At 30.5% G+C, this 72,089-nt stretch overlaps 4 protein-coding genes across 4 annotated transcripts; 3 read left to right on the top strand and 1 right to left on the bottom strand.

The window, feature by feature from the left end:
- The first annotated feature begins 6,413 nt into the window (after window positions 1-6,413).
- Window positions 6,414-15,475, top strand: LOC113514424 (uncharacterized). The gene is made up of 3 exons (XM_026898513.3): window positions 6,414-6,566; window positions 7,707-7,959; window positions 14,379-15,475. The coding sequence occupies exons 1-3, from the start codon at window positions 6,432-6,434 to the stop codon at window positions 14,690-14,692; spliced, it is 702 nt and encodes a 233-aa protein (XP_026754314.1). The 5' UTR covers window positions 6,414-6,431; the 3' UTR covers window positions 14,693-15,475.
- Window positions 15,476-29,727: 14,252 nt separating this feature from the next.
- Window positions 29,728-32,174, top strand: LOC113514376 (uncharacterized). The gene is made up of 3 exons (XM_026898454.3): window positions 29,728-29,929; window positions 30,214-30,466; window positions 31,718-32,174. The coding sequence occupies exons 1-3, from the start codon at window positions 29,795-29,797 to the stop codon at window positions 32,041-32,043; spliced, it is 714 nt and encodes a 237-aa protein (XP_026754255.1). The 5' UTR covers window positions 29,728-29,794; the 3' UTR covers window positions 32,044-32,174.
- A 1,622-nt stretch (window positions 32,175-33,796) lies between these two features.
- Window positions 33,797-37,628, top strand: LOC113514375 (uncharacterized). The gene is made up of 3 exons (XM_026898452.3): window positions 33,797-33,990; window positions 34,918-35,173; window positions 36,530-37,628. The coding sequence occupies exons 1-3, from the start codon at window positions 33,853-33,855 to the stop codon at window positions 36,865-36,867; spliced, it is 732 nt and encodes a 243-aa protein (XP_026754253.2). The 5' UTR covers window positions 33,797-33,852; the 3' UTR covers window positions 36,868-37,628.
- Window positions 37,629-50,381: 12,753 nt separating this feature from the next.
- LOC113514373 (uncharacterized) lies at window positions 50,382-52,032 on the bottom strand. Its single transcript, XM_026898450.3, has 3 exons — window positions 51,810-52,032; window positions 51,346-51,601; window positions 50,382-50,886 (listed from the first exon to the last, which is right to left on the bottom strand). Exons 1-3 carry the CDS (start codon window positions 51,936-51,938, stop codon window positions 50,513-50,515), a joined length of 759 nt encoding a protein of 252 aa, XP_026754251.1. The 5' UTR covers window positions 51,939-52,032; the 3' UTR covers window positions 50,382-50,512.
- Between the last annotated feature and the right edge of the window lie 20,057 nt (window positions 52,033-72,089).

The raw sequence follows: 72,089 nt of genomic DNA on the forward strand, positions 1-72,089 counted from the left end.
TAAATTATTTATAAATTTAATACAATAAATTAATAATTATATATATATATATATATATATATATATATATATATATATATATATATATATATATATATATATATATATAGTTTTTAAAATGTAATCGTTCTCCTTATGGCTGCAACTATTTTAGAATATTGTAATTTATTTTATTGTGGCTTACTTTTCCAATTTTTCAAATTTCCTAGTTGATAGAATATACACCATCCGACATAAATAATACAAAAAAATATTATGTCATCTTATAATTTAGTAAATATAAATTTAAAAAAATGCCTTAATATGCTCAAAGCTGTAATCTCTAATAGTGTAGTTAGAGATATTTTGTGCTTTATTACCTTTGTAAAGCACGTGCGTTGAGTAATGTTACTAAATAATCGGTTATCAACTAATCGATTGTACACATCTAAAGTAATCAACAATATCGATACAATTATTTAAATAGACATGAGTTATATTTTGCTATATAAATTTGTTCTATTTAATCGATCATAATCTAATTGTTTATTGTATTGATAGCAGATTTTAAACATTTCTATCTAGATTATACATAAGTTATACATAATTTACACTTTTTAATCAATTATATTCGATTTTATCATACTGTTGATTACACAATCTACAAATTATTTGTGACATCAATTGGTATATCGATTAATATGCAACGATTGTTGAAGTTAGTATTCAATATACGAAATCTATTAAAGGATCTTGTAATTTGAGCTTTACATTCTTGAGACCTTAAAAGGGAAGCAGACTGCCCATTGAATCTCATACATTGTTAATATTGTAGAAATTTACCTTCGCACTTACACATTCAGATGGTGCCCTGAAGCAAATGATTCGTCCTCGGAGCCAACTAATATTAATGTACAATTTAAAACCCAACTACTTTATTCATAAGGGTTGTTTTCCAATGGAAATGTTAAAACTCTTAAAAGATCTGCTTGAATATCGACAATGAACTCTCTCCGATTTGAATAGTATTGTTTGAAATCTCTGTCAATAGGGCCTTTAACAGAGCACTGTAGTTGGACAATTATTCAACATTAAAGACTATTAGAACATTAGTGGGCAGGATCTTTGTGTCTTAGTTTGAAACAAAGTGATGCAGTTCCGACGACTGATGGTGATTAATTATTTTTATTTGCTTTCAGTGAGTGTGTATTATAATAATGATTGAAATTGACCTGATTATCGATAATAAAACCCTTGTAGAATATTGTTATTGTTAGTTCATCATCATCATCGTCATTTTTTTTATACAACTTAGAATGGCAAACAAGCTGACGGCCCACCTGATGGAATAATAATACGTATTTATTCGTTTATATATGTATTTATATTAATAATTACTAGTACCGCATTCGAGTATTCTGATACTTCCCTATGGTTGACTGGGAGAGAATGCTTTTAGCATTAAGTCCGCCATGTACACATATTTGTACTAATGTATATATAATATAAATAGATAAATATATATGTAATTTATCCAAATTAGTTATTTTAATTAGTAGTATACTTCCCTATGGTTAACTGGGAGAGAATGCTTTTAACTAGGCTATCGCAAATAAATGGAATAGTCTTAACCCGTCCACGTATATTGATATTCGACTTCTTGCTATAAGCTTTTGAGGTAATCATTATTTCTAGTTTACAAACATTGCAATAATAATATGCCAAAAATTTAATGTGTATTACATTAAAGGAAGAAAATAAATATATAAATTAAATTTTTCGATAAGCTCCACTTATTTTTTATTCATAATTGCAATTTGAAATATTATTTAAATAATGTCATAAATTATTCAAGTTTTTTTTGATGTTTAAAAAATATCGAAGAATCAATATCTTTTAATTATTTAGTTAGATTTTTCTATTAATTACTATGTTTACTACACTAAAAATAAACATTTTGAAAAAAAAATCGGATTAAAATTTATAAACGGCTACGGTATTATTACATGGTTAGTTTTTATTATGCTGTTACATATATTGCCTTTATGCCTGAATATTTTTTTTTTCATTTCTAATGCGAACATTACAGTTGCAGTGCATATAAATGTTTCTAACAATGCGGTAATATCTTTTCACTTTTGCCATTCCTTTTGATGATTCAACAAGCTGATGATAGAGAATTGTGTGACATAAACCGGAACTATACGTAATGCGTACGAAGTTGTCCTCGTAAGCTAGTAATCTTAATAATTAAGTGTCATGAATTTTATTGCCTAAATTGTTTATAATAAATATTAATGCTTGATAATTTTTACTTTTATAAATATTAATGTATTAATATTATTAACTGTTAGTAGTATTAATTATTAATATTTAATTTTATTAATTAATTGATCGAAGCGAAGAAGATAGCATGATGAGATATATTTTTAATTTTTGTAAACCATATTGACAAGTAACAAACAATCGTATGAATGAATGAATTAATTAATGAATGGTTTATTTTCTCTTCACAAAAGGTAGTTATAAAGTGACAACTTGAGGTACAATTTAATATGAAGACCAATTTTGTGAGAGACTGGTGCTTGCGGTAGCTTTTGAAGAAACTATGTTACAAGTCACTACGCGCATGTAACAACTCTGTTATAAAAGATATCATTATAATGAAATCCTGAAGAAATACTTATTTTAAAACACCATTCTAACATTCATTATTAATAATTTCTAGGAAGAACCTCTTTTTTTAATTTTCAATTAATAAAACAAAAAAGACCGTATCGTGCAGGCATTATTGGGTTCCGAATCCATATTTTAAGTTTACATAGCAATGAAGTTGGCATTGACGATTAAACTTAAACTATCAAAATTATGATGCTGATGTGACATATATGCCAAACAGGCAGACATATGTAACGAGATTTTTTTATTTTTTATTTTATTATTATTTTAAATATTATGTGTTATGTCTTATGTTGTGTGTATGTATTTTATTATGGTCAATAAAATTATTTAAATAACATAAATATATATAAATAAATATGTGACATGTAATTTGGTAATTTTATTTCTGCCATAATGCTCTGTTTTTATTTTTTGTGATTAATTTGTGATTATATGATATAAGTAATTTAGATTCTATTTCTGGAAGAGCTATTACAGAACTAGTGTGTCTTGGTTCAGTTGTAGTATTATATATTAATATAAATATAACAATTTAATTTTTCATGAACAATAAAGTATAAATAAATAAATAAACATAATATCTTTAATAATATAAATGTCACAGTATCTTCAATAATATTTATAGCGCTGTACACAGTTACTACGAGAACTTTATATAGTGTATAACGATAGTATTTGCCACTCCATTCTAAGTCTTATAAAAATAGATAATAAATGTTTAATAAATAAATCACAGTCTATGATTTTTTTTTAATTTTAATATATATCAGCCGTTAACTGTCCACTGCTGAATAGAGGTATATAATTTTAATAAAAAAAAATTAAATGTTTATAGCATTTTAAAACAGAACCCTAAAACCGAGTACTGCAATTAAAATAAAGGGATGTAAATCGGCAGACTCACGATTACATAGTTCACGTAATAAATTATTCATTGAATTTAAAGAAAGTGCCAATTATATAATTTCCAGTAACAGGCTCAATACGTCACAGAAACAGAAGAACGGACAGGAACTTCGAGCGACATAATATTGTCATTTATATTCAATAACCGGGTTTTGTATCACCACCCGGGTGGTGCTTTCGCTTGTTGTACGCAATGCGTTCAAATGGTCAAATAACCATATTATCTAGAATACAAATGAATGTGAATTAATCGGAAATCACTGATATATAAATTAACATCTTTAGAAAGTGATTTTGCGAAATTCCCAGTCCATTTAGTGTTTTTTCTTTCCTTTTTATTATGTTTAATATAAAAAAAAAATCTTAATATATAGCATGAAATTGAAATAATTATGATCATTTTAATGAAGTATTCTACTAGTGGAAAAAAATAAAGTCGAACATAGAACCTTCCCCTTTTTTGACGTCAGTTAATTAAATACTCAATTTAAGAAAAAGAATATGATTCGATAAAAGAAAAAAAAATTGCCTGCTTAACCAAAATTTGTTTCACGAGTAGAATAGAAAAAGATTCCTAATATTTATTTCTTAAAACGACTAGGTAAAGGACGAAAGTTTGTATGAAAATTATCGAAGAAAAAGCTTATTGAGCTTATCTTCTTATCGTTATCCCAATTATATAAATTTTTGGGTCGATGTTATATATTTTAGTTATATTACTCAAGGTTTTGACTTTTACCACCGTCTTCGTGACTGATGTCGATAAAAAAAACAAAAAAAGTTATGAATATTAGACAAATAATATTTGCAATTTTTTTTTTATCGAAGAAAAAGCTGACGAGCCACCTGATCTTATCGTTACCGTCGCCTATTATATAAATTTTGGGGTCGATGTAATATATTTTCGCCCATGATACCCTCCATATATTACTCAAGTGTTATTCCTCTGTACCCAATAAATTCACGCTGATATCCCATCCTTCAAACTAAAAACAGCCATGCAAACACAACTGCTTATCGAATATTTGAAACAAATAATATTATACAAGCAATTATCTTTGTTCTATGTAACGCATTATCAATGACTTATTGTAAAAGAATGATTAATAATAAATTTTATAACAAATTTAGAGCATCTTAGTTCAGTGCGGAAAAAAGTTTTTCTGTATTAGATATTTACAGGCAGTGAATTTGAACCTGCATAAAAAAAATTAAATAGGTATTAAGTAAAAGAAAAAAAAATTCATCGAAGTTTAATAATATATGTACTTATATAGAAAGTAATGTAAACTAAAATCCATTGCAGTAATTTGCCATGTCACCAATTTACGGATTGAGGTTGCCTTAAGAGAGAAATAAAGAAAGAGATCTGATTTTGTTTAAGAGGCATTCTTGGGCGGGGGGGGGAAGGGATTGTTAGTAATGGAGACTAAAAATCCCATTGCTAGCAATATACCCATCCAGGTCGACCTCCTCGTGGTTCCCCCTGGAAACTATCATGGTTAATTCCTGATAAATTCATCATGATGGGCTAACTGGCCTGTTTTCATTCTCATCTATCACCCTTCACTGGTGCTCCGCCAGCGTATCCCGTTAGCGCAGGCGGGGTTACCATTCCATTTTCACCCATCAAAAAAGAAAAATAGGCACTCTTTGCTTAGTCAGTATTACATTTTTACACAAATTAAACTGTTAAAATGTTTTGCAATAATCTTTTTCTTGTAAGCCAGTTCGTTCATTGGTCTCATTCAAGACCTTTACTGTGCAACCATTAATAAATAAAAATAGACTTTATCAGATCCTTATATTTATTGAAACTTCTTTGTGGCCCTAATGTAAATATAAGTCTTGCCACATATATATGTTGATATTATTTTTCTACACGGTTTTTGTTTCTATTCAAATGGTTGTCTTGTCTTGTATCTACACGTATTATATATATTGTTGTTCTAAAGAATATTATTTTTCACTGTGACCCTCTACAATATTTATATTATGTGGTATGCTTCATATATATATATATATATATATATATATATATATGAGCAATATATTGGTGTGATTGTGTGGCACTTATTTATATTTATAGTTTAAAATAATAGTAATGTTTATTTTAAACTATTTACATTATCCATTTAGTTACGTTAATCGCAACAATATTTAATTTCGCTCTTGACTATTTGCTACAGTCTATTTTCATAATTCAAGCTATCTCCCATATTTTGAGCTGACCAATCATCTGGGCCATATCCAATAGTGAGGACAGATCGCGCTGATATTGATGTGAGCCAGAAAGATAAAAAAAAAACATTTTAAATTGGAAACTTATAATTTTACAGGTAAATTGTACTCGTACCTACATATCAGATTTTTATTTCCAACGTTTTAAGACCCAATTGTGAATTTAAAATATATGTAAATAACTTGACTTAACTTTATAACATAAGTATTTATTAACAATACATTTTCATAATATTCCCACGGAAACCGGAGGTAACAGGTTTCATGTGAATAAAGTCACATTAAATAGTTAGTATACGATAAATAAATATAATCACTATTGGACGAATAGGTCTGTGTGCATTTTTCACCAGACTCAAAACTTATTTGTCGATTAGGACGTGATTTTTAAACATTACCCATCAACAAATAATGCCTATTGTCCATTACCCCCAATAAATCATAACACACTTTTGCACCATTAAAAAGCTTTTCAAATACGTGTTAATACATTTTACGGCGGCGAGCCTGCTGTTTGTATTTCGTCATAGCAGGCGTGACATATGAAAACTCAGAGAGGGGGCGACAAAATAAAACTGCTTGGTGTACAGGCATCTCCAACAATTGTCAGTCAGCGGGGAGATATGAAGGCGTTCGTTATATTGTGTGTTGCGGTTGTCACCGGGGCTATGCCCATGGTTAAAGAGGAAGGAGTCACGGACAAGCTCATATCGACGCTAAGGGAATGCGTGGATGCGGACACCATGCTGTGCCTGAAGGTGTGTTCAGTGAAGTGAAGTGTTGTGCCAGTGCCTGTGATACGAAAATGGATTTTATGTGTCCACGATAAAGTGCACAATCCCGCATTTGGATATTAATATCGTTTTTATACGATTTATTTCTAAAAAAATTAACTTAAAAAAAGAATGAGGGTCAGCGGGAGAGTAAACTCGTTCGTTTAAAAATAATTTATCTTAAACACAAAAATAGACCGTAATTAGGATTCTTCCTTTTTTGAAGTCAGTTAAAAATGGGAACCTTCCCATTTTACAAAATCATGACTTTTTCAAATTGCAAAACAATTAAGCAATTATTCAATTGCTTAATTGTTAAATATTCATTTAACCTAACTTTAGATTAAATTCCAATTATTTGGAATGATTTTCTAGGACGTCCGTCCTTTGAGTTCGAATGCTTTAAAATGGGGGGTTGAAGTAAAAATAACGAATGATACAATTACTCGTTACCAATATGTTATTAACAAATATTTTGTTCAATGATCTTGAATGTAATTATTGATATTAATCGATAATTAGGATAGTTAAAACAGTTTTAGTAAATTGTTTTCTTATCAGCCACGGCTTGAGGTATGCAGTTAAGTTAGGTTGAAATATAATAAAGTTCAGTTATTTGAACTAATGAATAATGTGTAGTTAAAAAAATACTTGTATAATTATATTTTAAAATAAAAGAGGCAGATTTTTTAAAGTCCTATAGTTGGACAAGGGTGTTTTAAACAAAAATCTGTTTTGAAATAACAGATCTTATTATGCAATCTAGATCTTCGACTTAAATAATTAAATAAATACCAATATTTGAAGTTAACTAAGTTTCGATTATTAAAATTAAATTAATAATAAAAATAATAATAAATATTATATTACGTAAATTTTTAACTTTAAGTTAAAATTTTTAATACCTATTAGAAAATTAACTAAATAATAAATATATCCTTTACATATTTATAATTTCTCTCTATCTTAAAATCACCATTTTTAGAATAATATATAAAGATGATTTTAGTTTCATCATCATCATCACCACCATATGAACCTACTAGATATAATCTGAAAACAATTTATTTTATAATCTACCAAATATTACCAATACTTTACTAAAACAATCTCCATTAATTACAGGAGAAGGCAATGAAGTATACGGAAAATCTAGCGCTGTCCAAGGAGCTGACTCTCGTCGATGGAGTTTCATTTTCAAGAACTGGTAGTCCCAGATCAGCTCGGAGCTATGAACCTCTCTCTGAGGACCCCAAGGCGAGAGAACAGCAAGTGGAAGAAAGGATTCTGGATAACATCGTAGATTTCTTAGACAACCACGCACTGCAGTTAAGAATGCCGAAGTCTTTCGAAGAGGATAATTCACTTGACGAGGAAGGTACGTAATATTACAATAATTAAATTATTTATTTGAAAGTGAAGTCGATTTTTAAGCATAAATAAATAATTTATATTTCGAAAACTAAATTTTTCGTTCGCTATTATTTTATTTTATTAATTATAGGAATTGTATTAAAAAAATAATAATATCCCGTCATAAATTTAGTTGAAACTAATCTCCGAAAGCGTTTCATTGTTTTTTTGTTTTATTATTTAGTTACTCTAACTTTAGTAATAGGATAATTTTTATCTCTACAAGAAAAAAGAAACAAAACAATGTTTCCTCCTAACAGTTAAATTTGAGAAGTATTTATGTACACTTTATTGCACCATTTATAGAATAGTGGCCTACTTTGACTCAAAAATATTAAACTGGTCGTGTGTTCGAATCTTTTTAATTTAAATTTTTGCAGCACCACTCCAGCATTACTAAATTTATATACTAACTAGCTTTTCGGCCGCTACTTTGTACGCGTTAATTTCAGAAGCAGAAAAACTAATAAAATAGGCACTTTTAAAAAAACTGCATCTAATTTGATCCAGTATTTTTTGCATGATGTCGGAATAAACATACAGACAGGCTGACAGATAAACAAACAGATTGAAAAAATATAGAAAAAAAATGTTTTTGCATATATTAGTCTTATTAAGACCCCTTATATAATTTTCCTATATTTATAGATATATAGATATTTCTCTTATATACAAATATCATCTATTTATAATTTTATTATATTAGTAAGATAATTTTTATTTCCAACAGTATTTTTAAATTGAATTATATTACCAACTGTACCATGAGTTTACACTAGTACCATTCTGTGACAGTGGATGAGAACGAAGTCAGGTCAATTAGCTAAGATATGACGAACTTGATAGTTTCTAAGGAGAACCGTGTAGAGATCGATATCATATGTTATATTGCTAGCAATGGAGTTGTTAGTTCCTGTTACTAAAAAATCTTTTCTCCCTCCAACTATAATCAGATTTGATAGGATATCAACCGTAACCGCTCATCAGCATTTCAATCGTCACTCAATATAGACCTAGACAGCCAAAGGACTGAGAGCATTCCTTATGGCAGTTTACCATTGGAGGCATTTTGCCAGTAATTTTGCCAACCGCAGTTTCAATTTTGGTGATGTTTCAAAAGAGACGCTATTGACTCGATTATTAAGTTCACTTAGTCGCCTCTTACGAAATTCCTGGGAAAGCAAGGGCTATCCGCTTAGTTCTTTAAGACAGGAAACACATGCTAGTCGGATAAAAAATACTGAATAAGCGGAGAATGAATGAATTAAATTAAGTTAATGATAAAAAAATGTATGAAAAATATCACTACTAATATTAACAATGTGAAAGTGAGTTTGTATGTTTGTTGCCTCTTGGCGCTGTAACGGCTTAACCGATTGCCATGAAATTTGTCATACACATACTATTTAACATTGAGATGGACCTAATTTTTATCTCGTTCACTCGGAAGAAGTCTAAGATAAATACTATAGTTAGTGTAAATTGAAACAGCTGTGATTATCTAAAGCTCATTTAAATATTGAACTATAACTCTTCTTTTTATTACTGTAATTTATTACCTTATGCAATGTTATTAATATGCTAAAATCTGCATATAAAAGGAAATACCGCTTGACGTGTGCTAATAAAATGTATAAAATTTGAATACATCATCACGTAATGATATATCTTTGAACGTGAATAACAAGAATAGTATATTGTTATAATTATTTTGTTATTTTTGTTATATAATACCTATGACACTTGACATATAATTATATTGTTATTTTATTTTTAAACAGTTTATTATAGGAAAAAAATAAATTTGATTCACGCGAAATTTTTTTTTAAAATGAACTTAAATCGGGTATTTTTAGAGACATTATTTGTACGTATGTTTGTTGTGTTCAAGAAAATGTTATATTAATATAAATAATATAAAAAAATCAACATCACATCATCATATCATCATCATATTAGCCATTACCTGTCTACTGCTGAACATAAGCCTCCCCGTATTAGGGGTTTTGCCTATAGTTGCCACGCTTAGCAGGTTAGCAATCGTAGTTAGACATTGGTGATATTTAAAGTGGAACGTTGCTACCCAGTCCTCGATTAAAATCCCTTAATCGTCTCTTACAACAGCCACGGTAAAGGATTTAGTGACTCATTATATGCCGGAATTACACGACGTAAATAATATGGGAAGATTTTATTTTTTGATTAATTTACAATACATTGTAACGTTACTATTTATTGTATCGTAAATTATTTTACAATTCAATTTAATGCAGAAAAAAAAATTAACGCATTTGCAATTCGCGATGTTATAATTAATGTGCCGATAAAAACAGGGCTAAGTGTTTTTTAAGCAATTTATTAAACAAAATCATTAAACAACTGCATGAAACTTGTATGTATGTGTTAACAATTGAACCATTAAAGCCATTTTAATGATAACTTAAAAGATTTACAATCTTAACGGGACGGTCTTCTTCACACGATTTTGTCTCAATGTCTGGCAAAAAAAAGTCAATCGCTATTAGAAATCACAAAGTAGATAATCTATTGAAGAGACTAAGCTTTCATAATATTGTATAAATTATTTATACTCGTAGTATATTTATATTTCATTTCATTCAATAATCGATTTCAATATTTTTAATAAATCAAATACATTTTGTCTCGTAAATACAGCGATTACAATAAAAAGCAAATACGTAGATAGAAGATAAGATAGTTTATAGAAATATTATAATGAAAATATTTGAATTTAGAATACGGAATTTTACTTTTACAAAACTGCTTAGTAGCAAGCAGTTTTTATCTAAGTATTTATTTATGAAAGAATGAAAGAAATACAGAAATAAAGAAATATTTTTATTCAAGTAAACTTAGATTGAAGCATTAATAGTCATTTTTTTATTATCTTTATATATTACTTAACTCTTTATTACACCTAATATATTATGCTATACAATGCCAATTAAAAAAAATAATTAAAATACAGCAGGATTAAATATAGATTAAAGTAGAGACATAAAAGCACAAAAGGCGGTCTTATTGCTAGGACAGTCTTTTACAAACAACCTTTAATTAATAGAAAATACATAGAGGATGCGTAATATTTTTTTAATTATTGGCATTTAAAAAATAATAAATCCAATGAAAAAGTCTACAAATAGTTTTTTGCGCATAAATTTCAACGATATATAATACAAAGTTTTGATATAAAAAGCAATAAGCTAATATGCTATTATTAAAACTTTATTTTTATGTTATACGCATTTAAAATAAAATGGAACACCGTAAACAATTTTTTTTTATTCTTATTACAAATTATAGTCATTTTATAAACTTGCCACTTTTATAGAATAAAAAAAAATATATATATTTAAAAAAATATATATATTAAAAAATATGAAATAACTACTCAAATTAACAAACTGCTTGTTCTATGTTTGTTGAGAACGTACTTAGATGTTATGCCCACTAGGTGTATCTTAGATTTACTTATCATGAAAGTTAATTAAATAAATTGTCACGACGCATCTCACTTTTCTATATCCGTAACATACGATTATCTAGCATCTATTGACTATAAACAGGTTTCAAGTGCAGGCTTTTATGCTAAGAATATATGTTGTTTGTTCGTACAAAGTCGAATGTGGGAGATAGCTTGGCTGTTATTGTTTCCTACACCTACATGCGAAGTATGCTTACTTGCACTCGTATTGTGTTGACTCAGAAAAAAAAAAACAAATAATACGGAATTTTTACCTTGTTTATTTTCTAAATTTTTAACTTACCTGCTGAGTAATTGAGTAAGTTTCCATGTTTTAATTTATTAATTATTTTCATTCCACAATATTGTCATTTAGGATAGAACAATTAATATCTGACCACATTTCAAATATGTAAATATTATAGGAGTACTTGAAAACTTAATTGTGAATCTCCCTCGTGTTTCCATCGGTTAAAAACTTTCATAAAAGATATCAGAATTTAAGATTTCGTTCCAAAAAGTAAAACTGGTTCCAATCTAGAACTTTTTGGTATGGGGCCAATAATTGCAGACTTAACCTCTCTCGCCTGCATAAAGAATCATTAAAATTGATACAGAAATGGTAAATATGTTGTATAATAATAATAACAATAACAATAAAAATTGTTATTTATTTATCTCACAACTTTTTGAGTAAAATGAGACTCTTAAAATAATACCGTGCAAAGTTGTAGAGAACAGTGCCTGAACTGGGTATCCAAAGAACCCATATCACAAGTAACTAGATCTCTTCACGAATAACATAAGATTTTTTTTCCACATTTTTTTATACGTCAGCCATGAAGTCAGCAGGAACTTTTAGAATTTAATTTATGCAATGACTGACTGAATTACGATAACTTGGAATATAATTCACTCTTTGAACAAGAAAATTATGGTCATAGACTATATTTTTTTTATTTTTTTCAAGACTTTCATAACCTTTAAGTGATTTACATGTGCCTTGTGTCTCCTTACTTTCTCGGGTTTCTCTCAAAATGGTCGCGTAAAGTTCATTTCACTTTCTTTATGAATAGTCCTCTTCTATTCACAATACTGTATTGTGCCTGGTCAATTTGTATGAATAGGTTTTGACACAATATCCAAGGTCTATTAAAATAATATTAATGATTTCTTCATAGAACATATCTGCTGGTTTACTATTTATCAAAGTGGTTAAAAACACTACAAGAATTATATTGACTAGCCAATTAGATATGTAAAACTATGAAACAGGATATAATAATTTAAATCTATTTCTAAATTCAAATACTAAAATTAGATACAATATTAAAAAAAATACAGTCAATATTATATTTAAGATTCTTACAATTTAAAAAAAAACCTAGAATCAGACAAGTATTATCAAAAATTAGACCACTGAAATAACGAAGATGCAGACAAATCATATATTGAGAAGGTAACTAACGTATGTAATATATATTTTGCTGTTATAATGTTGTAATTATTTTTAATGAATAAATAAATAAAATAAATAAATAAATATGAACTGAATCACAAGCTAAGCCACGAATTGTAAAATGGGATTCACTTTTTATATTTTATAATTTTTATATATTATAAGTGCCTACTTTAAGAAGTATATAAAATTTAAGAACTTATATGAGAAAGACTTACAGTTGCAACCTTCCTATAGATATTAGATATGAAAAAAAATATATTTTAATCATTAATGATAATTGAATATATATAATTATAAGCTTTGTGTGTATAGTCTATTACTAGAACTTCATAAAAAGACAACTAAGTTTTAGTGAAATTACTATAGAATCACTTTAATAACAATTCCAAACATTTAACACATTAATGGACTACTGATTTGCATTATATCTATTATTAGACATAAGATTTTTTTGTACCACAAAAGTGACAAACAAGCATACAGCTCGTCTGATGGTAAACTGTCATTAAATTAAACAAAGAAAAAAAGAAAATGAAAGGTATTTTAGTGGAGTAAATTACTAATTACCATTTTTAAATAGACCTTTTAAATAATTAAACAAACTAGAGTATTGAACATCGCACTCAATTTGTCAACACTTCACTAAGCATATTCGAATCCAATAAGGCAGGGGCAGCCTACAATCGTCTCTAGGACAAAGTAGGTTTGTTGACGGAACACCGTCGTTAAACTTGGTTAAACACACAATAAATGGAGAGTTGGATAGGAATTTCAATTGATAAACAAAGTTTTTTTGTGTCAATAGATTCGATTTCATGAATAGGTTAGGTTCTGACACTCTTTAAAGTATGGTCGTGAGTGGCAACTAAGGGAATTTAATAGTGGAGGGATGGACAGTAGCGACCCTCTTAGAACATCAACAAAATCTAACTACGGTTGCTAATTCGTCTGCTAAGCATGGCAACTATTGGCAAAGCTATCCAAAGAGAAGGCTTTTGTTATGATATGATGATTACTCTTTGATAATGTAATATTTATTATTAAAATCATAATTATGAAGATAAAAGTGAATTTACTTGGCGCCTGTTACTCAATGTTATCCCAAATACTATATGTAATATATAGGACACAGAGAAAATCGTAAAGTACTATTTATTCTGTTCAATCCATATAACCTGCTCACATGAACAAATCTGTGAGTAAAAATCAGTATTATATATTGACTATTTGAAGTTCTATATGACAGTTAATTTTTCAAAAACTCCACTTTTTCTTTATTCAAAAATTTATGAATTATAAATTCATTTCATAAATGTGTGTATAATCTAAAGTTTTTTTTAGTCTCACTCTGAGAGAATACATGTTCAACAGATTATCACAGTTTTGTCTGACATCTACATTTTCAATCATTTTAATAACGTGTTATTCCTCTTCACAGGCCGTGGCAAGAAAAAGAAGAAGCTCAAGAAGCTGCTCCCAATCTTGGCTCTGCTTAAATTGAAATTGGCTGCATTAGTTCCACTATTCCTCGGTATCATTGCCTTCGCAGTCTTCAAGGCTTACCTCCTTGGAAAGATAGCGTTCATCGCTGCTGCTTTTGGAGCGATAAAGAAGCTTCTAGATTCAAAGAAGAGCAGCGGCTGGTCTGAACCGGCTCATGAAGAACACCACGGTTGGGAGAACAACGGTGGTTGGGGAAGGTCACAGGATGCTCAGAAACTAGCATACGGAGCGCATATTAAGCAGGCGTAGAATTAATAATTGAAATTATTTATTGTCGTTATAAGATTTCCGAGGCTCAGTTCGAAAGAGTTTGGACTAAGCCTAACAAACCGTTCTTCTCTGTTCCCATTTAGTCTTCTATCATGACCACCGTTTCTATTAGGTGAAATGCTTGAGTGGTATTTAAAGTGTGTACGTGAATGTTAGTGTGTAATGAGTCAGTATAGTATTTTAGTTTTTTTTTTTGTTTTTAAGCATTGCGACTGATTTTTGTTTTTATTTTAATTATTTATATATTTTAATATATTATTATTATGTACATGTTATATTCGTATGGTATGACTAAATATGTAGTCTATTTATATTTCAACAATACTTCTTTTTATAATTATGTTTTTTTTTTAATAATGTTATATTATTCATAAAACTTTATATATTTTTTAATATGTTAATAGTATTACTAAATGTTTTTCTGTTAGACAAAGATACATATTTAATATAATATTACTCATTTATTGTATTAATATTGTAAATCAATAATATTTATGTAATTTAATTTCACTTTAATATTTACCAAATATTTTAAAAGTTTTTGTTCCAAAGATATTTTTTTTTATTTTAATATTTTACCATTTATTATGTTATATTTTATTTTTACTTTGATTTTTGTGTGATTGGGTATTGCGACAAGTATTTATTACCGAACGAATTTATTTATTGAACGATTTATTGTAAAATGACATTAATTTAGTTCATACTAAGTTATTTTAATTTACGATGGATCCAAGTAATGAGGAAATAAATGAATATACTCAAATACTTAATTGTTAATTATTTATCCTTTTTTTATTTCACTAAAAACAAATATAAGATTAATTTTAAAACAATCTTTAGTAAGTATACATAAAAATTAAAATGCAAAAATATGAGGAAAAAAAATTTAATCAAGTATGAGGTTTACTCGTATTAAAGTTCTTTGACAGTATATTTCAAAGAGTAAGCGTCACCTATGTATAAACATGTAAAGCAAAAAAGTAAGTTTACCAAAAAATCCTCTAAGGATTAAGGTATTTTTTCAATGTGTGAAAACGGAATGATAACCCTACCTACGCTATCAGTACACGCTGGTAGGGCACCAATGAGAGATGATAAGAGCGAAAGGAATTGTTAGTTCTAATAGCTCCATTGCTAGCAATATACCCTATTGTCTTCCACGCAGTTCCTTCTAGAAACCATCATAGTTCATTCTTGTTGAATTCTTCACCATACGCTGCCTCATTCTTATCTATAGATGAGAATAAGGCTGTATATAAATAATAAATAATAATCACTGTTATCTTGGTGGTGGTAGCCCCATTGCTAGCAATACACCTTGTTTTGCTGACCAACTGACCTGTCTTCATTCTCACCTATCATCCTTCACTGGTATCCCTCCAGTGTGTTTCAATAGCTTAGGCGTGGTTACCATTTCATTTTCACGCATTAAAAAAACTACTGACAAACTATCTCATGTAGCGTCAAAAGTAATATATATAATTCCTAATCACCTAATTTTACTCTTACATAAAAAGGAAAGATAAAGCAAATGTCGTGAGAAAACATTATACCTACTGGCGTTGTCACATTGCCTGTGGTTTGAAAATTAAATTGAATGCTTTCGATAAGCGGAGTGATCGATAAGCTTCGGAAATAATTCTAATAGTTTGGTTAAATGATATTAGATGGCGCTAACTAATAAAAATAAAGTCTATAGAAAATTGTCCCGTAGTTTTTATCGTGTGACAGTGGCGCCCTCTAATGTCAAAGTCTAGTTAATCCTCATTAAACTAGATCAAAGACGCCACGCCGACATATACAGACCACCCGTGTATGTCGGCTTAAAAGCTAGTGTCCCGAAGGTTGTTGCTTCCAGAGTAGAAGCCGGAGCAAAGGGGTACGCCCCGAGGCTCCTACCTCGCCCGCCCGTACCATCTGGCGAGCAAAGAGAAGACCTGGATTGATTGACTAGAACATATTAGTCTGGCTGATGCTATTGCAGGCCTTTATAATATCTTCTAATGTCATATGGAATAGAGACATTATTATTACATACTCGTATTTGTCCCATTCGTGTTTCAACCGTGAAGCAGTTGTGTTTGCATGGCTGTGTTTCGGTTTGAATGGTGGGATATGGCGTGAATTTACAGGGTACAGAGGAATAACACCTGAGTCCTCAGGAATGGCAACGCATAGGGGTATCATGGGCGAAACAGTATACTCTGTTATGTCCATGGTACTGTTCATGTCTATAGGCGACGGTTACCACTTTCCATCAGGTGGGCCGTCAGCTTGTTTGCCATTCTAAGTTGGATAAAAAAAAGACAATGATTTTAAAGAGATTCAAACATAAACTCGGTCTTTTCAAAGTTTGTGGGTGAGATTCATGGATGATAAGCTTGTCATACTATTTTGTATTTCTATCTCCTGAAGCATTCAAAGATTAATGTTATCTCTTTTGAACTTAGACCTCCCTAACGTACAAAGATTGAGGCTGGGATTCTGTTTTATACTTGGATCTCCTGAAACATAAAAAAATGGAGTTTTCTTTAAATGGATGATAATGAAATGGTAATCCCGCCTGCGTTAACGGTATACGCTGGCAGAGCACCAGTGAGAGATGATAGATAAGGATGAAAGTAGGTCAGTTAGCCCGTCGTGAAGAATTCCACGAGAAGCAACCAGGATGGTTTCCAGGGGAACCACGTGGAGGTCGACCTGATTAGTAACATTGCTAGCAATAGGGATGTTAGAACCTATCGCTAACAATCCCTTTCCCCCAAAAAATTGGAATTCTATTTTGGACTTAAATCTTTTAAAATTTTCAATTGTAACAGCTGGAATTCTCTTTTGTGCTCTCGACTCCTAGAACAGTTAAAGGTTGAGGCTGGGATTCCATTTTGTACTTGGATCTTGTAAAACATTGCAGCTGGATTTATACATTGATTTTTTTCTTCTTATTATTTTTAAAGTAGGTATACAAAACATATATGGGCTAATGTCGTATATTAATAGAATACAATAATCAAATATTTTACATGCGTATAATATACATCCGTAAGCTACATACATATTGAAGTGCCCATTAGCATCACTAAGCAGCATTGGTACAGTTCACATGAAAAAAATTGCTCACATCTATTAAAATTTCAAATAAATTATACATTTAGATAACACGCATATTAAAAAATAAGTAAATAAAAAGTTTCGTATTTATAATTTCATTTTTAATTTCATTTTATTCTACTTAGTTTTTATATTTAGGATTTGGAAAAATATTTAATTAATAATAAAGAAATATTAACATTACGACTAATATAATAATAAACATAATTTATTTCTTTTATCAATATAATATTTTACAGCTATTTTTTATCGCTACAGCACATTTTTAATATATAAATATAAATATATATATATATATAATATATATATAATATATATATATATATATATATATATATATATATATATATATATAACACATTATTAGATATTAATTCTTATTAAATAAAGGTAATATACAAGAGAGAAGCATTGTGGTTGCATGTATATGCATGCAACAACTAGCTTTTCTATAGAAACTTGCAATATAGATAACCACAACATTAAAGATACCATATAGAGTTGATTTAAATTGCTGTATATTTAAATATATAAACGGGAGAAATTTGGTAGCTAGCTTTAAATTATTAGAAAGTATATTATTTTTCTTTTTTATTTTAGGTAAATAAATTTAAATGCATAAATTTAAAAGTGCATAATATCAATGTGTCAGTCAAAAAATCATAATCGCATTAATATAAAATTACATGATTATAAAAATACAATAATAAATAACTTTTTAATATAATAATAGTAAAAAAGACATTAACTATTTTAAAGTAGTTATATAAATAAAAAATAACACTATTTTTAAAAGCAAATAATAAACAAATAAAATATATTTTAACTTTTACGTACTTGACTGTACCAAATAAACCGGATGTCGTTGCCAAGTGCTAAATTTATTTACGATCTTCTTCTCAAATGTCCGTATTCTGGATTATAGTAACTGTATATCGTTATAATGTCATAGCGAGATCGTTTTTCTTCTTAAATCATTATTTTACTTAAACCGTGTTAGATCCAATATATGGAGTTGGAGTTTTTTTATACCATAAAGGTGACAATCAAATATACAGCCCATTTAATGATATACGATCATATACGTTTTTGGACGCCCGTAACACTAAGGATAATACGTGCACATTACTGACCCTGAAGGAATCTTAATACTTCCTTTTTGAAGAATCCCATACTGCAGTCTCTAGGGAAAACCTCAGTAGGAAACTCATTCTACTCTACAGTCTGAGCTTTTGCATTTAGGTTTTAGCATATGAGGATGAATTCCCTGTCGATGGCAAACAGAGCGATGATAAAAGGTGATTGTAGGCATCATTTCAAATAATTCCTTAGAATACGATCCGTTATACAAATGGTAGAACACTAAAATGGAGGTAAAATCTCACCAAAGACAAGGGCTTGTTAACGCCCATGAGCTTGAGTTCATCGAAAATTCTCATAACCTGTCTTTAAACCTAGTCAAGATGCCCAATCTGGCATCCAGATGCCCTGGCCCAAAGATGAGAGCAATATTTAATGAGAGACTGGACTTGCAACTTATATAACAGTAATCTTTATCTCGAGGTGAAGTACCGTTTCTCTCTATTGAGTACCCCAAACTTTTTTTTGACAAACCAAACAAACAGATTACGCCCTATCTTTTAGATAGGGTGGGATATGGCGTGAATTTACTGGGTACGGAGAAATAACACCTGAGTCCTCAGGAATGGCAACGCATGGGGGTATCATGGGTGAAACAGTATACTCTATTATGTCCATGGTACTGCTTGTGTATAAGCGACTTTTGTATAAGACACTTTCCATCAGGTGGGCCGGCAGCTTGTTTGCCATTCTAAGTTGTATAAAAAAAATATCTCCAGAACTCGACAGCGCTAATCGATGCCGAGGTTCCCAATACTTCTGAAGATTATAACAGACGTATTCTAGAACTATGGAGCTACATTTCAGCGGTAAACGTGCAAGCTAATGTCTTAGATGAGTTAAATTGGACTAAGTTTAGTCGTTCGCAACCAAAGACTCTAACAGGAATACACTTAATTTCAGCAACCACGTACTTTTTTAGCACATAGAATAGTTTCTGCAATAATTTTTAATCGTTATTAGATAGACGAATACTTGAGCGTGTACGCACGCGATCAGTCTCACAGAATAAGCCTCTATTTAGTTTACACTGTAGTGAGGAAAGCTATGTAAATGTGACCAATAGTAGAAATCCTCCTTAGCTTTTCACGTAGTTCCACAAATAGGTCATACAATTGACTCCACTTTATCAATGGCTAGTTTGATGGCCCAATAAATTTTACCTACTAATAAATAATTTGTTTTTATTTGACTTCTAAAAGTACTCTGTATATACAAACATATAAACAATGCAAGATATAGATCTTCGCGAATTTTAGACCGATTTTGATATTTTTTGTGTACTAAGGAATTGTTTGGACATCGTAACCTTTAACGTGTTTTTTAAAAGGCTGGCAGCATACCTGCATTTCCTCTGGTGTTGCGGGTGTTCATGGGCGGCGATAATCACCATTAGGTGAGCCGTATGCTCGTTTACCCTCTGTATTATATTAAAAAAATCTATTTTTGTCGAATTATTCCCCTTTTTGATTTCACAATATTTCTGGTATATTTAAGGCAGTTATTTTTTACTTTTAGATTTGCCACACAATTTCTAGTTGTAAATTGAAATATTTAAAATTTAATGTTTATTCTTTATGTTACGCCGTATGGTTTAGACATAGAATAGGCCACCCCTTCCTTTCCCGTGGGTGAAGTAATAGAGGACAAAGGTAACTTAACTTTTCCACGTTTTTACGTCGTTATTTTCTTAATGAATCAATATTAGTGTGTATTATCAAAGGATCTGTTATCTAGAATTCTTATCTGTAAGGGCACTTTTGTGATGTTAAAAAGATAGTTTATAGACAATTTATTGTGGTAAACTGAGGGCCTACCATGAAATGTTTTTTGAAATTTCGGAGCTAAACGAAACAGAAATTTGATGTTAAAATTACATAATACATGCCGTTTGGAAATATTAAAAATGTTAAAATATTGTTTCTTTGGATTTTTATGATAGGATGTATGACGAACGAAATGTTAAACTCCATTTATTGGTCCGATTTTGGTATAAACAAAAACACGAAATTGAGTCCGAAATTTCGGAATTTCATTTCATGGTAGATCCTCTGTACTAGAATAGGCCACCAAGTCTAAGTGGTGTACTCGTACTTCAGTTAAGGTGAAATATTATTGATTATGATTATGTAAACAACATTATTATATCGGCTGTTAACTGTCCACTGATGAACATAGGCCTTCCCTATAAAGGGAATTTGCCAGTAGTTGTCACGCTTGGCAGGCAAGTTGGCAACCGCGGTTAGGCTTTTAGTGATGTTTTAAGGACACTGCTGTCTATCCTTCGATCATTAAGTTCCCTTAGTTACTTTTTAAGACACCCACGAGAAAGATGGTGGCCTATTCTATGCCGAGATCACATGGCAATGTAATAAACAACATGAGTAGTACATATTAGCATGCACCTTGTGCAAGTCGTATAATATCCGCTACTATAATGTACATATTCGACATAATGTACGGTTTAGGCGCGCCGCGAAAGTTCCTGCCGCGCCCAATACGAAATGGTACACACTAGGTGATTATTTTTTTCGGCAGTCTATTATTAATTTTTTAAATTTTGACGAAACTAATATTTGATTATGTTGTTAAAATAAAAAAAAAAAATCAAATCATTCTCTATTTCGATTTACAAGAAATTTATCTTCACATACACATTCTTCACATGCACAGTTCTTATACTGAAATAAGTATTCTATGTCAATTATCTAGGCAAAGTATAAATTGTCTATATTTAATGCTGAATTTTATTTCTATCTAAATTAACACGATAAAGAGAAAGGATTTTATTTTTTGTTTATATTGGATAAAAAAATATATAAACAATTAAAAAATGTATACTTATAGAAACTTACGATGTCAGCATGTAATATAAGCAATATTTTATTAAAAAAAAATAGTATAATAAAAAAATCTACCTTTCTACAATACCGGGAAAGATTGCAAGATTTCAAAATAAAACAAATAAATATGCGTCTCGTCTATAATTACTAATAAGGTACGTATTTCTGTTGTAATAAATTTTAAATACATATTTGCTGGGTTTATTGTCAATAATGAATAAATGTATTTTTATAAAATTTTATACATGAATAGAAATTCGGGATGGATTGTTAATTAAAATTTAACATATTTTAAATAATACTTTTTATACTTACATTCTCGTGAGTTGCTATTAAAATCTATCCAGATGGATTATTATAATGTCATATATAGTAAATTTAATTCTACCACGTGATTAAATATACAAAAATTATATTAATTCTATTAATAACAAATTCATATATTTTACCTTTTAAAATGTCAATGCTATGGTTTGAGACACATTAATTTTTTTATTAAAGTAATACATTCCCCTGAAATTATTTATAATAAATCTAATCTAATTATTGAAAAAAGTTTTTAGGTATTTATAAATACAAATTATGCCATATTAACAGACTAATTAGCTTATTTTCAAGGTAGAATATATAATATTAGGGGAAACTAGCTAACAGACGCAGTCCAAAACAGACTCAAGCCATTTTAGATACCTTAGTTTCTTAGAATCGAAACTGATATATTATTTACGAATCATAATATACCTACCACAATACCAATACAGCTAAAGTGCATTAATAACTTTTTTCATATCGACACATAAAAAGAAATATAGATTTATTAAAAATACTAATAATAATAATCACCTAGTGTGTATACACAGGCACCATAGTCCCGTTGCTCAAGGTCACCGTTTACCTGACTCATCAAAGTCCACTTTCTTCTCGCTGGAATGTCACGTACTCCAGCTACCTTGTTACGTACGTAACACATAATATGCTAAAATAAAAGGGTTATAGGCTAAGTATGAATTTTGATGGAATCAGAAAACAAAAATCTTTTTCTTTTAAAGGTTGTAGTAGACTGATCAACATTGATCATCATAATAGGAATTAATAATTATGTTTATTTAACAAAAATCTTGTTAATGTAAAAATTTGTAAGTTTATTATATCTTTTTAGAAAAGCGATATAAAGTTTTTTATTCAAATTTCAAAATTAATTTCATTACTCGACTGTCGAAAAAGGTATGTATCCAATGATTCTCGAGTATATAATTTTATAAGTTTTTCGAGTTTATAGTAGTACTTATGTGTATATACTTATTGTGTATTTAATGTATCGTTATATACGATTTTGTATATTTATTCTACTGTGTAATCCTGAAAGTTCACGAAAGACTTCACGAATTTATATCAAAGGTTGTCGTTACATTTGTTTTATTATGGCTAAATGTTCAATATAACTACAGTCTAAAAAAATTAATATTTCCTAATTTTCGCGGTCTTAATTAGCATAAATTATTTATTTATTTAATTTTATAGTATTTTCAAATAGATGTGATACTAACCTGATGTGATAAGCGTATATTCCTTCTTAAAAGGCTGACAATACACTTGCTATTTCACTGATGTTGCAAGTGCCTATGGACGACGATAATAACTCACCATCAGATGAGTCGGATGCTTGCTTGTCTCCAACGTTATAAAAAAAAATTTAAACCTTATAGACCAATAGAATATGGTTAAAGAATAATGTAGTGTGATATGTACTTATAGATAGAGGTTTTTTAATGGATGACAATGGAATGATATCCCAGCCTGCGTTATCGATATACGCTGGTGTAGCACCACTGAGGGTGAGGATAAACGCAGGTCAGTTATCCCATCGTGATGAATACATCAAGAATAAATCACGATGGTCTCCAGGTGGATCCTTAAGGAGGTCGACCTGATAAGGTATATTACTAGCAACGGGGTTGCTAATGCCCATATCTAATAATTCCTTTTTAGATAAAGATTTATACTGCGTATATATCAACTAAAGCTGTTTATATTAGTCGGAACACTAAGTAACCGATTGCGTATGATTTTAACGTTTTAGTGAAAAGTTCATTCAAATAGAAAGCTCTTAAACATAAAGGTAGGGCCTAAAAGAAAGGCTAATGACCCCGTTTCCTAATGTGACATTCCCTCAATATCCAGTTATGAGTTACTAAATGAGAGATTCTAAAATATGGATTCAGTTTTATGTTTACTAATGGAAATTACTAATTAAGTGGGTCAAATGTTAATATTTTTATGAATAATTTGACGTAGCCTATAATTTAGAATATTTAATTTATAATTATATAAATAATAAATAACATTAATTTATTTGATAAAACTCTAATACTGACAGATTGACGCAGAAAATAAAAATGATGGATTTTAAAGAACAATGAAATTTTACAAGTTCTTTTTTTTATTTAACACAAAAATCCACAGCTCTCCTACAAAATAACTTACATGCCAAGTCTCTTATAAATACAGCCAATAATTTTATAAACTAAAACTATAAGTCTAAAACAAGTAAATTGGGTGTGTGTGAAAGAAACAATAACAATGAGTATTTACGAAGATGGTTGATTAATAAAGTAAAAAAAAGTAAAATAAAAAAATGATAATGTACTTAAGCGAGCACTTAGAAACAAATCCACAGGAACGAGAGATATTCTTTGTAGTTATGTTCTTTATAGCCACTCTACTGCGAATGCTGTTAGATAGTGGTGTCGATTTTTAGGCGCCATTTCTTTAAATCTTAACCTTTTTACCTATATTTAGGTTTTAACCTATTAGGTTAAGACTTAATATTTTAATCTGATAATTGTGCGAAATAAATAAATATATATATATATATAATGTTTTAAGAATCATCATGAATTAAAATTATTATAACTTTGATATACTCGTATATCCATTAGAAAATGAGTTCGTATTGCTCTTTACAATAAATATTCCAAAGTCAAAGGCCAAAGTTTGACCCAGTCAATAGGTACACCTCTTGCAGAACTATTTCACTTTCACTAAGAGCTAGAAAAATGACATAAAAATTAACGCAGATGACTGAAGCGTTTTGACGTTATTTCATTATTGGCTAATAATATTTTTGCATGTAATGTTCTGCTTTCAATGCCTGGTTGTTTTCATAAAAACTAAAATTGTGATAAAGTGAATAGATACCTATACAATGAATATCATGTTAGCTGTTAACAGTCTACAGCGGAACATAAGTCTTTTTTTTATGCAACTTAGAATGGCAAACAGACTGCCGGCCCACCTGATGGAAAGTGGTAACCGTTGCCTATAGAAGTAGAGAACGTTACCATGGACATAAAAACATACTGTTTCACCCATGATACAAGAGACTCTCTCTTTACTTCAAAAAAAAGTAATGAGCAAAAACCTAGTGAAAAATACAATTAATTTGTGGTCTTCCTTTTTAATAGTTAGTTAAATATTTAGTTAATAAAATTAGTATTGAAGCAACGGAAGATTGTTTGCAAATAGTACCTTAAGACGGTGTTTTACAAATAAACCCGACTTAAAAATGATTTAAAAACCAAATTTCTGAACCGATTTTGGTAAAATTTTATTTATTTATTCATTAGTACAAATATGTGTACATGGCGGATTTAATGCTAACAGCATTCTCTCCCAGTCAACCATAGAGAAGTGTCAGAATACTCGAATGCGGTACTAGCAATTATCGATATACATATGATATACAGTGATATAAAATTACATATATAAACGAACAAATAAATAACAAATATACTTACACATATATGAATATATATATTATATGAAATTAATAATATAAAGCACTTACTCATTTGGATAAAGTAAAAAAAGTGAGCATGAACGTTTTTTTGAAAGACGGTTTAGTCGGTAGTCTCTTAATGGCATCAGGAAGCGCGTTCCAGAGTCGTGAAGAATGTAAAAGAAAAGAATTTGAAGCGAAACCAGTACGTTGAGAGGGGATAAAATTTCTATGGAACTAATATGTAAATATATCATTTCGAATGAAAAAAGTATTTGCTAAATCGGTTTATATCTGACGGAGTTACGACGGAGATGTGACGAACATAAAAAAAAAAATAACTACCGAGTTGAGAACCTTTTTCTTTTTGAAGTCGTTTGAAAACTACCATGATTGACAACGCATATGGGGTGCTATGGGCATAACATTCACTTCTTGCTTACAAGTGACAGTTACCAGTCAATCAGGTGAGCCGTCAGCTTGTTTGTCATTTCGAGCGCCATTAAAACGAATTTTAGGACGTGGCTTTTTCTCTCTAGGGCAAGGGTCACAGACGGTAGGAAATATAAATTAAGAATTTCGTTTAAATTAGCATAACTCCTATGTTAAGTTCATTGCCTCAAACTAAGAGGTATATGCTAATAAGTTCGAAACCAAACAAAACTGGTTCTTCAACGAAATATTACCAAAAAAATTTTTGCATATTAAATTTTTTTAATGCGAAGGTGAAATTTCGGTTCAGATACGATAGAAAGGGAAAACATACTTTATAAAGTGTCACGATTACCTAATTTAGAAAAAGAAAGTTATAGATCTTTGCAATATTGGTGTCCTGAGGTTTGAACCCATCTCGTCTTCAATTTTACGCCTGTAACATATTAAAATATAACTTGCGATCCCGGTATAGATTGGGCCGCCCTTTCTTTTCCGTGGGTATCTAAGAGGCGATTAAGGGAACTTGATGGTCGAGAGATGGGCAGCAGCTTCATCCTTCCGTCTTGAAATGCTACCAAATCTTTACGACATGTCTTTATATATTTACATTATAGATAACGCAGAATACACTATGATCAAATGTTACATCTTGCTTTGTCATTTTTGAGAACATGTTATGCCTTTGTACCTAGTAACTTCGTTGTCAAACATTTGCTAGGTCAGCTAGTCCTTGCTAATATTATAAATGTGAAAGTGAGTTTGTTTGTTACTTTTTGGCACCTAAATGGCTTAACCAATTTATATAATATTTGGTATATAGGTATATAAGACGGAGAAGGATATAGGTTACTTTTTGTCTTGGTCAGTAAACATAACCCGGTCTTAGAAGCGATTGTACTGTAAGAGTAATTTTTGCAGTTCTTTCTTAAATTTATTTGTTATATAAAATGTATTTATTAATTCATATTCTATTATAAAACCGCTGATAATTTTTATTTTTATTCGACAAAAAGTTTCTATGCTTCAAATAGAAGAAAACAATACACATTCATAAAATTCCATTAAAATCGGCTGAAGAATTTCAGAGACAATAGTGACACAGGATAATAATACTATGTAATTAGATGCTCAAAATCTATACAATTATATAGAGACGTGTTTAATGATCTGCAACAACATCCTAGATATGCACGTCATGATGATATTGCGCGCTGTGGTACCCAGCTATATATATATATATATATATATATATATATATATATATATATATATATATATATATATATATATATATATATATATATATATATATATATATATATATATATATATATATATATATATATATATATATATATATATATATATATATATATATATATATATATATATATATGTGGCTGATATGATATAATATACCATATCAGCTATTAACTGTAGATTTTAGACGCTACTGCCCATCCTTCGACTCTTAAGACACCTGCGAGAAAGGAAGGTCGGTCCATTCTATACCTGGACAACATGGCTAAATTATATATATTCATGTGTTTTTTTTACAATTATAAGTATTATACGATTAAATCGCAAGTTTTGAATCAATTTTCTGAATTTTTGTTGCAATCGATAGGATGTTATTGTAGTATTGATCCCTATATTCATGATGATTGAAGATTGAACTCGCACTGAACTTACCATTTCTTTATTGTGGAGTATAAAACCAATTAAAAACTATAGTAAAATACATTCTGCATTGATTTTAATATATAAATTTGTATATGTATTTAGAATGAAAGAAAGTGTTTCCAACACGTAAATGACTTTTCTCTTAATTTTAACCTTTTGATCAATCATTGACACAACTACGAACAAATTTTAATTTTTATACCATCTATTCCACAGACATCATATTTTTCTCACAAAATTCACTAAACTTGTATAATACTGTATAATTTACTAACTAGAACTGGGTTAATTGTTACACTTATATAATAATGACATAGAATGTTTTGGAAGTTTCTTTATTAATTTAACTGTATTTTTTAAATAACTTCTAAAAAGAGGAGGTTTACAATTTGTTTGAGTTAATAGGTAATGCCGAGTGTCAACGTCTAGTCAAAGTTTCTCCTATCAATGAAAGTGATAATTATAATGGGAAGATATGGCAGAGTAAACAATGGCGTATTGTACGACATATTAAATTGCTTAACAATTATTCTAGAAATTCTCTTCTACTTTAATTTCTATTCGAAGTGTTAGCATTAGAACCATATCAAACTAACCCTGTTATATCTACCCAAATTATTCAGATTTTGAATGGTATTTAAAGTTAACCCTGAATTTATCCTTGTTGATATAAATGCTTTGATAGTCACTTGGCTGTCACTTAAAATTTAAATATTCTTGTTTTTTACATTATTATCCAGCTTCATAGCTGCACAGGTGGCAACAGCATACATTTCTGCTTGACAGTCAGACAGTTTCTGTTTTACAATGTCCTAACTAATCTAAGCAATAATAAATAAAAAATAAGACAAATAAAAGCCAAACTATAGTGATGAATACGTTGATTCTCACATATCATTCCTTTACATATCCCCCGAGAATACTAATAGCGTACCCGAGATTATCATTCCATTATTATTTTATATAGAAAAATCAAGAAAATTGGTCTTGTAGATCTAAAATTATATTAACATACCAAATATGGTACTCATCGCCATCATAATATAATGTATATTAAGTTCTAAACATGAATGTCATAGGGAACTACCTAACGTCCTCTGTAGTCAAAAGTTTTAGGTAAAGAAAGCATTTTTACACATGGAGATTTACGATGAGGTACACTCGATAATGCAGACTAATGCATAAAATGAATATTGTTTTTGGCTGAGATTGGCTCAAAAGATCTGGCTGAGTTTGACTTTGGACTATTATAATAATTAAATGTTCTTCAATGCAGTTGTCACTGTTTAAATAAAGATAAGAAAATGAGAAAATAAGAAAATCAGAAGCTGTAGATGTTTTTATTTTGGCAGTGGTAACAAGAACAGCAACGCGCGAGGAATGCCGTGAACCGCTCCTCATAATCATTACCAATTTACCATTTAACCACTAGTTAATTACAATTACTTTGAAATGCTGCATGTGTGTGATAACTAAATTCATGTTTACACAAATATAGAAACTCATATCATGCGACAGAAAGTTTGCTTCGGGGTCATGATTCCATACCTTTCCGGTTTTGTCGTGACCTCGAAATTGAGAGAATTAAAAAAATAGCTACATATAAAATTAGGAAGTGTTTATGCGAGAGTGCAATATGAATTCAATATTATAATTTTTATTTGTATAATATATAATTTTAATATAAATTTTTATTTTGCAATAGACTGACGAGTAAAAATTTAACGGACCATCTGACAGCTAGCAACGGTTATACCACTCATTTTCACTTATAGAGTTTGTTTAACAAAAAAATCAAACAATCACACTTTTTCTTTCATTTCATTTGCACCAGCATCACAAACGCCGTAAAGTGCGTATTTGGATGTCGTAAAGGCAAACTTCGCTTTCTACCAACAAATATTTATTTTTCTACTTATCCTTACGTACTAGCTGAAGGTACGTCAGTTAACATACAACGTCAAACGACGTACACGTGTTACGTCACGGTACTAAAACGGTGGGGGGTGGAAGGATAAAATCCAAGAGGTTTTTGGAAAAACATCATTACTCTGACAGCGTCGGTACGTGAGGTCACTTACCAAAGACAATATGTGGAAGGGTATAGCTTTAATTGCCGCTCTGGCATCAGTGAAGTGCAATCCGGTAAAAGAAAATGGCATCGCTGAAAATTTTGTGGGTGCCGTCTCCGAGTGTATTGATAGAGATACCTCACTGTGTTTAAAGGTGAATAGTGAATTTAGTGCTAAGTGTGAAGTGATGCATTGTGTTGGATTCGAAAGCTTTGGACCACGTATCCTTTGTTTGTCAAAGCCGGCGTTAAATTCAAAATAGACATGTCACCGTTACTTTTTTCTTTGGAGCGAAAGCTTATTTTGGATTGCTCAAGTCAATTAAATAAAACGACTATACATATTTGAAGATTATCAACATTTTAGTAAATTTATTTCTTAGAAACGTTTAAAACGTCACATTGTCTGTAATTAATTAATTTTCCTGTTTAATTTTAGGAAAAAGCCCTCAAATTTGCTGAAAGGTTAGCCGTCACAAAAGATGTAAACCTCTTCGAAGGCATTAGCTTGATCAACACAGGATCGGCGCGGTCAGCCCGAAGCTACGAACCCTTAGCTGAAGATCCGAAGACCAGAGAAGTGCAGCTTGATGAGCGGATAGTCAATAATGTTGGCGACTTCTTTGACAGTCACGTACTGCAGTTACGCCTGTCTGAGCCAGAAAATGAGTCTCGGGATTTGGATGAAGAAGGTAGGAAAACTTATTTTGCTACTAAGACATAAAAATTGCTAACATTAAAGAAATATTCATGGACTTTAATAAATAACTATGCATTCATTTTAAATTCAGTATAAACTTATTCAATAAAGCACTTATGTTATAACTAATTGTTAAAACAAATTAATCTGTTGTTAAATATTCGGTTGAATTTAAGTATCATGATATAACAACAAGAATAACGTATTAAATGTAAAATCAATAACGCAAACCATGTATGACTGAAACGATGACAATTTATAGTCGAACTTCAAAATCATTCATCATTTTACGTAGAATTAGTTCTATTCTCTCTTTCGATGAAAATATAAACAAATTAATAATTAACATTTACTTATGCCTAATTGCACTACAAAACAAAAATAATTTAATTTCTTGAATGTTTAAATTTGTTACATATTTTATTTTTAGTGTTATTTTCAATTTCAATAAAAGTTGGTTAGCCTTTCATTATCTTATATTGAAATCGAGTCTGTTTTCAAGATGTCCACAAATTTGCTTTTTTTTATTTTCGGTATCAATCATAAATCAAGTTTGGCTTATATTTTAGTATCTACGTTACAAAATGAAATAGCTGTAATATTTGTTCTTAGACTATATTAGTCTAAAGCGAGTGAGTCTAAAATAAACGTAAGCTTTCTCTTCTAGGAATATTTACATACATACTTATACATCTTAAACAGAACAATGCATGCAAGGGCCTTTACACACAATAGAGGCCAGGTTCGAAGTGCATACATAACAATAGTTGAAACAACCGCACCTGTATCTTTAGTGAAATTGCTAAAAAATAATATATATTTAGATAGTTTCTTATTTATATTGTTACATTCTTTAAGGTTTTTTTATTTAAAGATAATTGTTTAAATAATTTTTTATATTAGAACATCATATAGGTAAAATAATTTGCTAATAGCTATTTCAACATTATCAAATTAGCTGTTAACTGTCCACTGCTGAACATAGGCCTCGCCACCAGTTTACTATTACTTGCCACGCTGGACAGGCGGATTGCCAATCATAGTTAAGCTTTTGGTGATATTTTAAGAAAGACCCATCCTTCGGCCATCCCTCGGTCTCTTAGTCGTCTCTTACGACACTCACGGGAAAAGAAGGGGCTATAGATATTTACCCATGAGTAAATTGAAACAAAATGTGACGATTTCGATACAAAATCAAATTTTAGTTCATAGAAATATCGTTCTGAATTTTTTTTTCTTACAGCTCGTGGTAAAAAGAAGAAAAAAATCAAGCAACTCCTGCCTCTCCTTCTCCTTTTGAAGTTGAAGTTAGCAGCTCTGATTCCTCTGTTCTTGGGAATAATCGCCTTCGTCGCAGTCAAGGCAGTGTTCCTTGGAAAGATCGCCTTCGCGATGAACGCGTTCAACCTCATCAGAAGATTGCTATCAAAGAATCAGTCTTCAGGTTCTACTATCAGTATTACCCCACATCATCATGACGAGCACCCTGGCTACAACTATGAACCAGCTCAAGGCTGGAGCAGACAGGCAAGTGATGCCCAATCAATGGCGTATGCTGGTCAACTATAGACTGTCAGTATTATTGAGCGTGTATGCAGTGTGTGTTGTGTTTGTGTATTATTTATTAATGATGTCGCATGAGTACCTCCGGTTATTTATTAAACGTATAATTATTTAAATAATAAAAATAATTTCATTTAAATCTATGTTGTTATTTTTTTTCCTGTTATCTACTTCTAAATGTACCCTTAAACGTGATGATAGAGAGAGAAATGTATACGTAGCAGCAATATGAGACTGTAAATCGGTTCTCTAGAGATTTGGTTTTTCTTCTTTAAATTGCAAGTCATTTAAAATTGACACAGTTAAAATTGTATTAGCAGTTATAGAAATATAGTTATCATAATCGTTTTCCTTATTCTCTGTGTAGTTATCTATTCCCATCATTCTCCTATTAATTTGGTGTTCAGTTTAGTAAACACTACTATTTTAATATACTAAGCACATTATAATCGGTACTTGAGCATGTTAATTTCAACCCCCTAATTTGCTGCTATCATTGTTGTTTATGAAAATTCGTTTATAATTATATTACATATTTAGAGATAACTAAAAAAGCTTATTAAAAATGAATTTACGACAGAAATAATAAATTGAAAAAATAAATAAATAATGAGCTTTCATTCCTAAAAAGAAACAGATGTTTAATTTTTAATAAATTAGAAACACACAAGTTTATTATGCTTAAATCTTAAAGATATTCTAAAATGCTACCAGAACAAAACACACTATAAAAATTAAAAAAGTAGTTAATAATCGTTGTCTTGTACATAGGCGACGGTTACCACTTTCCATCAGGTGGGCCGTCAGTTTGTTTGTCATTCTAAGTTGCATAAAAAAATGTCTACTAAGTAATTACACAACTTCTCTTTTTACATATTATGTATGTTTATTTGGCACCTCCATGTCAAAAGCATAATAAAATACTGAATTTAAAATTACTACATTACATAATGGCATGCACTGACATCATATCTATCGATAACTCCAAAACACATACAGACATAAAAATTTAATAAATTAATATGAGATGTATAAATTAATATGAAATATGACTTTTAATAATTCATAGACAAAGCTTATTCGAGACTAAATTCCAACGAAACTTAATTTTTTTTACTGTGATACAAAAGTCAAATTATTACTTTCAATTTAAGTTACATTCTGTTTGATTGTAAAAGTATAATAGTAATTAGAATTGAGCAAATATAACAGTTTTATGTAAGAATTGTCGTACTATTGCATGGCGTCGAGCTTTATATCAAGTCTTGTATCTTGTAGAAACCCATTGTCACAACCTGTTTATTCAACTAGGCACCATGCTATTTTAAACTTGTTGTACTATAACGCAGTATGTATTAGTATATCAACATTTAGTCGGATCTTAGATTCTTATTTCAAATTCTGCTGTGGATACATGTATTCGAAACATAAAAACAGTCCCTTTTTTTATTCCTTTCTGATATAATCTATACTTTAGTAATTAAACAAAACTTAATTGTAATAGAAATGAACAGAAACTATTGAAAAACAATTTTAATAGAAGGAAATTATTTTTATAACTCTTTAACAGCTACGACATAAACCCATCAAAAGAAAAGTAAGAATGGTCGTGAAATATCAGAAATTAATATTAATAAACGCTTAACTATGACGAACACTATGGTATAGTATCATCGTGTTTTCTCGTGGCATATATAACTTTGATATGTTAATACAGCGAAACATTGAGTGGGGGGATTTTAAATAAAAAACTGTTACCAATCAAGCGGTCATCACAGTGTATTTGGACTCGAAAGCTTGTGGATCCATAACAATATGAAGTTATTTGGATTACTGTTGTGTGTTTTGGCAGTGGTTCAATGTACTCCAGTAGTACAAGAGGAGTCAGTGTTACGTACGGTGGCGACCAATTTTGTGAATTGCGTGAACAGTGACCTAAGTTTGTGTTTGAAGGTACGTGGCGAAGTGGTGTATGGATTTTGTAGTGATTAAATGCATGGTGATTTACCGGTCAATGAAAGTGCATCGGCCGCTTCATTGAAAGCGAATTTAACGTTAGCAAAAGTTCATTGACTGGCAAAAAAAGTAAATAATAATATAACTGGATTACTAGGTCAGCGTAGCAAAACGTGAGGCATTGATTAGGTTAATGTAACATGTTGTAATGTTTTGCACGCTAATGAATGTCTTGAGTTTGTTTACGTCTTTAATGACTGTCATGGTCATGACCTTGCCTTTGAAGAGTTATAGAAGAACAGTACAGTATCTGTCATTGATTAATCAAACGCATAAATATTATATTTACTTTTTAATTTCCAGTATCATAATATCTTTTTTTTTTTAATAAAAGAATAGAATGTTTCAATTTGAGTTGCGTGTTAAAAAAAGACGAAAGCGACTTAAATGCATACACATTTGGAATGAATTAATTGTTATTACAGTTATTTTAGTCAAATTATTACAATTCTATTTTTTTAATATTACTACAATATTGCGATAAAAGATATTATAAATGATTATTTTTTAGTAAAATCTTATTAATGTATATATTTTACTAACTACCTTTACAATTTTTCAACCATTATATTGTTTATTATAGTATGTGCTGATTTACCCCTTAAACTGATATAAGAATAGTCCTCAGACCTCTGAATATATTTAATTCCTTTGTATTTGATTTTGTATATAACTAAAAAATAATCATGAGGATTTAATACTATTATACTCAGTAATTTATAAAAATAATGAATCTTCTTAATATAAGATAATATTTTTTACAATTTTTACAATACAATTACAACAGTATTAATTTATGAACTTAAAAAAATAAATGAACACATTAGAATTGTAATGAATTAATTCAATAATAATTTTCATCAGGAACATGCTTTGAAGGCGACTGAACGATTGGGGACGCTTCGCAAATTGAAGCTCTTCGAAGGTGTCACCATTTTCAATACCAGTCCCAAAGAAGCCAGGAGTCTCGATGTCCTTCCCACTGAACCAGGTCTACGAGAGAAAGAAGTTACAAGAAGACTTTGGGAGAATACAAATGATATATTTCAGCGAAGCGAATTGGAATTATGTTATTCGACTGAGTCTGATGAAGAAGAGGAATCACGGGCTGTCAAAGATGGTAAGATAGAAAATAAAAGTAAAATAAGAAATATGAATAATATAAATAAAAATGAATTCGATATTAAAGTGGTCTACATGGAAAAACAAAAGCCGATCGCGGAACGAGGATAAAAAGTAGGTTATGTCCTTTCAAATACTATCAATATGCTATTTTCATTCAAAACAACTGGTCAAGTCGTTAAGCGTGAAGTGGTACTCGAAACAAACAAATACACTTTCACATTTATAAATTTAAAAAGGATTTATTTAGTATCGAGTCATGAGTTAATAAAATGAACTTAAAAATTAAACATTAAGAGTGTAGGTTACTTCAAAAATACAATAATTAAAATCGTGTTCCATAAAAAAGACCCCATTTAAATTATGGCAAAACTAGTAATTCGATTTAAAAAATAAAGTATTGAAGAAGAAAGAAAGAAGAAAGAAAGAAAAACATTTTATTCAGTGCAATGTAAAAAATACAATATAAACAACAAACGAGAAAAAAAATGAGCAAATAAAATGTACATATAATTAAACTTAATTTACCATAATTAAAAATATTGAACCGATTTTGATAAAATCACATTAAGATAAATTTGTAAGTGTCAATAAAAAAAGTGTTTTAGCAATTCTTTTTTTCCTGTAAAAAAGATGAGGTAATAAACATAAAAAAAAATACAACCAAATTGAGAGCCTCTTTATTTTTGAAGTCGGTTGAGAAAAAAACATATATGTATGACTTACTAGAAATTTCTACGTATTTATAACATAGGAGAGAAACGAACTTTTTCCGATTCGAATTAGAAACTTACAATAATAGAATCAGGTTTATATGTGGGTCAAGTTTGTAACGCGTGTTTTATGGTTAGATTAATTGTCGTAATTACAGCCTTATCGTATATCGATTAGTGTTTTATTTGTGATAATTTCACTTTTATTTTGTTTTGATTGTCTACTTTATTATTTACAATTTATAGGTATTTAATTTTTTTAACGACATTTTACAAAACTCAGGAATGAGTATTACTTACACTGGATCTACTTTTTATACCTCGTTATTATTTTTCTGAAGGTTTCATACTATTGTAAATTAAATAGTTAAAAAAAAATTAAACTGCAAATAGTTATTCTAATTAGAACCAATAAATAAGTGACGCGAGTTTCAATCGTTACTTTTGCAGGATAAAAAGAAATAATCTACATAGATTGAACAAACTAAAAAAAACTTAAAATATATTTGTACCAGATGACTACCTAAAAAATAGACATTGTTTAAAAATATAACAATCCTTACATGTTTTCAAACTATTTGATATAGTGTACGATGTCTTGGTACAATATTATTCGAACTAATTTTTATTCATGTTTACAGTTGAAGAAGGTCGTGGTAAGAAGAAGGAAGCTAAAAAGAAGTTGAGATTGCTAATTCCCCTGCTGTTGCTCGCTAAAGCAAAGGCTGTGGCTATAATCACCTTGTCTCTTGTTGTGATGGCTGCTTCCCTTTACAAATTGGCAGTCATGGCCAAGATTGCTTTCATTGTCAAAGCCATCGCCATCCTCAAAGCACTTCTGCACAAGAAGCACCATGAAGAAGAACACGGATGGGTACCTCATGTGGAGGAACACCATGGGCACGAAGGCTGGGATGGAGGCTGGTCGCGTTCCAAGAATGATGGCTCCAGTCTGGCATATTCTCATTATCAAAAGTAAATTTACCAAAAATTTACCCGGATTACTTGGACCTCACAATTTTCATGTGTATGTGTGTTGTATGATTGGGTTTTAATTTTATTTCTTATATTCCTTTTTTCTTTTCGGTCATTTTACATTCTTATGGTTTTCTCTATTGAAAATAAGTCAATTTGACTGAAAAGGAAATATCAAAAGGTTAGATAGTTGTATCAAAAATTGTATGTATGATTGTATGATCAGTGTATATAAGTATTTTATTTAGACATATAATTGGAAATATATTAAAGACAAGGCTGAATATATGTATGTATGTAATGATAATTATTTGAATTATATTTTTTATTTTATTTTTTTATTTATTATATTTTAAGTGCCAAATATTTCTTTTTTCATAATATTTATACAAGTTTGAGTTATGTAAGTATTTATTTATTGTAAGTATTATAAGTGCTTTTGTAATTATTATAAATTTATTTAGTATTGTTGTATTACAGATTGATCTCTATTGTCTATCTATGTATTTCAATTAAGTCTTTGTGAATGTTTTTCTATTATTTATCACAATTTTCTCAGTATCGTGTATCACGAAACTTGTATGTATTTGATGTGTAAATGTGTGTGTGTGCGAATGAGATTATTTATATTATTGTATTGCAAGTATTAAGTTATTTATTATTGTATAATTAAGACTTAAACCAAACAGCATTTAATAGCAATTATTGTTATCATTTTGTTATCTAATTTACTTAACAATTATATTTAAAATAAAACAAAAATATGCATTACATTTCTTTTAATTACTTATTATTCATATAAATATATATAACGACATGACAGAAAATAGTTATTCATTACGAATATAAGTCGTAATAAGCCGAAACCCAGTAGATTTTTTGAAACTGCAGTACTCGATCCAATAGTTGCATTCATACTTAAATTTGTTTATATATACCACTGAGGTGGCAAACAAGCATATGGCCTACCTGATCATAAGCGGTTACCGTAGCCTATAAACGTCTGCAATACAGGAAAATTACGTGCGCGGTGCCTATTCTAAAGAAACCTTTTTACCCCTTTTTTGAAGAACCAATAAATACATTTTTAATCATTGACGAGGTAGACCAAAAAAAAAAAACGAAAAATAAATAAACGGAGACTATGAAGTTTTAATACAGTCTCTTTTTTTTATTTAAGAGTTTCCTCTTGTCGGTGCAACTAATTCATGCATCTTCTTTCAGCCAGTTCTATCCCAGGCCATATCCTTCACCTCTTTATACGACATGACACCTAGTGTTTCTTATATCTGTCCCATGTAATTATTCCTCGGTCTTCCTCTTCCTCTTTTGCCCTCTATTTTTCTTTCTATTATGCTCTTTAAAAAATCCTCATGTCGTATAAGATGGCCTAGAGTTTACAGTTAGTACAGTGTATGGCCATAATTCTCAAAGTAATTCTCAAATCTTATAATTCAGAAGGTCAAATTTGACATACAATTATTTGTTCCAAATACTACTTGTATGTATTTCCACGTATTGCAGCTATCTCTTATATATATTCTAGGTAATGTGACTGTAGTATTATAACTAACTCTAATTACTGTCATATATTAAAAAAAAAGATATTTACAATATTTGGTACCCAATTAGTCAAAATGGCTGTTTGAATGAATAATTGTAGCTTAATTGATAGACGTAATTTTAACGGAGTAGTACTCTACGTAAGTTACTAGTAATAATTCGAAGCGTTTTTTAAAACAAATCTTAATTTGAACGCGTCTAATTTAAAAAAATAGCATATATAAAACTCAAATAATGTTGGATATCTAGGAACAGCGATATTTTACACCAGATACACTTATTAGCTAAATTTGAAAATCAATATTTTATTTCTTTTAATTTTTGTCTGTGTGAAATTGTTAAAAATCTGTCTATATAATTTGATATTTTATTTAAAAAAAAAAAACTTCTATTTTGACCAAATTAAATATGCTACAAAAACAAGACTATTTAATTTAAAATTATCAATATCAGTCTAATCAGAACCAGTAAAGATATCGCGAAATCTAATACAAAAAACAGACAGTTAAATTGATAATTTCTTTTAAATTGCTTTATCACAGTAGTGGAGGACTGAGAAATTAGTAGAGACGGGATTAATGACCCCATTCTGAATAATATACTTTGTCAGGTCAATAATCCAGCCGGTCCTTCTTAGAAATCATAAGGATAAACCCGGCTGCGTTGTTAATACTAGTAGATATAAGGATAGCACCCTTTGGTAGTAAGCCAATGGTGCTGAAGTGTTTAACAAGAGTTAAAAAGGCAGAGATAATATAAAATCAAATCATAATGTGAATACCCTGAACGCCTAGTAAAAGAGATAAGGCAATGAATTTCACAAGTGCGTAGGTGATAGCTCTCACTAAAGGTGTACCACTGGGACTTTCTTCATGCTAAAACTTATTTTGAGCAACTTTACACAAAATATTTGTATAGGCGTAGTAAAGAGAGAAATTTATAAGGCTCATACTTATTTTAATTATCATTACAGATTAATTAATAATACTTATTAATCATTCAAGACAATTGAAAGTAACATTTTCTATTGTCTCAATAAAAAATATATTGTACGGTAAGTACTCTGAACAGTATAAAATATTATTTCGAAGATAGGATTTTGAGTGCAAACTGTAAATTTGCCACGCAAGAAAATAAAGTTTTAATGGAATGCTTTTACAAATATTACTGGTAGACTTTGTATATAAAAGACATCTGCTTGGGTACCTCTGTCTCATTAGTGTCTGCCATAAAGCAGTTATGCGTTTTGAAGGTAAGCCAGGGTTAATTTAAAGGGAATTTCGTTACCATATGGTATATGGTAATGAAAATACAGATTACAAAGTCATGACAACATAGTCCTTTGGAATGGCGACGTACGAAGGGTGTCATGGGCGATACATATTACTCTGTTATCCGGGCTCCATATATGAATGCTTTTTCTCTTTATAAACGTTATCATTAAATACCAATAACCGTTGTAAAACAGTTATATTATACCTCAATTTAATTTTTATAACAAACGTAATTGGTGAAACCAATCAAGTTAACTATAAGTAAGCAATTATTATAAGTTAAAATCCCATCAAATGCCATAACAGCACCATCAATATCAATCAATACCTACCATAAATGATTTATTTTCTACCATTCAATCCGTAGGTGGATCAATTATGATTCCATACAAAAATTTGTATTCGTTCTCAAGTCTTAAAAAAAAATACTTAATAACTTCTGCTTAGTTATTTGAAGGAGAAAGTTTTGACGATACATTATTACTACTATAGGTGTATGAATAAATTATGTTAATGAATACCGAGCCGAAATTAGAATGGGCGAAAAAAAGTTTTCGCTAGATGACTCTATGTCGTTCCAACAATACGAATCATTTAATACAACCTTTTGGTTTCTTAAGACTGTTTTATAAAAAAAAAAAGAAATAGTAATTTGAAAGTTAATAAACATGTAAAACATAACAGTGGTCAACGAATGGATGTGTTTGAAAAAAGACTCATCAGAATCGGTTCACGGTTAACGACCACGTCGTATACATAAAAAAATATTGAGATGTATTAATTAAATAACAGTAATAAACACCATCTCCTCTCCTTAAGAGGAGAGGTGCGAATTTTGTTTTAAAAACAATGATAATTTATGAGAACGTGATAATTAAATTAAATAATAAATTTATTTCTGTACCAAGTAGTATAAATATATTAAAATTGTAGTTATTTATCACGGATATATACTAAGCCGTGCCTCAATGCCTCTGTTGTTGCGGGTATTTATAGACGGCAGTAGACACTTATCATCAGGTGAGCCGTATGCTCGTTTCTTTTCATTTCGTTTCGTGTGTCATAGAAAATAAATAAAAAATAAATCATGAAAATCAGTTGTACTCGTTATGGAGTCAAAAAGTGACAAAGAAACAACCTCATTTTTACATTAATCCTTACTAATATTATAAATGTGCAAGTGAGTTAATATATTTACTAGTGTTACCCCCTTGCATTATGAAATTTGATTATAATATGTATGTATATAAAATATATTACCTATCCATGTACAAAATTTCATCTATATTCATTCAGCTGTTTAAGCGTTTGAGTAAAACATCCAAATATCTTTCATATATATATATATATATATATAAAATATTAATAGAATCAGAATAATATTTTAAGAAAGGTTTTGTCAGTAGTTCCCACGCTTGGTAAGTAGATCAGTAACAGGCTTTAGAGATATTTGAAGAGGGATGCTGCTGCTCATCCCTCGCCTTCCTTAGTCGCCTCTTATGCCACCATAGGAAAGGAAGGGGTAGCCTATTCTATGCCGGGACCACCAAATATATATGTAATATATTTAATAATTTGTTAGTAAATCTATTACATATCTATATAGCATTATTATCAACTATATAAACATCGGCGACTAAAATTATATTATACATATGTTTTATATTACCTTATATTTATAATTTTCTCCGTATACTTGTAAAGACAACTTTTACCGTTCATCACTCGATCACATGACATTACTAACTACAATCTCTATTTTATTTCCACTTTCTCAACAATATAATATGTCCAGCTTAGTTTTATATATATAATTTAAACACTAATACCGCTCATATGATTGCTAGCAATTATTATGTAGATTCTATGTAATTTATACATTAATTTGAATTTTAATATCGACACCTATGAAGGTAGTAATCAAATCAAATTGTTTGATATATTACCTATTGTAATATTGTTAAGTTTTTGGACAAGCACTATGTTTCTAGTATCAAAAGGATAAGTTCTATACAATACACATTCAGTTAATAATTTATTCATTTTAAAGTTATGGGGTAGGGGGTATGGGAATTCTTCCTTTCCCGTTGGGTGTCGTAAGAGGCGACTAAGGGAACTTATTACACGAGGGATGTGTAGCGTCCCTCTTAAAACATCATAAAAACTTAAATCCTCTTCTCACCCTAAGGAGAGGCCTATGTTCTGCAGTGGACAGTAGACGGTTGATATCATAATGATGGGGGGGGGGGATTATTAGTAATGCGGGCTACCAGTCTCATTACTAACAATATACCCTGTCAGGTCGATCTCCGGTGGGGTTACCATTCCATTATCATCCATAAAAAGAAGATATTATAATTATATGATGAGCGTAGAAATTAATTGTTAGTCACATACCAATCTGACCTGTCGGACGGATCTTCACGTAGTTTTCCATGGAAATTATTTATTTATTTATTCATACTTTATCGCACCATTTAAAGAATAATACATATTATCTTGTTTAATTTCTGGTGAATTCGTCACGATGGACTACTGACCTGCCTTCTTTTACCTATCATCGTTCACTGGTAATCCGCTAGCGAAAATCAATAGCGTAATCAAGGTTACCATTTCATTATCACACATTACAAAAATCCCATTTGGCTATTTGTAATACTTATGAAAATTTGCACAGAAGTGCAAAGAATCATAGAAAAAGTCAAAATTTTGACCGCAGAACATACCCTAAGAATATCTAGATCTTTGCATAGTATGTTTTATAATGATAGCTTATCAGTTGATGAAGACGACTTCAGAGTAGATCTATTTAATTTTTTTTTTATACAACTTAGAATGGCAAACAAGCTGACAGCCCATCTGATGTAAAGTGGTAACCGTCGCCTATAGACATGAGCAGTACCATGGACATAACAGAGTATACTGTTTCGCCCATGATACCCCCCATGCGTTGCTATTCCTGAGGACTTAGGTGTTATTCCTCTGTAGCCAGTAAATTCACGCCATATTACACCCTTCAACCTGAAACACAGTCATGTAAACACAACTGCTTCACGGTTGAAATACGAATGGGACAGAGGTACCCAAGCAAACGACTTTTGTACAAAGTCGAAACGATGCAGGATACAGAATTCTGTTTAGTGTAACTCCAAAACTGTACAACTATAGTGTTATAAGTCTGAAGCTATTTTTATCTTGCATTATTATTTAAATTAAAAAGTTACAAATTGTAAATACAATTCAAGAGTTTCACTCATCTATAGCCTCATTTTTAAACAATCATATGTCAGTTTTCAATTAGTTTATTGTATAAAAGATAAACAGAGCCACGAAAACAGCTGCAGAGATGAGTAAATTTGATGTCAAGAGGTCCTAGATTATGTACTTAGCGAGAAGGCTCGTCAATAATCAACGCTGCGAACTTCTCTTATTTTTTTTTTATAAATATTTGTATTATTATTTTTAAAACTTATGTTCATTTTTTATTTGATATCTATGTACATATTGCCTTCGAATTAAAAGGAACACAGTGCGAGGCGAGACGCTGTGATGCAAAGCGCCAAACGCTCCCAGAAAAAGAGTGAATGAAGACGAAACAATTGTCGGAAATGACAAAAAAAAACAGTGAATTTACTAATTTCCGGTTTATATATATATATATATATATATATATATATATATATATATATAATGCCATATAATCTCAATCTTATCTAATACTTTTTTTATTTGTATATACATACATACACAAAAAAACACATAAATCAAATATTTATTACGTGAATACAAACTTCCAAGCAGTATGTAAATAATAATGTATTATGAAGTTCAAAAGAAAGAAAAAGTAACTAAAATGAATAATTTTCGGAAGTTATGTAAGTATCTAAGTGTTTGTAATACGGACATTAAATACAATACAGTAGTATTAATGAATTACAATGATAATTCATTGTTATATATCTCGAGCAAACATTTTATCAATTATTTAGAAAACTTACTATTTTTTATATATATAGTTTATATATTTTTTTATAGTGTCTTCACCGTGAAACAGTTGTATTTATATGGCTGTGTTTCGGTTTAAAAGGTGGAATATGGCGATAAAATTACAGGACACTGATGCATAACACCTGACTCTTTAAGTCCATGTGTATAGGCGAAGGTTACCACTTTCCAACAGATAGGCTGTCGTAAAAAAATTAAAGTATAAAATATCATTGACACTGGAAACAGAATAAATATTGATTCATAATCCATTCTTGGATTTCTTTATCTGAAGGGATACCCCTTCAGATAAAGAACTTTCAAAATCGGTTTAGAATTGTTGGAGTTATGAGGCAAGAAACATAAAAAAAATACAATCGAATAGAGAACCCCTTTTTTTGAAGTCGGTTGATAAAATGCATCTAAATCCATTTAAAGAAACTTCATAAATACCAGATTATCGTACTTAACAACTGTAAATAATGTGACAGTAATTGAATATGTTAATTAGGTATTATGTAAAATAAATATACGTTATGCATTTTATGTAATTAACAATGAAGCACAAATGTACATTAACATTATTGTCAAGGCTGTCATTAGATAGAAATATTGCATTTCATAATACATACAATCTCCATACATTTACATTGTACTCTAGAATTTAATTAACGTCATCAAACCACTGGGCACAAAATATACGACAACTGAGGTTATTGACACTGGATTTTCATTACATATCTGAATAAAGATAAAAAACAAGCAAGATTTGATTTTCTTTTGTTTGTATACATCACATTAGCTATCAACTGTTCCCTGCTGAACAAAAACTTCATCTTTGAGCCCCTTAGCAGGCAGGTTTGCAGAATTAGGTTTTGGTATCGTTTTAAGAGGGATACTAGACCCATTCCTAAAGTATTAACTTCCCTTAGTCGCCCTTTATAAGATCCACAGGGACGAATGGAGTAGTCAAATCTACGCCAGTACTATATGGCTAGTGTTTTTTTGTTTGATTAACTTAAAAAATACTTAACCGATTTAAAAAATTCTTTCTCCTATATAAAACTACTACATTATCACTGAGTTATATGGGCTGTGATTTTTTACACCCTGCAATGCTAGAGCGGGTTCCTTATCGATACACTGGTATTATAGTAATTCACTATTTCCTTCTTGAGTCCTCTTCAATACCATTTCTCTATTTTTTCACAAGCCTTAGCATTTAATTGTTAGTCATGAGCATCATCAGAAGACTTTTTTTTATGCAACTTAGAATGACGAACAAGCTGATGGCCCACCTGATGGAAAGTGGTAACCGTCGCCTATAGACATGAGCAGTACCATGGACATAACAGAGTATACTGTTTCGCCCATGATACCGCTGTGGCGTATATATATATTGTATATATAACAAACCTTTATAAATACCTTTTGAATTTCTGTAGAAAAATAAATTATAAATAACAGCGCATGCGAAGTTGCGCGCGCAGTATAAAATTTAGAAATTGTCATTCTTTTTAAAAATATATAGACGTTTGAACATTGAATTAAATATTTTACTTACTCATTTCCCATAACTGGTGACCCGCCATGCGTTGCCATTCCTGAGGACTCAGGTGTTATTCCTCTGTACCCAGGAAATTTACGCCATATCCCACCCTTCAAACCGAAACACAGCCATGCAAACACAACTGTTTCACGGTTGAAACACGAATGGGACAGAGGTACCCAAGCAATCGACTTTTGTACAAAGTCTCCCTCTGGTACAACTTTGTACAAAAGTCGTTTGCTTTGATATCTCTGTCCAATACGTGTCTGCCATGAAGCAGTTGTGTTTACATGACTGTTTCGATTTTAAAGGTGGGAGATAGCACTAAAATTACAGGACACTGATGAATAACACCTGACACTGTTATGTCCATGGTACTGTTCATGTATAGGTATAGGCGACGGTTACCGCTTTCCAACAGGTAGGCCGTCTGCTTGTTTGTCATTAATTTGTTTAGAAAAAATTAAAGTATAAAATATCATTGACACTGGAAACAGAATAAATATTGATTCATAATCCATTTAGATTTCACTTGGTCACTCAACAGTCATTGAGAAGAAGTGTAGACTGCTGTGCAAACAACATTAGGATGTAGACATAATAGTTGTTAAGTGTTAATGGGATTACAGGGATTTTATTGGATATATTAATTTAGGCTGAATTTAAATATATTCAATTCAATTCAATTCAATTCAATCATTTATTGCTATTACATGTTGAATATTACATGTTTAATATGAATTAGTAGCATCCCAACTTGGTTTTGCACGGTTTTTTTTTTTTTTGTAAATAATATACAACCCATGTCAATTGCTGACAATGTAACTTTATGTAGGTGAAGAAATTTTTAAAATCAGTTTAAATTTTTTTGAGGTTGTTCATTTCAAGGAAGAAAAATACATTTTTGTGTTTAAAACATATAAGTATTAGCTTAGATTGTATTTTTGATCATTTACAATTTAACCTTTTTTAGAAAAATACAAAAGTAATATATTCGACTTTTTGCATATATCAGATTCGATTATTTCGATTGATCGTGTACTCTATTCATTCTAAAATAAAATTCTCTCCTTTTTACCTTCGCCTTTTTAACCGACTTCAAAAAAAGGTTCTCTATTTTGTTGTACGTTTTTATATTTTTACCTCATAACTCCGTCAGTTGTAAACCGATATGTAAAATTCTTATTTTATCTGTAAGAATATACTTACAGCTTAGTTTTATAGACATTTTATCAAAATCGATTTAGTTGTTTTTAAAATAAAATAACTGGATTTAAAATATATAAAGAATTTTTTTTGTGGAACACAATTTATTTTTTATTGATATATATACCCCTATCAAACAGACAGAAATAAAATAAAAATACCATAGCAGTAATGATCATTAAACATGGACAATTTATTGTTTGTCTAGATAATCAACATGGAAGACGTATTTCAATATGAGAACTGTGCCTAGATTTGTTGTGAATCGGAACAACTTTATAACAGAATTGTGAGAAATATGTAGTTAGATTATAGGAGTAAAAAGAAATAAGAAAATTTATGATCACTTATACGATTATTGTATTAGCTGACACAGAAAACCTTGTTTTACGGGGGGGGAGGGTAGTATTGCTAGCAATACACCCTGTCAGGTTTATTTCCACATAGTCCGCCCTGGAAACCGTCGTGCTAAGTTCCAGGTGTATTTTTCGCGATAGGCTATCTGACCTGCCTTTTCATTCTCACCTATCATCCCTCTCTGGTGCTCCATTCCATTAGCACAGGTGGGATTACCATCTATTAAAAACAAATCTGGTTGTACGTACTGCCACTTATGGCGACTACATTTTCTTATTAAGAAAAAAACTATCCTTCCATTTAAGTTTAAACAGTAATACTGTTTCAACTTAAATGTACTTGTACTTATAAATGTGAAAGTGTGTTTGTTTGTTACCTTATGGCGCCTTAACGGCTTAACCAGTCACTATAAAATTTGGTATACATGTACTATATAGAATGGAGAAGGATATAGACTACTTTTTACTCCGATCAGTATAATCAGGTGGTCTACCATAAAACGAAATTCGAAATTTTCCGCATCAATTTCGTATTTTTGTTCGTACCAAAATCGACCCAGTAAATGAAGCTTAACATTTCGTTCACCATAAATCCTATTCTAATAGTCCAGAGTAATGATATTTTAACATTTTTAATAATTTTAAATGACATGTATTATATAATTTTAACATCAAATTTCTGTTTCGTTCGTGCCCGAAATTTCTGAAAATATTTCATGGTAGGCCCTTTGGTCACGCATATGAAGTCGCTGGTAAAAGCTAGTATGGAATATTTACAAAATTTTCTTAAAATAGGTTAAGCATACATCGTGATACGGGATTTTAATACATTAAGATATAATATTGAAAACCAATAAATAAAAAGATAAAGTAAATTAAGTCAAATTATCGAGATAATAATACATATATATTTATTTAAACTTTATTTACCAATAAAATGTGGTACAAGGGTGGACTGAATGCTATAGGAATTCTCTACCAGTCAAATTTTAAGATATACCGTGATTTAGACAAAAATATGACTTTAACGGGAGTAGTCTCAGTGCGTTATTGTAATCACCTTTTACTCCAGCATTTGTGATCGACGAAGTTTTATTATACAATTTGAAATAGCAAATAAGCAGAACGTCTACCTGACTGACAATAGACTATGTTCATTTTTATCATTCTCTTTGATTTTATACTTCCTTTTTTTTTGTATATCTGAATATACAAAAAAAAAGAAGGGAGCTGACTCCCTCAAATAACTTAATACTTAGGCACTTTAATCTTAATCAAAACATTATTTATATTGAACATAATCAATAAGTTAATTTAACAAAAATACAATATTTTTTTAAATAAAACTATTAGATTATTAAACTATATTTTATAAACAATAACCTATTGTTTCATACTGTGTATATATCTTATGACATTTGGACTATCATAATTAATTTAACTGGGTTTTAATATACATCAAATATAAAATATATTTGCTTTATATTATAGTATAGATAGATAGATACTCTTTATTGTTTCCTTCAAAAGATTACAGTAGTAAACTTATTATAAATATAAACAATTACAAGAAATAATCACAATGAGAAAACAATGGGTGACCTTATCGCTAAAAGCGAGCTCTTCCAGGCAACCTTTGGATGGAGAGGAGTAAATATAAACAATTTGGTGGGAGGCACGAAGAACAATATTAAAATATATAAATATAGTACATATGTTTTATATATATATATATATATATATATATATATATATATATATATATATATATATATATATATATATACTAATTAGCTATTTCATAAAAAACCAACAAATTTAGACACAAGGATGCTGAAAATATATAAAATAAATAAAGGAATGTTCTTTTCATTTGTCTATTTTTTTAAAGAATAAAGCCATCTATATCCTAAGGCTACTCATATCTGTTCACCAATTTATTTAATGGCACAGGCCTATACTCTAATATGATTCACCGCTTTAAAAAGAAATTAAGATGTTTTTATATAGCTAATAATATACTAGTTAAAGTCATGTCATACTAATTTCGACAATCTGTTATTATTGATCTCTTAATATGTACCTCTCATAAGTAATCTTGTACTTTTTATTATCGAGAACAACAATCCTCATTGTTCTATTGATGTTTCGATTCTATAAAGACATACTGTAGTAATGTAACAACAATATGTTAATTCCCTTTCACGACATAACAAGTGCTGTGTATATTTTTTACATTTATTTTGTGATAGGTACTAAATGTTAAATAAAAATTACATAAATTAAGATAAAGTTATCATAGACGACAATTACAAAGCAGTAATTGCAGAAATTCGTAGTTTTTATACACAATTTGAGAGCATTATGTAAACACAAGTCTTTTTTTTTTTATACCACTGAGGTGGCAAACAAGCATACGGCCAAACTGATGATAAGCGGTTACCGTAGCTTAAGAACGCCTGCAATATTAGGACTATTACGCGCGCGTTGCTGACTCTGAAGAAACCTCTTTACCCCCTTTTTGGAGAACTCCATACTGTAGTCTCTTGAGAAAACCTCGGCAGGGAACTCATTCCATAGCCTGAGTGTTCGTGGGATAAAACATCTCTGAAACTGCATTGTACGCATGCATTTAGGCTGTAGGATGTAAGGGTAAACTCCCTGTCGATGGCGAGCCGTACGATGGTAGAAAGTGGCCGTGGACATCATATTGAACAAACGTTGTCTTATAGCAATACTAATGGCATGCTTAAAAAGTTTTATAGGCATCTCAATCGGATATAAAAATCGTTGTAAAATTGCTCCGGTTTACATCATTCAATTTTATATCCGCTTTCATGTCCATATCATCAACACGTAACCAACATTCACTGGCCAACTCCATAATTCGACAGCAAAGTTTTTGTTTATGTACGTTTAATTACAGCGAAACTATTCATAACGTCTCATATTATATCACATTCATTGAAAACGAAATTGAACAAAATTACACCGAAACGCGACTGTAGAAAGTTGAACTGAACCTTTAATGAATATCTACTTAAACCTGTTTTAGAGTTTACCTGCTTATAAACTGACTTCGTTAGCCGCTGGTCCGGTATGTGGAGATCTCTCCAAGATGTCTAATAATCTCATACAGATATAAAATGTGGAACATACATAAATAAACATGCTGCAGAGAGAGGAAACTGGCCAAAGGTTGTTAGAAATTGACAGATAAAGAATCTGCGTTTCCGGTGTTAAAAGGGTTCGCCTTTATAACTGATTGAGATGCAAATTTAATTCATATGCGATGGAATATTCCACAGTCTGTTGGATACATAACAAATTTTAAAGAAAGTGTAATAAAGTGTTTGGAATATTTCCGGAGTGGCATTAACAAACATGATATGGCTTTGATTACGCCTATTCGTTCTGTGCTCTCTAACACCTCACCTCGGGCAATTTCAATTTCTTTTCAAGTTGAAACTGATCGATGATATTTATCAGATATAACGCATCATTATATTTGACTTTGACGGTTCGGAACTTTCATTTTTTTTCTCTAGCATTCGATATTGTGATTACGAAATAAAACATAAGGATATTGAAACAATAATTTATTAAGAACATTCAATAAGTTAATGGCAATAAATTAATAATAAATAAAATAAATAAGTCTTTGTACAAAAGAGGTTAAAGTTTCGGACGTCGCCGTCCTGTTTGGTATTTTTCTATCTACTTATTGTGAGAGTAGGCGCTATAAGCTAGGCCTTGAGCTTCGTCTAGGTTTTTGTTCCAGTCTGCGCCGTAGCTGGAGTAGCCGCCGCCGCCGTGCCCGTGTCCTATATCGTGGGAAACATGTTCTACATGAACAGGGTGGTGGGATTCATGGTGGTGCGCGTGTGGGATAACTTCGTATGTGGTTTTGCTGTGGTCGTGTTTCAAGCACCAAGCAACGAAGAGAATCACGGCAAGGACTAGGGCAATCTTCGCTGTGGCGTACGCTTTCAGGGCGATGAGCTTGACGATCAAGAGTTTGCCAAGTAAAACCTTGGCTCCGAGTAGACCGATGATGGCACCTAGACCACCGCCTTTCTTCTTACCACGGCCTGGAAAATACAAAGATAGATCAGAGTCGTAATTGTACATAAAACTTGAATTTTTAATTAGTTTTTAGATATGGCAATTTTTACATTTGTCGTTACGTGCCAAGTTATCTTGTGATAGTTAAAACTTACAGGTCAAATGTACATTTCTTTGGAAATCTAAATAGAATATTATTAAATAATATATTAAAAAAATGTGTCATAATTCTTTTTCATCCTCAAAATGTTCTAACAGCGATTAAGAGAACAAAGGTAAAAGGAAAGAAAAACTATAAGTGAAATAATAGAAATGTCTCAAATGGAAATAAAGCCCCATAGCCATATTGGTAATTATGGGCTATTATTATTCTTTCATTACGGAGAGAAACTTATGTCTAGTAATGGAAAGGTAATGAACACATTCCCGTCACATTTATAATAAATCTTATAAAAATTACAACCACACAATTATTTATATCTCACCTTCTTCAAGAGACCTCTGCAGAGTCTCTTTGTCGGCCTCATTCATTTTAACCTCAACAGCGTGAGTTTCGAATAAGCTGACTACTCCATCCATAAGCCTATAGTTGACCTCGGCATCTCTGGCTGTGGGGTCGACTGGCAGAGCGTCTAATTTCTTCCCGGTCTTCTTTTCGGGGTCGCCTTTAAGGACAATGCCCTCGGCAATCGTTATGCTCCGTGACGCCCTTAGATTGTCGACGATTCGTAGTAACTTTTCCTGTGAGACAAAATTCTTTATTAATTCTTAATATTACTCCAAATGTGGAAAAAAGCGAAAACTTTTAAACTAAGCTAACGATTATTTTAAATTGCAATTATAACGGAAACTATAGTGAAATGAGCGTCCACGGGAAAGGAACTTGATTCAACACAAACACTAAACACGTTCACTGATGCACTTTCACTAAAATAATTAAATTATGAACCTTAACACATAAAAAGTAGTCTCCTTTGCAATCCTTGACAAAGCTTATGGCTATATCCATGGTGTTGTCACTGTCCTCGGATTTGGCGAAAGCCGCAAGGGCGATTACGAATACTATGGTCAATTTCATTTTTTTTTACTATTTTTTCTTTCACTGGCCGGATTTTAATTATATGACATCGAGAGACTCTGATGTCAAGCTTAGTTTGGCGAGGTGGTGAGTCTGCCATACAGTTTTATCATTTCCCCCCCACCTGCCGTCTATATTCTACGCCATACGGGGCTCTCATCTGGGTTATTACGATATTTGATTCAGATTGGACCTTAAAGTTTATGTAAATAAGTATGATTTAGTATTACGTGTTTGAAGGGTCAGCTTTAGTACCATGTGCGGTAGGTAAAAGTTATTATTAGGCATTTTGTATTAATTATATCACATATTTTATACTTATTATATATTTAGGTAATCTAAAAATAATAAATTGCGATGTAAAATAAATATAAACTTAAAAGAAAATTATGTAAACTAATATTACGTAAAATATTTACGTAATTTATTAATCTTATTTTATTTCAAGATATTATAAAGAAGCGTAAAATAAATTATATGGATTTTAAAATATCTTCCATTTTAGATCGGATTTAAAATTTAGATATCTGTTATGACATATGTAAAAAAAAGTATTACGTATTTAAAGTACAAACAGGATGTGAAAGTAAATTAATGTAAGTTAGCGTCAATACTTTTAAAATTAAATAGATTAAAATATTGGATCTTAAGGAAAAATTAATACATTTTATAGAACAGTCTCAAAAATTTTAAACATTACATTTTGTTATTAAGCGATATTTAATAACAAATGGTTTAATTGTAGGACAAATTCTCTACATACTTCTTTTTTCGAATACTATAAACTTTTTTAATTACATTTTAAAAATGTTTTAGTAATTAAATATATTATGTGGCATGAAAATAAAAAATAATTGCCTTCAGTAAGAATCCCTTTACGAAAAACGTATAAATAATATTAATAAATAAAAAAGATGATTTTGTTACTAAAACTATTTGCTTAAATTGATAAAATTCTATAAGTTTTTAAATATTTTTCAACCGAATTAAAAAAGAATGACATTCTTAATACTGTAATTTTTTTTTATGTTACTTATAATAAATAATATTGTTTATAATATTGTTTTTTACTCATAACTCTGTCAGTTCTAAAGAAATTTAGAAAATTCTTTGTTTTGTTTGAAAGGATATATTTACAGATTGGTCCTATAGAAATTTCATCAAAATCGGTTTAGTAGTGGTATTTTTTTTCTGTGTGACATAATCGTTAATTATATTTCGCTAAATTACAACTGAATATAAAATTTTTAAGCGAGACAGAGATGTTTTAAAAATTTCCATTTGAATTACAAACAAAAATTTGGATACAAACATTTTTATTATTATTCCTGTCTATTATATATATGTACATGTATGCATAAAAGTAACATTTTTACATTATTTTTATATTCTTGTGTAATAAATATAATAGTAATTCTAAGACTTGCCATTAGAGGGCGCCACCTTCACACAAATAATTTTAAACTAGAGATCCTTATTTCACAAGACAGAATAGAATATAGGTTAATTGATAAAAAAAAGGTATTTTCAATAAATCTTAATTTTAACACAGTTGAAAAAAAATCTTAAACATTGTTGTGGTTATGTGCCTGTTAATTTTCTTTCTATTTCGAGAGTTAAAAACCTAACCGTTATACAAGTTAGGTAATTGACCTATATAAGGATTTATCCAATAAAATAAAAAATAATAACAAAATAGTAAATATTAATAATCAATCAGTTATAACTGATGGTACCTCACTGCTGGGCAAATTCTTCCCTCAACTGCTTCTATCTTACACAATTGCTAGCCTAGCTATATAATAATGAAATAATAGAAAAAAAAAACTAGAAATACTTGTTTACCTCACAACACTAACGAAGATTTGCTCTATTGTCTGTATAGAAGAACTGTCAAGAAATTAGATTAATAAATTATTTGAAAAAGCTTGTTATTATTTTAGTATAAATAATAAAAAAAAATAATAAAGTAAGAATATAATGTGTTACCACTTTTCAGCAACAGAATTTCTTAAGAAGTAACTAAAGCATAAACTACAATTGTACGAGTATTAAATAAAATTTAAAATAAATTATAACATGAAGTTAAAGTAAGAAGTTGGAATAATATTCTCCTCCCTATCAATCGATTACGATTGATAGGGAGGAGAATATGTTCAATTATTATTATTGATTAATTGTCAATCGATTTATTTTATTGATTTGTTCGTTACAACAAATTACAATTATTTAGGTATTTAATATATTAATTTAAATGATCTGGTACTGTTTTGTAGTTTATTTTCATACAAATCCATAATTTATATAATTAAACTATTTCGAAAGCATCAGTTAAGTTTCTTGTAATTTTTTTAGCTGAAATTGCATTCCGAATGGGTTGTAGTTAATTTATAAAAGACTATTTAAAAATGCTTAAATTTAAAATTTAAACATTATTAAACAAAAAAGATATTTTATTCTGTTTTCTTTTTTGTAAAGAAGCAATATGTGTTAATTAGAAAATTGTTTTAACGAAGGAAAATTTTGTACAAAATTCATCTATATGGATGCCTCAGTCCTGTTCGTGTTCTTGATACCAAGCATCTGTACTTGAATAGCTGTAATAGGAAGTGAGATATGACAGTGAAATTGTTGAATTCAGTACAGAGAAACAACATCTTAGTCATGAGAAATAGTAATTAGTTAGGGATATCATGGATTTAGAAATTCTGTTAATATATATAGGTATCGGATAACACTTTCCATCAAATGAGCCGTTCACTTATTTGTCATTCCGAGTTCTATATTAAAAAAAAAAGCATAATGCTTAAAATACAAACGAAATTTGATAATAAACACACTAACCTTAACAGAGAGCGCTGTCTCAAAAACTAGTCTTGAATGTTGAACTAATGACCTTTTTCTGAGAATTTAACCTACGTAACTTCATAAATAATTAATCTACGTAACTTTGTAAATGTTTTAACTTTATTAGGGTTTCATAAATAAATAAAAAAACATAGTTACGGACTGTTAATAGATTAAAAAAATCAAAGAGAGCCAATGAGAACAGTAACGTAGTAACTATCTATGTAATGATTATAAACACCGTTAACACCTGCTTTTTATCACGTTATATATATATATATATATATATATATATATATATATATATATATATATATATATATATATATATATATATATATATATAGTTAATAACTATTACCTTTAAATTAGGCTAATACTTACACCAATAAAAAATACACTACCGCGTATTTGTTGAAAATTATTCTAACAGTTGTATTGTAGTTACAGTATTTAATTTAATAATTAAGATCGCATTCAGGTACATACCTTAGGATTACTATATAATTTAGGATATTGTGTACTACTCTGTGTATTCTGGACTGTAATGTGCTATTTATAATGATGGTGATGATTTACATCAATCGAAATTACAAGTAATAGATTTCTTTAACAATAATAAATTAAAGAACTTAAACGGTATTAAAAATAGTGATATTGTTGAACTTTTGTACATTTTTTATATTGATTATATTTTTAAAATTAATATTATCTGGTAGAGGGAGACTTTGTACGAAAGTCGTTTGCTTGGGTACCTCTGTCCCATTGGTGTGTCTACCGTGAAGCAGTTATGTTTGCATAGCTGTGTTCCGGTTTGAAGGGTGGGATATGGCAGTGAATTTACAGGGTACAGAGGTATAACACCTGAGTCCTCAGGAATGGCAACGCACGGGAGGTATCATGGGCGAAACAGTATACTCTGTTATGTCAACAGTACTGCTTATGTCTATAGCTGACGGTTACCACTTTACATTAGTTGGGCCGTCAGCTTGTTTGCCATTCTAAGTTGCATAAAAAAATATCAAATATATTACAAAGAATCTCACATTAAATCTAAGAAATAAATCAATTAATAATGAAATATTTATTCTCCAATATTTCTAATATGTATATTATAATTGGACAGTAATTGAACAACTATTACAGGATAATAACTATTTAATTAAAAAAAATCAACCATTACCGAAGTATCGGATAACCAACAAACCGTTTTTTTTTTCTATATACGTAGTGTACATGAGCAAAAAGTTTGAATCGAAAGCCTTCTCCTTTTTTGAAGACAGCCGGTAAAACTACTTCGACCACTTTTAAAATTCTTTCACTTACATAAGTTACATAACTGTCTTACGATAATTCTATTTACTCGTGTATACGAGTATTATACTGAGTTACAACAAATTGAATATTTCTATTAAGTATATAATTTATTTATTTATTAAACTTTTATACACCTATAAAGTGTAAATGGCGGATTTAGTATCATATGGCGTTACCTACCAGTCAACCGTAGACAGAAATAATAGAAAATGTACATAATTAATATTGCAACGTAATAGAATAGTAATTCCAAAATAACATAAATTATGTGTGTTCATATTACCTACATTACATATATACCATACTTTCCCTACAGACAGAAAATCGAAAGAGGGACACTGCAGTTGTGAAAAGGACTTTGGTCAGAAAATGCAGTGGCTCCGGAGGCCGTGGTTATATACTCATGTGCTTTTATTTTAGAATATTTGGCCACAACAGAATATCAGTGTTTTGCTCTTTTTAGGGCAAAGCAAAAAGCTGAGTTGTGGCCATTTTGTATTACTGTGGCACACGCATGAAGAAAAAAAACATTTTATTAATTTTATGCATTCTGATTTTGTTTTTGGTTTCTTTTTTTTAATCTTTTGTACATGTATCTTTTTGATCTTTTTTCACTTTGCTTTTGTAACTTTTGCTGTTTGTGTGCTATAAGTGATGCAAATAAATTATCTATCTATCTATCTATTTGTAATTAAATATTGGCTATAATTCATTTTTATGTCATAGTATGTTATATATAATATATATTTCGATTTCGCACGGTATACTGATGTAGGAAATGAGACCAAATCTTTCCTGTAAAATACGACCATGTAATAAAATAAAATAACTATTCATGTGTCTCATTTACTTGCTTATTTTTTTGTATGGAAGATTTCTAGCCCAATTTTTTTACTTTTTATACTTTAATCATTATTTTTTTTTTTTTTTTTTTTTTTATGCAACTTAGAATGACAAACAAGCTGACGGCCCACCTGATGGAAAGTGGTAACCGTCGCCTATAGACATGAGCAGTACCATGGACATAGCAGACTATACTGTTTCACCCATGATACCCCCCATGCGTTGCCATTCCTGAGGACTCAGGTGTTATTCCTCTGTACCCTGTAAATTCACGCCATATCCCACCCTTCAAACCGAAACACAGTCATGCAAACACAACTGCTTCACGGTTGAAACACGAATGGTACTCTCCGAGATAAAAGTAATCAATGTCCTTGCCTATTCCAAATAGCACGTGTACTTCGAATTTCATAACATTAGTCGAGTCATTAAAACACCATGAGGTAAAAATCGAACTCACTTTTATATTAGTTAATATATTTTTTAATTCTTTATTGATCACATTACAAAAAAAAAAAAAATATTTGGTACAAAAGGCGAACTTAATACTATATAGCATTCTCTCCCAGTTAACGTTTGGAAAAACAAACACAAATATGTGGCGAAAAGAATTGAGAATTTTTGTAGATAAATAGTTATAGACATATCTATATTGATTCATAAATTATATAATTTTTTTATACAACTTAGAATGGCAAACAAGCTGACGGCCCACCTGATGGAAAGTGGTAACCATCGCATAACAGAGTATACTGTTTCGCCCATGATACCCCCCATGCGTTACCATTCCTGAGGAGTCAGATGTTATTCCTCTGTACTCTGTAAATTCACGCCATATCCCACCCTTCAAACCGAAACACAGCCATGCAAACAACTGCTTCACGGTAGAAACACGAATGGGACAGAGGTACCCAAGCAATCGACTTTTGTACAAAGTCTCTCTCTGGTAGATGGTATAATATATACAACGGAGTATTACTACACACTATGATCATATAATAAATATACTTACATATACAAATATATATCATACAAACTTACATTCAAATATAAAATACATACTCTTATATTACAATATATTATAATAACTATAAACTAACGAGAGCGATCAAAGATGACAATGATGATGATGAACTGCTTTCACAGCTTCTTCATAAAAGATTCGTAGACTTTTTTAAAAGTTATTTATAAGTAAAGATTATAAATTAATTGTCATAATATAGCGAGATGGTATACATTCTTTATTGCTTTAATTCATTTTAATAATTTAAAACATACTTCATTATAATAATATATAATTATTAACATGTGGGTATTTTGAAAGAAGAACTACATAAAGTGTTATTAATGATATTACTAATATATATTAATTATGTAGAACACATCGGTCACTTTTCGCTTGCGGCACACCCATTGCTTAATTTTTACATCTATATTACTAAGAATAGACGACTACGCCTACACCGAATGCCAAAATCATCAAAGTGATTCTGATGATTATCATCATGCTATGGAGAAAAATATTATAGAAAGTTACCGTTTAGTGGCTAGTCCATAGCTAGCTAAAAGCCTCATCTTAATTTCAATCATTTAATTACCAAATAATTCAATAATATAAAAACTATTCGAACATTACAAACTGAAGTTCTATCCCAACCATATGGATCAGCGGCGGTTTTCCACCGTGCATTTTTCATGAACAACCGCGCTTTGGAAACAACTTCCAACGGCAGTATTTCTGAACCGACACGACATTGTAGGTTTCAAGAAAAAAACATATTACTTTTTAGAAGGCAGTATACCTGCAGTTCCTTTGACGTTCTAGGATTCTAAGATCTGTGATAGTTATTTACTATTAGGTGAGCTGTATGCTCGTTTGCCCGTTGTGTTATAAAACAAAAAAATCAGAGTAAATCTTTGTACAAAAATGATTTGCTTGAGCACCTCTCATATTTTTGTCGCGAAGCAGCTGTACTTACATAAGTCTCAGTAATGGCAATGCATGAGGGGTTTCTCGAAGATCACGCTATATTCTGTAATATCATTGTATCGTATTGTTCATGTCTGTAGTAATCGGTTACCACTTTCTAATAGGCATGGATAATGTCGATTCTACACCGATATCTATATATTGGGTCGATCTGGAAGTTAATGGCAGAAATAAAATTAAATCGCCCATACCGGTCGAATAATCTAAATTTCTTTTTATACAACTTAGAATGGCAAACAAGCTGACGGCCCACCTGATGGAAAGTGGTAACCGTCGCCTATAGACATGAGCTATGACTATGTACCATGGACATAACAGAGTATACTGTTTCGCCCATGATACCCACCATGCGTTGCCATTCCTGAGGACTCAGATGTTATTCCTCTGTACCCAGTAAATTCACGCCATATCCCACCTTTCAAACTGAAACACAGCCATGCAAACACAACTGCTTCACAGTTGAAACACGAATGGGACAGAGGTACCCAAGCAATCGACTTTTGTACAAAGTCTCCATCTGGTACATTAATGTCGACCAGATTCTTCGTTACTATATTCAATATTGGATAACAAATATTTACTATTTTCGTTATTGAGTCAGTATATATATATATATATATATTGTAACTGAAATACATAGATATTGCTCTATATTACTCGCCCTTACTTTCTATATGCCATTGACATAACAGAGTATACTCTTGATTTTAAACTTTCGTTTGTTAACACATATTTTAAATACAGTATCGGGTCTTAACGCAAAGAAAATTGCATGTAAATAGTACGTGATATACAGACGTGGTGAGATCCATATCAATACGGCATTAAAAATTAGGTATGTAAAATAGAGTTAAAATTAAGTATACAATGTCTCCCCTGATACTCTTCATGCGTTGATATTGAGAAGATGTGATTGTATTAATATAGGAGATCAACATGTTTTTTGACACATTTTTATGTCACTATGTGATATCACTCTTCAAATGGAAACATAACAATGCAAGGACAGATTATTAAATAATTATAAAAATTTTTTTATTTATTTATTTATACAAAAAAGTTTATTTATTTATACAAAAAGTTTTGCCCTATTTTCCCAGCATAGAACAGTCCACACCTTCCTTTCGTGTGGGTGTCGTAAGAGCCAACTAAGGGAACTTAATGATCGGGGAATGGACAGCAGTCTCTCTTAAAACATCTCCAAAGCCTAACTGCGGTTGCTAATCCGCCTGCCAAGCGTGGCAACTACTGGTAAAACTCCCCAAGGGCTTATGTTCAGCAGTGGACAGTTAAAGGCTGATAGGATGATGGCGACGATGATAAAAAAAGATACATATTAATAAGGAAAAAAGATTGGCAAAAGTTGAAATACATACTAGGTGTATAAGATGGTTCTTTTTTTAATAAACATACGGCAATGATAATGATACGGTAAAAGTAAAAATATAGTTATTATGCTAAAATAATATATTAAATCTCAAGATATATGTAACAAAATCTAATCATGTATGTAATAAGATTTTTTCTTTCCATTTTATAAAGGAGAGAATTAATTTTATGTAAATTTCATTTGTATGCAACGGATAATCTTAGAAACTAATCAACCGATTTTAAAATAACCTTCTTCTATAGAAACCTATATTATTAGTAAGTACTATAGGCTATAATTATTAAAAAAAAAGAGTAAAACAATAATTACATCAATGCAAGTCAAAGCATCACATATTTGCCTAATAACATTAACATAAAACGTTAATTTACCTTTCTCTGCCCGTGCGAAGCCAGGGCAAGTCGCTAGTAATTCATAAATACAAAATTGTCTGCTGCCATAACGTATTTCCGACTTGCCATTATTATGGCGTGGTATTCAAAAACTATAAAAGCGTAAAAGAGACAGAAAGTGTAGTGCGTCAGAATGAGATGTTTGTAACATAATCGATCGATATCGAAAGTTAGCCATAAATGATCGTGGACCGTTAAAAACTATTTACATCTCACGATCGACTTTCGATTAGCTTATTAAATCCGAATCCTTACTATTTATTTATTATTACAGTTGCATTTTATTTATAACACAGAGGTTGCGGTTCACCTAATGGATATTGCTTGCCGCCGCCCATGATCACCCGCAACACCAGAGTAAGAGTAAGTGAAAGAGAGAGTAAGTAAGAGAGACAGAAAGTGAAGTGTATCAGACTGAGATGTTTGTAACATAATCGATCGATATCGAAAGTTAGCCATAAATGATCGTGGACCGTTAAAAACTATTTACATCTCACGATCGACTTTCGATTAGCTTATTAAATCCGAATCCTTACTATTTATTTATTATTACAGTTGCATTTTATTTATAACACAGAGGTTGCGGTTCACCTAATGGATATTGCTTGCCGCCGCCCATGATCACCCGCAACACCAGAGTAAGAGTAAGTGAAAGAGAGAGTAAGTAAGAGAGACAGAAAGTGAAGTGTATCAGACTGAGATGTTTGTAACATAATCGATCGATATGGAAAGTTAGCCATAAATGATAGTGGACGATCGACTTTCGATTCTAGTAGATACGAATTTTATTTATTTATTATTACAGTTGTTTTTTTTTGTAACACAGGTGGCAAACTAGCATGCGGCTCACCTGATGGTAAGTGAGTACTCCGCCTATAAGCATCCGCAACACCGGAGGCATTCTTAGCGGCTTTTTATATATCAGCAAGCTGAAGTGACAATGGGCTGGTCACATAGCTCGCACAACCGACAACCGATGGGGAGAAAGGTTCTTCAGTGGCGACCCATCATACAAACATCGTCCAGTTACAATTCTATTAGTTAGATACCTATAAGTTTTTAATTATTATTTAATCTGTGCCTAGAAGTTAAGAAATAATCACATAAAGATCCGACTTCGATTGTAGCAAAATCAGTTTAATAACTAAACGACTGAACCGATTTGGATATAACTTTTCTGGAACCAGTCTGAAAGCATATTCTATCAAATAAAGAAAAAAATCTAAATCGATTATGAGGTAATAAACATGAAAACAATACAATCAGAACCTCTATCTTTATGAAGTCGATTCAAAATCAAATGTATTGAGATTATACATTTTGAAAATTCTTTCAAAACGTAACGACGCTTAAAGAAATGATAATACTTCTATTTTCGTGAATTGTATATCTTTAATTATATACATATATATTATAACATAATATATTTAATTAATACAGAATCCAGCAATTCATTAACATCAAACACCTTTCTATTTACATTTTTACTATTTTAAACACACTAACACTTTCTTTGGGCCAAAATTATGCATCAAGATTGTTCCACCTCGGTGCATACTACAGTTCCAAACTACCGCGACGAAAGATACGAAGATTAAAGACCTTTGTAGGTGAAACGATTAACTAAATACAAAATGACGCAATATGGTTCTTCAACAAGGGCGTATTATGGTTTCTTAAGGGTTTTTTTTTTATTGGATGAAAATGGAGTATCAGCAGCGTATCCTATTAGCGCAGGCGGGGTTACCTAGTGAAGGGTGATCGATGAGAATGAAAACAGGCCAGTTAGCTCCTCATGATGAATTCATCAGGAATTAATCATGATAGTTTCCAGGGGGAACCGCGAGGAGGTCAAACTGGTTGGATATATTGCTAGCAATGGGATTCTTAGTCTCCATTACTAACAATCCCTTTTCCCCCCGGTTTCTTAAGAGTTTGGTAACGCATGGGTGACATCCCTGGTGTTACAGGCATCTAAAGGCTACGGTAATCCCGTTTAGCATCAGAGTGGCCATATGTTTGTTTGCCAACATAGAAGTATAAAAAAATATGAGACAACTTTTTCTTTAGTAAATAAACGGCTACACAATCAATTCAATAGCCTGGTCCTCAAGCTAGGGTACCCTATGTTATGAGGAACCAGGCAGTAAACTTCTGGGAGTACAGCCCAGTAAACCCAGACTGGAGCCAATTCAGTCAAGTTTGTTTCCTAAGTTGACCCGACCGGGAACCGAACCGGTACCTCATTTATGCAAAGCAACGTGCCCATCACTACACCAAAATTTTTAATAAAATCAACTTAAAACTTAATTAATAATAATTGTTATTACATATATATATATATATATATATATATATATATATATATATATATATATATATATATATATATATATATATATATATATATATATATATATATATAACTCTACAAAGGGCATAAGAAAATTAAAAAATATATTAGAAACATTTTTGTGCCGTGTAGTCGTGGCATAGAATAGACCAAAACTTTCTCTGTCGCAGATGTTGTAAAAGAATATTAAAGGAAATTAACGATCGAGGGATGGGCAGCAACGTGTCATTTCAAACATCACCAAAAGCCTAACTGTGATTGCCAAACCGCCTGCCAAGCAAGCATACTACTGGCAATACTCCCCAATAGGGGGAGGCCTATGTTTAGCAGTGGACAGTTAACGTTGGATATGACGATGATACAATTATGATAGACATTTTTGTAATATTTTTTATTATATACATCTTTTTTGTATAACTTGAGAATTGTAAACATGCTGACGGTCCAATTGATGGTAAGCGGTAATCGTCGCTTATAAACATGAACAGTAGGTACCTTGAACAACTAATGTAACGTCCATGACACCCTTCACATTATTCCTGAGGACTAAGATGTTACGCATCCGTACCTTGTAATTTTTTTTATACAACTTAGAATGGCAAACAAGCTAACGGCCCACTTGATGGAAAGTCGTAACCATCACCTATAGACATGAGCAATACCGTAGACATAACAGAGTATACTGTTTCGCCCACGATACCCCTCGTGTGTTGCCATTCCTGAGGACTCAGATGTTATTCCTCTGTACCCTGTAAATTCACGCCATATTCCACCCTTCAAACCGAAACACAGCCATACAAACACAACTGCTTTACGTTTGAAACACAAATGAGACAGAGGTACCCAAGCAAACGACTTTTATACAAAGCCTTCCTCTGGTAATTTCACTGCCATATCCCACACTTCAAACCGAAACATAGCCATGCCAATACAGCTGCTTCATGACAGAAAATGAATGTGATTAGAGTACCCCAATAGATAAACTTTGTGCAAAGACTTTCTTTACCAGAGGAAGAGTTTGCACAAAATTTATTTTAAATTTCTTGTAAATTTGATTAATATCAGTTCTTGTAATTTTCCAGTGAAGTTTTATTTTCTATATCATGTATTTTCAAACCTTCTTTCTTGGTAACATCTGAATTTAAAAGTTCAAGTTTATAAAGTCTGTAGTTTTTGCTATATTAATAGACCAATCATACAATTTCTCTTTATACGCCTAGATCAGAATGAAAGGCCGCGGCTTCTCTAATGCAAAATTATTTATCTTTCATTACAGTAGAAATTTCCAATTTCTCAGTGTTAGTGGAGGCAGAGATACTAACTATGCATTTAATATATCAGCCAATTGGCTAATTCTTCTTTTATACACATCAGTAGATTTAAAGTGACAGTAGCAGAAGTAAAATTTCATCTTTTTTAAATATCCGAGTAATTTTATCCGACTTCAAAAAATGAAGGAGTTTTTCAACCCGATTGTATGTTTTATGTTTGTTACCTAAGAACTCTGCAATAATAAAGTAATTAGTTTTTATTTAAATGGATTTACTTTCCGATCAGTCTAATAGAAATATCATCAAAATTGTTTCAAAAGTTTGGTTTTGAAAACAAAGAAACTGGTTTTCCCCCAATTAAAGTCATCTTTTATGGATCAAAAATTGTTTTTTGTCAATTCACATATATTGTACATAGGAAAAAACATTTAGACTAATACAAACGGACATACTCATGAATATAGATAGATGTTTACATTGGTGTGGTACGAACCTGTGATTAAATCATAAATCATTTACAAAGCAGCGTGCAAAACCGGTACACTTCTAAAGTCATCGTATTGAGTTAGTGTTAATTAGTTTATTTTAAACTTTTGCCTTGTATTTTATTGATGACGTTTCGACGTCCACTACGATACCACGTTATAGTACACGTCCACGTATATATTATAAGTACTATTTACCATCATAACCTTTAAGGAAAGAGCATATTCCTTTTGTTAAAAGGCCGGCAGCACACCTGCAATGCCTTTGGTGTTGTGGGTGATCATGGGCAGCGGTAGTCGCTTACCATCAGGTAAGCCGCATGCCCGTTTGCCCCCTGTGTTGTAATATATATATATATATATATATATATATATATATATATATATATATATATATATATATATATATATATATATATATATATATATATATATATATATATATATATATATATATATATATAGTTATAGTAAGTAGTTTAATAAATTATATGTATTTGATATTTTTGTGCATTACAGGTTTTAATATTTTATGCACGAAAAATTATTAATTCATTCTTGCGCCACCTGCCCATTTCTATCTGTTCTCCTTTAACTAAAGCGTGTATTTACAGTGTACAGATGAATAACACCTGAGTCCTCAGGAATGGCAACGCATGGGGAGTATCATGGGCGAAACAGTATACTCTGTTATGTCCATGGTACTGCTCATGTCTATAGGCGACGGTTACCACTTTCCATCAGGTGGGCCGTCAGCTTGTTTGCCATTCTAAGTTGTATAAAAAAAAGAAGGTTGTCTGTAAGAGATTGCCCTAGCGATAAGACCGCCTTTTATACCTTTATGTGTATATTTCAATCTGTATTTATGTTACTGTATTTCACTTGAATTATTCACTTGTTATTGTATATTTTTATTTATGGTGCAATAAAGAGTTAAATAAATAAATAAATAACTTTAAATCCTTTAATGTATATAAAATAGTGCTAATTATTTCAATATCACCATCATTGACTAACCACTAACCATTTTTGATTGGAAGCCTCTACTGAACGTGAGAGCTGCAATAAATGAGTTGGTAGTGTGTCTGTACGTTTATGTATCATTAAGATAATAAACCAATCAGTAGCAACCACAATTTAATACGTGAAAACAATAGAATGATCAACAATTGGCATTCTTTCTGTATTAAAAAGCTTATTTCAATTTGTAAACAATTCAAACCACTATTAAAGACTAGCTATAGCCCGCGTGAATCAATTCATACTCTGCGTTTTTTTAGTGTAGTATTTTCTTGTAATTGTTTGTATTTTTTTTTTAATGGATGATAATGGAATGGTAACCCACCCGTGCTATCGGTATACACTGGCGGGGCGCCAGTGAAGGATGATAGGTGAAGATGAAATAGGTCAGTTAGCCCATCGTGACGAATTCAACAAGAATTGTTCACGATAGTTTCCAGGGGGAACCACGTGGAGGTCGACCTAATGAGGCATATTGCTAGCAATGGGGCTATCAAACTCTATTGCTAACAATTCCTCTCCCCTCTAATTGTTTGTATTTATAATAAGTTTACTATTGTAATCTTATGGAGGAAACAATAAAGAGTTTCTATCTATCTATCTATTATGTGCTCAAATACTACCTATGAACCAAAATTAATATTAAATCCGTTCAGTAGTTTTTGCGTTATAGTTTAACAAACATCCATCCATTCATTTATCCATCGGTACAAAGTTTCGTGTTTATTACATTAATAGGATTATTTATGATACTTAGAATGGCAAACAAACAAAGAGCCCATGTTATGGAAAGTACTCGTAGTAATCATGGTATTCCTTGTGCGTTGCTATTCTTGAGGAATGAGATATTATGCTCTTGATCTTAGAAATATTTTCTCATTAGAAATCATAAATGATCAATTACATTTATCGCTAATCCCAGCAGCTCTTAATATAACCATTAAGATTTACTCAATGAAAAAGCTAAGGAAAGTATGGGAATCGTTTTGTCATAAAATAAATAATAATATCTTTGAAAAGAATCTATATTCTCATAGATTATTATCGCCATATAACTACATAAAACTCACAATGTGTTCAATCTACATTGTTTTTATATAGTATCTTGTGATTGTTAATTTATTTTATAATTATTAATGCTTGTGATGTTAACAAATAATTAAATACAAAACAGTATCCTTATAAAATTCGTTTTCACTATTATTTCCTTCATCTGAACATTATCTAAAAAAATAAATTGAATTATTACCATGGTTATCTTATTTAACGTAATAATGTTATTTAAAGGTGAAATTAAATTAAACGTTGCAAATTGTTTATCTTGCGCAGTATTCTTTTATTTATATATTGATACAAGTAAATATCTACTAATTTATTTATAATATTATAATTTGTTAGGTTTTTTTTTTATTTTACAACACAGGGGGTAAACGAGCATGCGGCTCACCTAATGGTAAGTGACTACCGCCGCTCATGATCACCCACAACACCAGCGGCATTGCAGGTGTGCTGCCGGCCTTTTAAAAAGGAATATACTCTTTTCTTGAAGGTTATGTTGTCGTATCAGTTCGGAAATACTGCTGCTAGAAGTTGATTCTTTAGTTGATTGGATAGTTACTTTATGCGGGCATGTCCGTAATTAGTCTCACAATTGGGCCATTTTGCGTGAGAGTACTGTTAGGTCAACTAAAGTATTATTCCAAATTATTTATTCATAAAACGGAATCTCAATTTTGCTGATGGAAAGCGGTAGCCATCGTTTATAGATAAGAACAACACCATGGACCCCTCTGCATTGCTACTCCTGAGGACTGTGATGATATGCTTCTGTATCCTTTTACTAGAGGGAGACTTTGTACAAAAGTCGTTTGCTTGGTCTTCTCTGTCCTATTCGTGTTTCTACCGAGATACAGTTGTGTTTATATGGCTGTGTTTCGGTTTGAAGGGTGAGATTTTGCAAATATCCTCAGGAATGTCAACGCATGAGGGGTATCATGGGCGAAACAGTATACTCTGTTATGTCCATGGTACTGCTCATGTTTATAGGCGACGGTTACCACTTTCCATCAGGTTGGTCGTCAGCTTGTTTGCCATTCTAAGTCATATAAAAAAAAAAAACTTAGATTAAAGAATTTTTTTTTATTATCAGAATGGTCTGCTAAAAGAGTGTATCCCGTCACCCGCATTTAATATAAGAACAGGATTACTTAAATACTGTAACGCAAACTACAAAAAGAAATCTTCTATATAGTAAATTGTTCGTTTTATTTAGATTAAAGAAATATTTGAACTTTTAATTATCATGACAGTCTGCTAAAACTGTGGATCGTAATCATATCGTGACTTGTAAACGTACCATCGTGTAGTGTGGATACATTTTTAAAACTCATCGTTAACACGACATATCGGTAGATATCAGCATCATACAACAAGCGGAACTTTCGTTTTCTGAACTTGATTCTTACTTTCGACCGATTCTTGAATGAATTCTTTAAATTGTTTACTTTCTATGACTACGTTGAGGGCAAAGTTGATATCACCTCTGTTAATTCTCGTTTTGTGTAGGCTGTCTGAATATGTTGAATGCCATTTATTTGCGTGGGAGATAAAATATGTTAAAATAATTTCGCCATGACCATTTTATTGCGAATATCTTTTTCTGATATCTTTTCAACATTAATAACTATCAGAATACCACAATATCTTCCAAGTTAGTTTCACCCAACATATCTAAATATTGTCTACAATACTGTATGTATGTTAAGTATGTACTGTATGTAAAAAAGTATTATTTTTATGATACATTAGAAGGATAATATAATGCCGATATATGCATAAATACGAGAGAGAAAGAGATAGAATTAGTATAATATAAAAAAAATTAAAAAGTCTATTTTTTTAAATATAGAATATTAATATTACAAATATTTAGTAGACACTGAGTATCACTTTATATTTTAACATATTTCTGGTTACTTGGTACTTCTTCATACTTGAAACTAACACACATTAAAACTTGTCCAACAAAGCAAGTTTCATTCGAAATATTTTATCTCGAATCATATCAGGAGTAGTAGTTTCACCTTATCTTAAAAAAGTTCCAAATACTTTGATGACAATGCAATTATTTTTATAAATCCAAAAATATATATAAAAAAAAACATAAGTTGTATTTGTAATCAGTATTTTTTAATTATAAATTTTAATACTGTTAACCAGTGTTGCTTTATTTTCCATCGCAAAAATGAATTGAAACGACATTATTGCATTTCTTAGTTTTGAAATAATAGATATAGTTTTTAATTTGATTTAATTGAACTTCAATTGTATGTTGTATAATTTTAAAAATAAAAAAGGACAGAAAGATTAGACAAAAAAATTTTTTTTACTACTTAATTCTACAATTAATTACAATAAATAAAAAAAAAATAGTAACGTGAGTTTATTTCAAACGCGACATAACTTGGAGGTCGTTGTACCACTTCACAGTGATTAATATTAAACGAGCTTTTACTTAAGTTAAAAATAGAAATTAAATGAAAGTAATTAAGGAATATTGCGAGCATTTAGTGTAGCTTGTGTTTGTCACCAAAATATTTTAAAACGGTAAAGAATCCAATATGTTTCATTTTTTAATATATATATATATATATATATATATATATATATATATATATTATTTATAAGAAGACAAGACAAGTAATCTAAGTAGCCATGTGTGTCCCGGCATAGAATAGGCCACCCCTTTCTTATTGTAAGTGGCGACTAAGGAAATTTATGGTCGAGGGATGAGCATCAGCGTCCCTCTTAGAACATCTCTAAGAGCCTGATTACGGTTACCAACTCGCCTGCCAAGCGTAGCAACTACTGACAAAACTCCCTTTACAGCTTATGTTAGGCAGTGGACAGTTAAGTGCTGAAATAACAAAAAATAGTAACAATAATAAGTACTCCAAAACGAAGTTTAGTGCAAAAGTCGTGTGCTTAGGCATATCTATCACTTACTAGTATATACTATAGTTAATAGTTTCCATCAGATGGACTGTCAGCTTTTTTTTTTCATACCAAATTGCATAAAAGAAGCTCTATCTCTACCAGAGGGAGACTTTGTACAAAAGTCGATTGGTTGGGTACCTCTGTCCCATTCGTGTTTTAACCGTAAAGCAGTTGTGTTTGCATAGTTGTGTTTCGGTTTGAAGGGTGTGGCGTGAATTTACTGGGTACAGAGGAATAACACCTGAGTCCTCAGGAATGGCAACGCATGGGGGTATCATGGGCGAAACAGTATACTCTGTTATGGCAATGGTACTGCTCATGTCTATAGGCGACGGTTACCACTTGCCATCAGGTGGGCCGTCAGCTTGTTTGCCATTCTAAGTTGTATAAAAAAAAAGAAAAATAATAATATTAAATACTAGCATTTTGCTGATTTCAGATGCAGGAAAGTTGAGATGTCCATGTATTGCAATTCAAGAGTATGGAATGTTTCAATTCTAATATCGATCTATTGAAATTTATTTCCCACAACCTCACAGATTTTAAACTAAACATTTAAAAACATAACCAAAAACCGATTTTAATTTGGTGTAGTAATTTTTAAGTAACGTCCCAAAAAACATACAAACAGACAGAGAACAATTCTGAAACTCATTGTTTTGGCATTTAGTGGTCTTTTTAATACCTCTCATGTTATTTTTTTCTTAAATATCTCCCATGTACAGACATAGTCTAGTTACAATTTTATTATATTAATAAAATGTCTTTAGATGAAAACATTGATGCGATTGTATGAAACTTGATGTAATCTCTAGTTTTTATAATTTATTGTTAATAACGAAGTATGTACTATTAATTTTCAATTTACATAAAAATGTGGGAACAATATCAAACGATGAAAACAAAAAAAAAAAAGTAACAAAATCTTCTAATTACTCGTTTCACCATAAACGAAAGTTAATTTTACTCTTATTCACCTCCCATGACACAATGGATGTTACCATGTGAAAACACAGAATCATTTTCTTCGTCCATTGTTAAGTCATCAAATATTTGATGCTTTTCCCTTGACTTATCAAAATCGCTGGTGCTAAAATTGACTTAACTATACTAATTTTATTGTTTCCTTATTTAATTTGATATTTGTGTTTATTACTGGCAACCTTAATATATTTTTTTTATAAAATTACTACACACTAAAACATAAATATACTCATACTGCTTGGCAACTTTTAACCAACTTCAAAAAGGAGATGTCTCTTGGTTCGATTCTGTGTATTTTATAAGATATTTTCGATAATTCTTCATTTGAATACGTGGAAAACTAATTGTGAGCCAATTTAGATGATTATTTTCAATTTAAATTTAATTTATTCTCATGTTTATCTAAGATAATTACTGTAATAAATAATCTAATCATAACTTAAATACCATTTAAATAAGTATAATTGAAACAGATTTATGTGTTTCGAAAATAGAAAAAAAAAGTAGAGAAATATATTAAGGTAATAACACATTTACAAAGCCAAGCAAGCAATTTGCCTATAATCGCTGAGAAGTAGTATTACTTCTCAGCTCTGAACTAGGGCAGTAAAAGCCCCTACTTTTACTATAGCCCAAGGGCTGAATTAAGCTCTCCGCACATTATGCGATTTACGGACAACTTATTATAATTATTTAATAAAATAATTGCGTTAATTTAAATACTGTAATAAAGAATGAATTGGACGTGATAACGGTTCATGGTCACCGTGTAGTATTGTATACCGTTGTTTCTATAACAGTAGTCTGTATTCCATAATTTAGACGATATTAACAAGACTCCATTTTATTGATAAAGCAATTTACACATATTCATTAATCAATGAAGGCAAAGGCTTATTTCTGCACACACATACTCGGAATAAAGTAACTACCATTTTTCGACACTGTGTAAAATTATTTTTTAAATGACTTGTTCATTGTCGGATTTCTTAAAATACAGCTACAAAAATACAATGAAAATATTACATTTTTACACTGCACGTATCTATTGGGAACTTCCTAATGTGCTGTTATTATAATTATAGGTATGAAAACTTCTCACAAGATTTTTTTGACGATGTCTCGACGCGCATTTCGAAGCGTGTAGCAATTATTTTTAAATCATTCATACATGAACTTGTAAAAATTCCGTAGCTTGGGCTGACTGGTGCAGTCACGGAGCGTATCACCCACTTAGTTGTAATCATTCAATTTGATTTTATT

This window comes from Galleria mellonella, unplaced genomic scaffold, assembly GCF_026898425.1.
Source record: "Galleria mellonella isolate WM207_F2 unplaced genomic scaffold, CSIRO_AGI_GalMel_v1 utg35, whole genome shotgun sequence".
In the NCBI taxonomy this organism is placed as follows: Eukaryota; Metazoa; Arthropoda; class Insecta; order Lepidoptera; family Pyralidae; genus Galleria; species Galleria mellonella.

Bases quoted from the DNA above. Each gene is read 5' to 3' on its own strand.
- LOC113514376 (XM_026898454.3), top strand. From the start codon at position 29,795: ATGTGGAAGGGTATAGCTTTAATTGCCGCTCTGGCATCAGTGAAGTGC. The intron at 29,930-30,213 runs GTGAATAGTGAA...GTTTAATTTTAG, and splicing joins ATACCTCACTGTGTTTAAAG to GAAAAAGCCCTCAAATTTGC. The intron at 30,467-31,717 runs GTAGGAAAACTT...TTTTTCTTACAG, and splicing joins TCGGGATTTGGATGAAGAAG to CTCGTGGTAAAAAGAAGAAA.
- LOC113514373 (XM_026898450.3), bottom strand. From the start codon at position 51,938: ATGAAATTGACCATAGTATTCGTAATCGCCCTTGCGGCTTTCGCCAAA. The intron at 51,602-51,809 runs GTTCATAATTTA...TTTGTCTCACAG, and splicing joins ACTACTTTTTATGTGTTAAG to GAAAAGTTACTACGAATCGT. The intron at 50,887-51,345 runs GTGAGATATAAA...TGTATTTTCCAG, and splicing joins GCAGAGGTCTCTTGAAGAAG to GCCGTGGTAAGAAGAAAGGC.
- LOC113514424 (XM_026898513.3), top strand. From the start codon at position 6,432: ATGAAGGCGTTCGTTATATTGTGTGTTGCGGTTGTCACCGGGGCTATG. The intron at 6,567-7,706 runs GTGTGTTCAGTG...CATTAATTACAG, and splicing joins ACACCATGCTGTGCCTGAAG to GAGAAGGCAATGAAGTATAC. The intron at 7,960-14,378 runs GTACGTAATATT...TCCTCTTCACAG, and splicing joins TAATTCACTTGACGAGGAAG to GCCGTGGCAAGAAAAAGAAG.
- LOC113514375 (XM_026898452.3), top strand. From the start codon at position 33,853: ATGAAGTTATTTGGATTACTGTTGTGTGTTTTGGCAGTGGTTCAATGT. The intron at 33,991-34,917 runs GTACGTGGCGAA...AATTTTCATCAG, and splicing joins ACCTAAGTTTGTGTTTGAAG to GAACATGCTTTGAAGGCGAC. The intron at 35,174-36,529 runs GTAAGATAGAAA...TCATGTTTACAG, and splicing joins ATCACGGGCTGTCAAAGATG to TTGAAGAAGGTCGTGGTAAG.